We start from the raw sequence: 60948 nt of genomic DNA, 5'->3' as shown, positions 1-60948 counted from the left end.
GAAATAGCAATGCCTGGTTAATCATGTTTATTAATTTGAATAGATGCAGGATTCAGCAGTGACAACGATATTCAACAGCTTTGCTATGAGTCGCTCCAAAAGCTGCTCCTAGGTTTAGGGGCCAAGATGTTAATCCAAAGATCTAAAGTTTGGAAATTGATTAAAAATTTACTTGTTCTTGTAAGTAGCATGGTTAATTCAAAAAAAAATTAAAAAAACAAGACGCCTGTTCTGGCATTAACTCCGGCGCACGTGCAGTCTTCAATATAGAGCTTCTGAACATAAACAAAGCTGTGCACCACAACTCTTGGGAGACAAGACTGGGACGTAGATAAATACGATCTCATACACGATGCGTCATTACAATGCCTTGTTGAAAGAGTGCAGAAAGACAAGACCAAATGCTGCAGTGAACAGATGCAAAGAAGTTCTAAATTCATATTCATGTTTTAAGGACCATGTGAAGGTACAGCACAATATACATTATATATTTGTATACCCGATGTTATCATGAGAACTCTGTCATTGTTGAATATCCTCAATAATCTGCCAAATATAAGCAAAACTGCAAATGACTGAAAATCTGGCCTATGTAGAAAGGCAGAAACAACATTACAGTCGTGTTATGAGCAGACAGTTGTTACATATACACAGGTGGTAACTAGAACCATAATTAGGGGGGTGGGTTGAATCAAGCTATTGCACTTACAAAAGAAATCCGTTTAGCAGAACTGGATATACTAATATTCATTACACAATTATCGTTCTTGTACGCCACTGCATATAGAGGAGGTATAAAAAAGTAACCCCTATTGTAATTAGTACTTTAACATGGCGCTCCGCACTGGCACTGGGTTGAAATGCAATAAAAATCAGATCTATTATGTTAAAGGTGTCTTAATGTTCATCTTTCTTTAACTTTTCGAACAGATCGGGATTATTTACCAACGGCGAATTCATATTATGGTGATATAATTCCCTGTGATAAACCTCCATCAAGTAAAGCTAGCACGCAACGTTATTCCAACGTTGGAAAATGGTTGTATTTTAGTTAAGTCGTGACTAAATACAACGTTCTCACAACGTTGTTGTTCTAATTCATTTTTGACCACATTGTACCAACGTTGGTTGAACGTTCGATTCAACCTGGCTAATACTTTCGGAAACAAAATAAAGGATGTGGCGACCATATCTGCTGATCTGGCGACCATAGAAAGCATCGCGAAATTGGTAGATGACCATCATTACAAAATATACGTTGGTGTCCTGACGAAATGTGGTTGCAAAATTTGCGAGGGTGTCCTCGAGTTTGATCGCACATACACGAGGTATGCATATTTACATTGAGGTAAAATTCATTAGTATACTGAGAGTATAACTAGTTGAATGTAGTAGAATGGGCCATTAAGAGAAAATTTTTTATTATGTCCCGTATTTTGGAAAACGTTCAAAACCTCAAAATTAATTTATTTCTTCTTTTTAATGCTGAAAATGCATGAATATATGAAAACTGAGCTTTTTAGCATATACTACGTGACGTAGAAAAAAAATCCTCTTAATGTGAAAAGACGTGTTTGAAAGAAGTGTTTTGTTTCAATTCCGCAATTAATCGTAGGCCTTTATATTCAATTTATGTACAATTGTACAATTGCACAAAATGGAATACCTGGTAATATACTTTCCGCTGCAACCTTCAACCTCGTTCGGCCCACACTCCATTGTTTTGACAAAATTTCTCCTATTGTGCCTTTTCAAAAAAACATGCATGTTAGATAAAAAAAAACACGTCTAGCTATGTGCATGTTTCAGTTACTATGATCGTGTGGAAAACGGCGAAGAGCAATCGGGAATGGCCCATGAATTGAACACCGGACCTATGCATTGTTCACGATCCGAAATCCGTGCACAAACCGTCCGACAAATGTACAAAGGCCTAAGCACAAACTCGCTCGCCAAATATTATTACTTTGCTTGCTCCACGCCACCATTCAGTCCACCAGCAACAACTCGTGCCTCGCCAACCCACGTTCTCGATGCAGTTGGTAAATAATTTTATATGCTAGCATTTCAACAACAACGAAAGCTGACCGATCCTATACCGAGTTCGTGGCGCATTCAACCAGACTCGGAGATCGAGATTACCCAAATTCAAAAGGAATCTACACTGCAAAAAATGGAAGTCTAGGCCAGATTATTTATCTGATTTTAAGATTTTATTTCTCAAATCAAGATTCCACTCCTTATTTTAAGAAAATTATCTTGTAATAAGATCGTATATCTTGATGAGATCTGTAAAAATACCGATTTTTCTTAAATTAAGGTAAAAATTCTTGACTCAAGATACTTAATCTTGTTTTAAGAATATAAATCTCGCTTGAAGAAAAAAAAAAGCATTTATAGTTTTTGAAAGAAAGAATCCAATTCTTAAATCAAGAATTTATTTCTTATTTTCAGAAAGCTATCTTGTTTCAAGAACATTAGTCTTTATGTAAGGTGTTATTTCTTATTTCAAGAAAGCTATCTTGTTTTAAGATAATAAATCTTGGTACAGCGAGCTCAAAATTATTCAATTTCTTAAAACGAGTCATATTTTCTTTTAAAGAGATAATATATCTCTTTTTAAGAACATTAATCATGGTATAAATCCATATTTAAAGAAAGCTATCTTGTTTTTAAGATATGTATTCTTATTTAACAGAGTTAAATTTATCTTGTTTTAAGAAATTTGTTTTAAGAAAGTTTAACCAAGAAATTTGTCTTGTTTTAAGAAATTAAATCTTGGTCAATCGGAGCTTAACGACTAACTGTTTCTTAGACAAAGATAATTATTATTCATCTCGGTTTGATAACAAATCTAAAAAATGGCCTCTCCCGTGATGAATCAAGATGTTAAAGCTTGGTTCATCAGAGCTGCAAACGATTTATTTTAGGATGAGTTATTGTTTTTTAGTCAAAGATGATTTATCTTGTCTTAAGAAAATATTATAGTCGATTCCTGAAGGAAAACAGTGTCAGTCTATGTCTCTTATGCCAAGAAAGCTATCTCAGCTTGTTTCGCAGCAAATACGTCTTCGTCTAACAACTGAGAGTCGACATGTATGCATTTCTTAAAACTAGTCACTGTTTCTGGTCAATGAAAATTCAACTCGTTGCCATTAATACTTTGTGCCTGTTATTAATTATTTGCATGGCTTTCTCAGCGTGTTAAATTTCTTCAAGTTATAAAAACTCTAAACTGTATTCATTTATACAAACATATGCACGTATTGAGCAAGGTTGCAAGCCATGCGTGATGTGTGGCACTGACAAAGGTGCAGTACTGCTCAAACCCCACTATATATGGAACAATTTCGCATTGGTCATTAATTTATGCAATAATAAATAATTTTAATATGTCAGTACTGTAAAACAAAAATAGTATGACAAGAACAAATGCATCAAAGTTAAAGGTGAAGTGTATAGAATCCAACATGAAACTGATACTATAATTCTATTGTACAAACCCAACTAATCTTAGATTACGCTTTGTGATCGAATGATCAATTTTATGCGACCTATACTAGCTGTATATATAAACGATTTAACTACAGTATAGTTCTGTATCAGTTCAAAGTTAAAGTATATATATTGCATTTAGCGAGTGCAGGGGGTTCTCCCCAACAACATGAAGTCTTATTAGATCCCTCAGGTCATACTTAGTAGGAATGAAAGTGGAATCAAACTGTTTCAGTGTAGAATATACGTTAAAATCCAACATACTTGCGTATAAGCAGAACTTTGTTGGAACACCATCTCCAGGATCTTCAACCTCATAAGACAGAAGGCCATCGTTAAATTCAACTGTTTTCAAAGGTGTGTATTCAAATATAGTATCTTCATCTGCAAGCCAAATTCTCTGAATTCTTCCAAATTCGGGCAACATGCTTGTAAAAGTAGCATCAACTGCAATGATACAGCCCTTATTGGGAACATATTTTTCGTGCGAATGAATCCACTTACATGTAAAACGTTGGTCAAACTTTCAGGATTGGCGTAAAGCAAGCAGTCAGTAATTCGTTGAAAAAAGTGGGCTTTCAACATATCTGTCACCATACTGGATGGACCAATAACCTTTTCGGACTTAAATAACGGGTGTTGGCAGGGTGTTTGGGTTTCAAAGTCTGCACATTCATCAACCTGGCATCGCTCTGCCAAAGAGAGGCAAATGTTCTTGAAGTTCTGTAGTGGAGCCAGGTCTTTGAAATAACGGTGCCTGGCTTCAAAACGTAAACAACAGTGCCTTACAAGTGGACCAAGATACACAATTTGCTGCGGTATGTGGAGCATATAATGCATTTTGGGGGTAATATTCACACCTGGGAACACTTCCTTAAAGAGGATGAGGTTTGCTTCGATTAAAGTTTCCAATTCTTTAATAGTTTCAACACTGATGACTGGTGAAAAGCAGATCTGAACAATCAATGAAATCTGCAATATAAGCTGGTATTGCGGACAGTCATTAGCAACGAAGTTCTTCAAACAAATGGGCAAATACTTCAAGAAGATTCTAGCATGTTCAGCCGTTTGTTTCAGTTTATATTTCTCTTGGCCATTAAACACTGTTTCTCTTAAAGGCGGAGGACGGTTAGCTTCATCTTGGTACCCAAGCTTAAGTTGGCAAAACGTACTGTTCAATTGTTGCAATGTTATAGATCCATTATCAATAAAATATTGCAATGCATAGCGGACTTCGTATTGAACAGACCCTTCCAAAAGGACATGCATTATGTCTTGGGGAAGCTGTTTCGTTATGTCAAATTGAGGTAAGCGGCTCAATACACTTCTTTCGTTAATTCCATATGTGGTCACCAGATTTTTCCTGCTTTCTTCTGTTGGAGCTGTTTCAATATCTTCGCAGTGTTGACGATACTGGACTAAGTTTCTTTCAGTAAAACAGCTAGCCCTGAAATTCTCTTGCATGCTTAGAAATGTACATAAACAATTTCGACATTTCTGGTGAGAAAAACCAACCTTTACTTTGAATCCTCCCCACTGGTGCTGCCCTTCGGTGTCACCAAGGCAACTGACTACGCCACCAAACAACTCCATAAAATTTCCACCTACCACAAATGTATAGCCATTTGCCAGTGTATGTAGGTCATTAATTATTGGGGTTAAAATCTTATTCTGACCGTACATTGAAACATCTTTAGCCTTCACAATAGCCAGTAGCCGAATGGCACAAAGCTTTGACCTATATTTGGGGCCAATGTTTCCAAGTGTATAATAATAAAGATCGATTTTGTGCTTGCCTACATGTGTGCCCAACGGATTGCAGACTTCAATCTCATCATGGTAAAGAATAATTATTAATCCATTTGGGTGCTCTATGAAGATTCTATTGTGCTTTATACATTCACCGTCACAAATGTCAAATAAAAAACCTTCTTTGCATACTTGGCGTGGTGCGGTTATAACATCTGCTATCTTTGAATTTGACAAGAGTTGCTGTAGACTATCAAGAATGGGAATATACACCATTGTGTCATCTTGTTCACAAATAAGACGCTTTGAGCCCTTGTTTTTATATGTGATTCTAGTGGACAGGACATATTGGATTGGTTTGATAAAGTTGACGCTGCTTTCCAAAAATGAAGACTGCAAGTAAGTTGTTTTAAGTTTGCTAAATGGGTCCTCGAAAGAATTGAAAATTTCTTCAACGGATTCCTCAGTCAATTTGTCAGCACCGTTTTCTACACAATTCAATACCTTTTGTTTTAGGTGTTCTTTTACTTGCTCAATTAAGTTGCTAGTACTTTCCACAATCCCATTCAACATTACCTATTTTTAAAGAGAAAATATGATAATAAATAACTATATGTAACACTGTAGAACATGATTTTATATGACAACTTGTGCAAAAAGGGATAAATATTTAGGACTTTTTAATAATGCTGAGATACAAATTAGTCAACCTGGAGAGTTATGTTCAAGTACGTTGAATTTAGCGACTAAACTAAATTTTCAAGGATAGCCCGAACTGTAATGATGAATCTTTTGACATTTGGTAACTCTCTTTTGTAACATTATGAAATATTATTTTCAGGTCCATGTTCAGGTTATTAAATTTTACTAAAAGTTTGTCATTTCTCATGGGTATTGTAGCTTGTCCACAAACTAGTATGTTAACAATAATAACAGCATAATTGAGTTATGCCATATACTGTATAACTCCATCATGTCGTTTAAATTAAAAGGCAACATTGCAGGAATTGCTAAATTAGGTGTAATTAGTTTGAGGAAATTGGGAATTATTTATAGGTACTGTTTGAACTTACACTGTAGCTTGCTGTAATTATAGTGCTGCTGTAAAACTGTAAGGTGCAACAATTGTTTATCCTATTTTTTTCTGTATTTCTGTATTGCCTATTCCAATATTATTTCTTTCTTCCTGTGTCTATCTTTTTTAAGGCATACTCAAGCTGGCAAATATAAGTAAAAAGGGGTAAAAATATATTACTATTTAACTATAAATATATAACAGAAATATTACATTGATATTAAATGGACTTGCAGTGTTATACCAACAATTAACGTTTTGATTCAAAAGAAGCCTTTCATACCTTTGGTATCTTAGACCGTGCTTGAAGTTTAAGCAAGAACTGAGCAGAACATTGCTTGAGGTCTACAGCTTTATCAGTTTGATTGACATCAACCTAGTAAATGTGCAGTTATTGAGTAAGAATATACAAAAAGTTAAGGTAAGGAAATAGAGCATACATGTATGCTGCAGAATTTATCCTACAGTACCCTGTAGATTTTAGAATTGCAAACTCCATAATTCATGGTCTCTCTTAATTCAGTTTTTCATACTCAGGCATATTAATGAAATGGGGATCCAGCTTAATTTCCTATACATATGGTCCCTATTTGCTGAGCTAAAAACAAGGTTTCAAAAAAAGTCGAACAAATTCATTTTAGTATGCAAAAATGACATCAATTACCACAGGGATAAGAATTGGGGAAAGGACTAAATGAGTAAATGTGGTAAAATGGTAAAATGTGCCCTTCTGAAAACATGCCAAAATATGTAAAATATGTTTATAAATTAGCCTGCATTCATGAAATGGAAAACCCCTATTAAAATGCATGAACACCTGTGAACTTACTGTACCTCAACAGTTGGGTTGTCATCCTCGCTATCAGTATCAGTCGACGTTTCCCGAAGAGTTGTTGCTACTCATTTCAAGTGTATGGTTGTCTCCCTGACTGTCGTTTGGCAGCAAATTGGATGTCTCCGCAGCAGACATTTCCTCCTCGTGTTTCCGATGAATGTGTCTTCGGAAAGAATTCATTTTATTATACTGCTCTGGGCATCCATTGATTCCACATTTAATCTTAAAATTTGGATGGGATGCATGTTGCAAAGTAATATGCCTTAACAAGGCCTTCAGCGTCAGTGCTGAAAAACAAACAAATACTACATAACCACACGTTCGACATATTTAGTTAATTTTCCAGCCACAGTTCAACGCAAGAAATGAAATGCCATGATTTGTATTTGGCGCGAAGCCGCGAGCAGTGGCTATAACAGCCATCACTCAAAAATACTCGGGAAATGTCGGACATGCTTCGTGACCAGTTCGCCCTGTTCGTGACCCGCTTCGTGACGTGTACAAAATCACGCCACTAACAGTGTCGCCATCCCCTTTTTAAACTGAGCGGTTGGTGTGAGAATATCACTGGAAAATATACATTATTCAACGTTTAATCCTTTGTAATCCGACCCTTTAAAGGAAATTTAAGAAGGTAAATATTTGACCTTTTGTTAATATTAAAAGTAGTCTTTTATAGTCAAGTGTATTCAACACCGAATTACGAATGTTTATTGAGATTTGAGAATGAACGCTATAAAAGTCGCACGCTGGAGCCGGATCGGAACATTCAAGTATTGTCAAAAAAACAAAAGAACGGTAACTCCGAAAAGCATTTTGTATAATACTGACGACGACTAAAGTGCAGTCGAAACGTGGATTCATTAAAGCTACAAAATGTATTTTCGGAGTTACTGCTCTTTTGAATTTTATAAACATGCTCAGTGGTTCGTGTACTTATATATTTTCATGTTCCATGTATTTTGCGGTGTTCAACATTTAAATGAGCTGCCAAATTCCAATATCACAGTTAGTTTACTGTTCCAGAATGTAATGATAGTAATGTACATTTGAAGTTCCAAAAACTGCGATATTTGGCATCCTTTTATTCTAGCTTTTGTATTTTTTTAGGGTTGGGGATAAAAACAACTCCCGTAGGAATAGCGCGAATCGATTACAGGTAAAATGGTAGCGACTTCGTATTATTTTCTAGTCCTATTTAGCCAATTTAAACTACCTGGAGCAGAAAATTTTATTAGGAATTTTTGTTTCGAGTTCGTCAGATACTACTTTTCAAATACTGGAATATGGCAAAAATACTGATTTTCTAAACTTTTTTTGTACAGGGCCAAGCATGTCAATGGAAGACATAAGGAAACTGGACATCGAGGCTTATGATATACTTCAAGGTACTGCAGAATAGAAGTTGTTAATTGTCTCCCTATTTAATAACTCCCTATTTTGCTCTTGTCTGGCCGACACTCATTCATAACCCCCAAACCTGTGGCTGCCATCCTGGATCGACTGCTCAGTTTAAAAAGTATTTGCATGAGAGTTAAAAAGTATATTTTGTTCTTGAGCTAGGATCCTATTCCAGCTCAGCAGAAATTGGCTCAGCACAAAATAGAAACATCTTCAAGTAATCCGTTGTAATTTAATCCGGGGAAAAAATCAATAAAATACTCTACACCAGCTCATATTAATTTGAAAATGTTATATAGTTTAGACGTACTTGGGAAAATTTCTGTAGTATTATGGGAGTATTAAACCATACTGTAGGTATGTTTCACTTCTGTGATACAAGCAGCTGCAACTCATGCAATAAAATCCTTGTACTTTTGGTGTGATTTTGCATTTAGTTATACTTATCATGCAGTATGTACTGGGAAATCAATTACCATTTTTATCACTTCATTGAATTAATTAAGGCTAATTTCTAGGGGGTTAATGGGTCTTTTGAGTGGAAATCACACTCATATCAAATTCATAATCATACTTTTATTAATTTGCTAGATGCCAGTGTTAATGAAGATATGTTAATGGATTTCAGTCGGGATGATCTAAAAGACTTGTTTGCCGGTGCAGATAAATTTTTGTTGAGAAAAAAGATTTGGAATATTATTGAGAAAGCTGTAAGCTACATTCAAAGTAAAATTATATATTTTTGTTTCATAAGCATGCACTGCATCAAAGTAAAGTTAATTAATCTATTTTTGTTCCTCGAAGAAAAATTATCAGTTTTTCAATGTAATTCTTGTTATCAGCTTGCAAATTAACCGCTTGAAGTTATTCATAGAATAGCTGTCTAACGTACAAAAATTGCTATCTGAATATAATTTTTAGAGAGGATGTAAAGAAAAAATGTTAGAGTCTCCTAACTCTGCAAAAGTAAAGATTAATCAAACCCCAGTGGTAAATCCTCAAACTCCTCCTGTACAAAAACATTTGGGAATTTCGCAGTCACAACTATTGCGTTCACCTTCTTCCTGGTTGGAGAGTCCCCCTAGCCCTGCAAGTGTTGACCTAACTTCAAGTCAGGTGATTACCCCAGCACCTTCTCCGGCCTTTGTTGTATATACAGATAACGAAATTGTCTGTTCAGCCAAGACTGGTGATATTTCGCAAGATCTGTTTAATAGATTGATACGAAATACTGTGTCAAATATGCGATCAGCCTGTCATAGTTTACCTGTACCAAGGGAGCCAACATCCCTGGAAATGGGAGAAATGGCCAAGGTTCTATGTCAAAAGTATCCCTGTTTAGAAAGAGCTTCAGAGTTGACAGGAAGTGAAAGCGGTCATGTAAGTTAGACAGATTAAAAATTTAAAAGTGCAAAATAAAATTGGAAGAGGGGGGAGTTCCATGCCACAAGCAAATGGTTCATAGTAATATAGTTAGCTTCTGGTAGAAACTTTCTGTCAATTTTTAGATAATTATTTTTATTTTACATAATTAAGTTATTCATGAAGGAGTTGTTTACCCACCTAAACCTATCTATTACTATGAGCGACTCCTGCCTAGCTACTATATAGTTTGCCGATTATACTGAGATAAATGTTTTTTTAATTTTGTAGCTTTTTGTGTTGTCCAAAATTAAAAAACGTCTTGGAAATGTTGTCCCAGCTAAGAAAAGGCAAGGAAAAGTGCCTGCGAGATCAAATAAACGTATTAAATTAGACATGCCTGAACTTGGTAAGTTAATATATAACCTATTTGTTTGTCAGAGTAACCCATATGCATGTCATCGTCATTTGATAAAGTTGGAAAACTTACTAGTACATGCAATGAAACAGCTCTTGGGGCCTGAAATTACAGTAGCAGTATTCTGCTAAAAGATGAATTTGCAAACTATGGGTTGCCAGGGGGGCATTGATCCCCTAGCCTAGACCAGGAAGGGTGCAGGTTTGGGTATAAATTCAAATTTTGGGGGATTATGTACGAAAATCAGAGCTTAAATGATGTATTTTGGTGTATTTGAGAGTTTCACAGGCTCTGACATCTGGTAGCACCTTATCCTCCAATTTATATATAAATTTCTAATATCCTAATATCCCTGACAACTGGTGCTTGTACCTCAACCCATGTCCAGCACTTGTCTGCACACCCCCCCCCCCCCCCTACAAAATCGCTCTGGATCCATCCTGGTTCTACTTTTGCACTCACAGCATAATATAAGAGGATTGATGTGCCATGATTTGCCCTATGTTATTATGACTTTCCCTGTGTTGTACTGGCATCTAATGGGTTAAATTGCCTAACTGCCCTTGTGGCTGGTGAATGCTTTGCAATTAATGTATTGGACCCCATAGTAGAACCTGTTACACTAGTCATTACCGCATGTACAGTATATCCTGAAATTTTTAAATGCTTAAAAGCATTTAATGCAACATTCTTGTGATTTCCTTAAGTTTACACTATATGCGTCAGTCCACCACTGTGAAACTCCTTTCTTATGAAAAAAAACACAAAGCATATAATTTCCGATTATTGTCCACAGTATAAAAGCATGAAAAGTCAAGTTATTCAATTCAGTATAACACTCATTATTTAGGTGATTCGAGTGATCCTTTGAAAAAAGGGTCAGAGAGTGAATCATCATCTACTGAGACAACAGACGGATCTAATGAAGACACCGGTCTTTGCGCAAGGCATTACAGTGCATTAGAGAGAGAACAAAGGAAGTGTAAACCTAACCCAAAGGTGATTAACAAATATTTGAATCTAGAGTTCTCGTCTAGAAGGCAATTGATTCAAGAGACGAAGAAAGATGAGAGGCCAAGCAAAATACTGGAGCTCTACCCATGTTTTAAAGATCCTAATGAGGTAAATGTAGTTGCAGAAATGTATCTTAGCCTGTTGTCCAGGTTTGAATACACATGACATTTGTGTTGCTGAAAATATTTGTTAACCATTTAATTAATTGTGCAAATCCGTATTAAATGTTTTGCATCCATTAATGTTTCGTCTAAAAGATAATATAAAAAAATATTGCCTGTTTTGAAATATACAGTACATGTTTTTGCTTTGCAGGTTGTTGAAGAAGTAAGACGATGTCTGAAATTGAAGGAGACTGGTAATCCTGAATCGTACATGACTAGCCGTGTCAGTCTTCTGGAGAAGAAAGTCGATCAGATGATATACTACGGGATCTCAAAAAGTGCTATACAACCACCTATGAGCCAGTCAGTTGGTGAGTTGTATTAGTGCATGCATGTACTCTATTTATGTATGTTAATTCTATCCAACTCTACAAACGCTGCTTATTAATCCCTTGCCAGGAGGTCAGCAATTGAAAGGTAAAGTGTCTGGTGCGTTAGCCACGGTGAAATGCTGAAGGCAATACTGCCAAATAAGGTTGTTAGTAAGGGTGGATTTCCACTTGTAGCGAAATAGTTCGCTTGCGAAATAGTTTAATATTTTGCTTTGAATTGAGAACAGTCAAGTTGAACTAATTGATTTATGCTGTTAAAATTCAAAAGAAAACACGCAAATATTTCGCTGCAAGTGGAAATCCACCCTTACAGCGTTAACACGTGTTAATTCTACTGTCAATTTTTATTATATTTTTCTTTAGACCAAAAGATAGTGCATTTGCTAAAGGGAATCCATGTCATTTTTAAAGGAAAGCCTAAATCTAAGAAGCTTATCGTGCATGATTCAATTTTTATCCCGGAGGTAAAAGTTTACTCTATATAATTATAGTTATATTTCAGTGCTGTTTGTTTCGCCGGTAAAAAGCTCGTAATTTCCCCTTTAATATTCCCTATAGTCTTGTCTTAAGTTTTAAAATGTATGTGTGAAATTTATAATGCCTGGTTTCGATGTAGACTTTTAATCAGGGACGAACTAGAGCGTTAATTCGGGGTGGGGTTCATTTTCATATAATATTCTGTTCTGCCCGACGGATTTCTTTGAAAACACGTATTCGCACAATCGAATTCCGTTGGACAGAACAGAATGTATATGAGAATTCACCCTCTCCGAAGTAGAGCTCTAATTTCGCCCCTGCATTTAATTCTTGCAAATAACATTGTTTGATTTCCTTTTTATAGGATAACGAACTTCCAGACGTGTGGCAGCAAACACGCCATGGTAATTCTCCGGGCCTAATAATGACGAAAGAAACGGCGCAATGATTCTCTTTGAAAGGATGTTTTCTTGCGCTTCGGGGATACGGAATTAGCGAAAGCGGTCGTAGCCAGCTTCCTTCTACCTCCTAGATTGGACTACCCTTTTAGGTCATTGGTCCCATTTCTGTCTTGCAGAAAATTATCTTCCAGGACAATCAAGTGCATCCCAGTTGTCAAGGCGAAGTTGCTAAAGTTCTAAAACTTTGAAATGTATCATGACCGAGCATAACGTTTGTGGAGACGGCAAGTTCATATATACGCCAGTTAGAACATTTTTACTACATATTATCTGAACTGTAGTAATTTTTTTATTTTTTTGCAACCCTAAGTTTGCGCTTTGAAATCACGTTTATGTAGAAATAAAAACGCACCTTATGAGCACATGCATGTCCAGCATGTTGTTTAAAATTGGATTTAGCCAAGAAACACGTGCAGTAAATTGCGTTTTTGCTCTATAAGAACATGATGTTAAAGCATTTGTTTTTGGTGTGGAACATAGTTTTTTATGACCAAAACTTTATATGTTATTGTTTAAGAAGGGAAACCGCTCATTTATATTATTAAGAAAAATTTCCTTGTCTTTCCTTTACAGCGTTTTTTAAAAATATTTCTTGTGTATGCCACAGCGTAAAACAATAAAAAAAATAATTTATCTTGATTAACGATATTTTTCTGTAAATTAATAAGAAAAAAAGAAATATTTTCGTGTGTAGAAACAATAAAGTATTATTTTCTTAGCAAGATTATTTATCTTGTTTGACCAGATTTTCCCTTAAATCAAGAAAGCGTTTCTTAAAGAATTATTTCTTGCGTACGGGACAAAAAGTAGAATTTTCTTAGCAAGATTATTTATCTTGTTTGACCAGATTTTTTCCCTTAAAACAAGAAAGCGTTTCTTGGTAAGAATTATTTTCTTGCGTACGGGACAAAAGTAGAATTTCTTAGCAAGATTATTTATCTTGTTTGACCAGATTTTTTCCCTTAAAACAAGAAAGCGTTTCTTAGTAAGAATTATTTTCTTGCGTACGGGACAAAAAGTAAAATTTTCTTAACAAGATTATTTATCTTGTAACACAAGATAATTTGTCTTATTTTAAGAAAATATTTCTTCTTGCGAAAATCTAGACGAGAATAATTTTCTTACCCACGGGACAAGAAAATATTTCTTGATTCAAGAAATATTTTCTCAAAACAAGTTTTTTTTTCTTGTTTCAAGCATTTTATTTTTTGCAGTGTAGGTTTAATTATTGTCGAATACACAAAATTAAAAAAAATTTCCCTTGTGCCTTCCTGTGTGTTCCTCATTTTTGGAAACAATTTGAGTGACTGACATGAAGTGGTTCGTGGTAAAGTAGAATCTAATCAAAGAATCATCTGTTTTAAATTGTTCTTTTTAAAGTGTTCGTTTTTAATGTATTTTTCAAACATATTAGCAAAGACAAAAGGAGTGACGAAGGAAAAAAAAAGTGTATGCCAAACATTTTTTTTCCTTCCAAATATGTGGTTTGAATTAAACTTTCATTAAAAATTTATATATTTTCCTTAGGTCCAAACTAGGCGAGAGAAAAAATGCCCGGAGTGTGGCAAGGAGATTAAGTATCTCTCAAGCCACCTCGTTCATGCACACAAGCCGGCCAAGGCTGAAGAAAGCCAAGTTGCAAGACGGCAGCCGAGGTCAGTGAAGGCAGGTGTGTGCCAGAAACGGGCCCCAATTTTCTGTCTCATTGAAGACTGTTCCGCCATGGTGTGCCGGAAGGACAAGCACCTCAGAAATGTGCACAATCTCAGTAACAATGACCCGGAAGGGTCAGTCCAATTATGCTTATTTTTGTGCAATACAGTCAATCGAGATATATCAAGCAACACATGCAAAACATTTTCAGAGATTAATTTAATGAAGTATGTTACAGGATGAACGATATAATCGCGGCGAAAAGATCGAGGGAAAGTGGGATGAGAAAGGTCGATGATGCTACACAAGGGCAGAGATGAAAACGAGGATCTGTATAACATGTTGAGACCACCCAAACCACGGGGAAGCCCGCTCCCTGGAAAATTGAGAGACATATGCAAACTTCCCGTGAAGAAAAAACGTGGCAGATGGCAATGCCGAAATGCAGTGCTGAGTATTTCAATCGATATAAGCCCAAAGAGTGTTCGAGTTGTGGTGAATTTATTGGTGGATCGCATACGTCAGAAAAGACCCAAAACTGCAGTAAAAATTTCTAGCGCAGTCACTGATGGTTTTCCAGAACCATTTGGAAAGTTTTGAGGGAAATGTCTCAATCCTGTGCCAAGACATGTCAATTGACAAGATAAGAAATAACTTCTTTCTTAGAAATGACAAGCTGCCACAACCTCTTTAGCCCCAGACCCTCAAAACCTATATTGTCAACCCTCCGGCTTTTTTACGGTTTATGTTGGCGAGGGCCAACGAGGGAAAAGAGTCGTCGAATTCACGCCATGAGAATCTCATCAACTCTGCGTTGGCCAGGATTGATTCCTGGTCAGCAAATTTCAACGTGAGGGTGAAAGAGGGAGAAAGGCCGGAAAGAGGTTCTCTCTTAAAGAGACTTTTTAAGACTCAGAGCGGGGGAAGAAGTTGAAAGTATAAAGAAGACTTTTCGAGAAATAAAGGAAAAGTCCATGCAGTGGGAAAAGTTGAGTTTGCATGCCAGATTGCGCGATTTTCTGATGCTCCAGGTAATTATTATCCAGTGGCCAACGTTTTGGAGCATTATCAAACTTATCAGCGAGAAATTACAGAAAGGCTTCAACATTAGCACCAATAGAAATGCTCCCATTTATCGCAATGAGACTACAATGAACAAAAAATCGCTTGGACCAGCGAAATTATTTCGGATCAGGGAGCTGAAGGAGATGGCTGACACATGTCTGGACTTACTCCGCCCCCAGTATGCAAATAAATCTTCCAATATTCCTGCAAAACCCGGTGTGGTGGCAGAGGAAGCAGTCTATATAACGTCCACTGGGGCACCAATGTCCGAAAGCGCAATATCGAAAGTTGTCCAGCGTATGGGTGAGAAACTTCATGGGAGTCTTCAAGGCAACTTGATACAATCAAGGTTGCGCAAATCAATAATCACTCATCACAGGGGAAAGAAACACACGCGGTCTCTAAAGAGAATGTGGCGAGACAGATGACCCATTCTGTGAAAACTGCCGATCGCTATCACAATGTCGAGAACAATAACCACAGCGATTTGACAGTTGTTCACTATCTAAAAAAGTTACCTTTGCCTTTTCACTTTTTTCTTACACTGTTTTCTTTTTTGGGTGATTCCGAAACCCATCCCTTTACCAATTATTTTAGAGAGAGATAGTGATGAGGATGGGGATGAAGATGCCTTGTCATTTTTTCTCAAAGTTTTTCTTTTATTGGGTCATTCCATGACTCACCTCTTTGCCAATTATTTTAGAGAAAGATAGCGATGATGAAGATGGGGATGAAGATGAACCTGGAGACAAAGATGAAGGTGAAGATGCCTTGTCAATTTTTTTAGACTTTCTTTTTTCGGATGACCCCGTGACCAATCTCTTTACCAATTATTTCAGAGAGATATTGATATTGACAGAAATCTGACAAGAGCGAGATATTCACAGAGAAAAGCCAGTCTGATATATGAGTCGACAATCAATTTGTCAGACAATGCTGGCGTGAACGAAGTTCTGGGATGCCTAATAACGGACCCGGAAGTTTCAATGACTGACTTGTTGTCCAAATACAGCAAGCAGTCTGCGTGACAAATTCCGCAGCATTCGGAAAGCAATAAAGAAGATAAAGTAAACAAATTAAGGATACAAATTTAATATAATAGAAGTGAAACAATTTAATAGGCTCAACACTAAAAATTTAATGAAAAACTCAATTTTTCAATGACAGCATTATGTTATAGTAAAATCATAACAGCATTATGTTATAGTAAAATCATTGCTCTTTCATGCAAAACATGTTTGAAACCAAAAAGAAAGCGTTATCGCAGTAATTTTAGAGATTTTATAGTATATGGTGCTATTTTCGAGTTGCCATGGAAACGGATATTGTTTTTATTCAAAAGAATGATCAATTTGAGCTTGTTGTTTATTCAAATTTGAAGTTGAGTGTCATTTTCGAGAGACTGGTATCTAGCCACTTCTGAATGCTAGGTTACCAAGCCAATACTAATATTTTCCAAGGAAAGTTGTGACCCGCGGAAATGCCTCCAAAGCGAAATTTTTTTAGAAATGCAGGGAAAAACGCAGGTTTCGTGGTAATCAATATAAAAGTGCGGAAAGTAGTTCGTCTAGTAAGGTTTGTGATGAAAGTAGTTCAGAAGAATCGAGTAAAAATCAAGATTCAAGCGCCTCATGAAGTAGTATAGCAGACAAGGTTCCAACACAACCACGTGTTCACGCAGCAGTCAAAATCCCACGAGCGTCACGTCACGAATTCTCTCTAGCGCCTCTGGAAGCACATTCGGATTCTTCCCTCAATACTACCGTCGCTATGATGAACAAGAGCAAGAGAAACCTAAGAAAAAGAGAAGAAAAATTGTAAATTATAGTTATGATGAGGACGGTGATGACGAATCTTAATCTCAACGCCTGTAAGTATATACTATCTATAATGTATGTAGTAATGTATGGGTCGCAAGAAGAGCGAATTGGATAGAAACGTTCGCGAGAAATTGAGAAAGAAGAGAGTGAGAGACGAAGAGAGATTTAATAGACCGTTGAACTGCTGGATACGAAGAAAATATCCCTAAATATTTCACGAGTATTCGAAAGTGTTTCGTGAGGTTTCGAAAGCTAATCCACACGTGAAAGATATCATGAAGACCATGGACTGGAAACTGAAATTGTTTGACGATAGCGGTTTAGACATGTCTTCGATGCAGAACTCGATTACGGAGGTGAGCGAGATAATGAACATCGAAGACGAGATTCATAGAGAAATTGCGCGTCTGGAGAAGAACGTTAACATTTTGGGGAACAGCATCGACGACGAGGACGACGACGAACGAAGCGTCGAAGGGTCAAGCAGGGGAGAACAAAACGCTGGGGAGTCAAGCATGGAGGGACCCGACACAGGCGAAGCGACGTTTCCCGATCCCTTCGAAGAGACTAAGAAGTACATGCAAGACTTCGATTTCGAGGTGGACCTCCTAGATTTCGAGTGTTTTCAGGACGATAGGAATTTCGAGGACGATTAAATGATATTGAACTCATGGATTTTAGTTTTTGAATGTTTTCGAACGATTTAAAAGACGTCGGACTTGTGATCATATTTATAGGTAGAGTTTAGTTGTTTATTTCATATCGAACTTATGGATTTTTATCCTATATTTTTCAATAGAGGTTTATATTTAATAAACATTTTATTGTTTTAAATACATGTTTTCGTGTTATATTTTGTATCGATGGGAGGGACTCCCCTTTTTTATTATGTCATACTTGTTTTCATATTAATTAACAGGAGGATTCCCCTTTCATTATGTCATACTTTTTTTCATATTAACAGGGGGGTTCCCCTTTTTTATTATGTCATACCTGTTTTCATATTAACAGAAGATTCCCTTTTTTACGTTAACCATGTTTTTTCGTATGTTTTTACAAAGAGATTTCAGTTAAACGATAAAACATTTTTTGTTTAAATAATTTATTTTAACAAGAAAAGTTTTTACAAAGAGTTTTTAGTAAAACAATATAAAGAAAATGTTTTTTAATGGGATAGTATAAAGATACACTTCTATATACATTACTATGTACATATTATGTACATACGAATGGGATAGTATAAAGATAAACTTGTGAGTAGTACATTACTACTCACAAGTATGGCAAGGAAACTTGACGCAAGCACAGCGTTATGACATTGAAAGAGTGCAGAAACGTGCCATGAAGATAATCCTCCCAGAATATGGATACGATCAAGCATTACAAGAATGCAATTTAAAGACGCTGCAAGAGCGCAGGGATGATATGTGTATTGACCTTATTAATGTTACTACAGTCCCATAACCTTCATGTATTGCTCCCTAAAAATACTCGGAGATGAGAGGCAAGGAAACTAGAACAAACCCAGAGAAACTCTACAATATCTCATGTCAAAGTGAAAGATCCAGTCGTAGTCCACTAGTATATGCAATAAATAGATATAAGAGTAGTTTAAATTTGTAAATATTATAAACTCATTTTGTACTTCCTATAGAATTAGATGATTTATATACTTCCTAGAATAAGGTTTATTAATATTTTGATGATCACTCGATTGTATATATGTATATCTTAATAGTTAGGAAGTTTTATTAGTATAATGTTTTATACTCCAGGCATATTTTTAAACATTAATGCATTATTCTCAAAAGTGTAAACATATCAATAATTTAGCGTAACTGCTATTAATATGTGTAATAAAGACCATTTACCATTAACCTGGTCAAATCCTAACCCCATCTCGTATCGATTTGTGAATACAAGACCAATTGATTCTCTATCTGATGCCACATCAACTTTGGGGCACAAATTGATGCGAGAAAACTTTATTTCTCACTGATATAACTGATACGTATGTTAACAGGTCGCATTGTGCAAGAACCTACTTCTGCCAATTTAGTGGAAAGAAGTGTCCAGAACGGAGACTCCTTATGTCAACCATTATTGGCGAAAGCGTAAGTTACAATCGAATTTATCTTACAGTATATACAATTCCTAAAAGTGGGTAAATTAACGAAGAAGTTTTGTTGTATATTTTAAAGTTGTATACTCTTACACAGGCGCATGTATATGTTTGATCCATATATGACTGACTGCTATGGCTCACTGGAACACATGCAGTTGTATATTCATACACAAATTTAAGTTAAATAACTTTTATGAAGTACGGTGTGGCTAAATCTTATAAACAATACAAGAATAAACATTTTCTGGTTATGATTTATATTTTTTTTAGGAAACGGCTCTTTCTGGGTTTTTTGCGGCAAGCGATTTAAGTGATGCAGTTTATGATTCTCTGCTGAATGACATGGAAACGTATGCAAAAATGGAATTGAAAGGAAAGAAGGCTTCTAAAAAAGCTTTGAAAGAAGGCACTGCATTTTTATGCAAGTTTGACTTTCTTTACATCAAGTTGAAATGTTTGAGGGGTGATCCAACTCCGGACGAAATACTTAACCTGCTCAAAAAACGTATAGAAAAAGAGTTCTCTTTGACAGAAATGGAGTCAGAGATCACTATAGATTGAAAGAAATGCAAGCTTTACAAAACTACTTTGTAAGCAAACAGATTGCCTTTCTTGAATGAATTTCTTCTTAAATGATATTACTTTGAAAATATTTCTTGTCATTCTGGTGATTTTGTTTATTCACCAATTTTTTCTGAGTGCAAAATTTGTAAGGTACTTATACAAGCCTATTCTAACCATGATTTACAAAAATTAAATTTAAAATCCAGAATCATCATAGTATGATAGGAAAATTGTTTGTATTTAAGCTAACAAAACATGTTATGTTTATTATCCTATATAGATATCCAACTTACACATCTGAAGAGGTTCTTCAGGGTTTTCAGGGAAGCATTGTTCGGGGTGTAACAAAGGAAACCTTCCGACAATTTGTTCAAAGAGCTTTGGCAGAACAATCAGCACAAAGCCCAGGTTTCAACATTTAATGGAGCAAGTCTGGTGTTTACAGACTTGCCAAAGGTAAGTAGGTTGCTCATTCCTTGCTTATGTCTATGCAAGGTTGGCTGGTAATAAGTTCAGTTACAATTGAATTTCACAACAAATCAATGTATGATCCTACTGTAACTGCATTCATTTCTCCTGTTAAACAAAGCTATAAATATGTAATTTATGATTTGTTTTTACTTGCACTACTAAAAGAACTATCACAGTACAAAATATGACGAAAAAGTCAGCACAAATAACCGGACTTCCGCTAAAACGAAAAACGGCAACTTTTCATAACTAATCAAACTTGATAACTTTACTAATTTGGAAGCTATTTGGAAACAAACCGGAGTAGTTTTTTGGGACAGCCAGTATAGTATAAATAAACCTCTAACTAGGTGGTCTTACAGGAAAAAATATGAAATCGTGAATTTTGCCATTTTCTAAAAATTGACTAATTGCAATCTTTGTTATTTGTTTTATGATGTACAATTAGCTTTTTTCTCAAAAGTTCACGCAGACCTCGAAAAAATCCCTTTTCTTTTGGGAAGGTATAATATTTTCCCCCTAGTAACGGGCTTAGCAACCAATGTTTACTGTTAGAAAACTTGTTTATTTGTTGGTGTATGAAAATTTCTTTTTGTTTCACCCCTCCCCCATACAGGAGAATAGTTCTAGTAGCTGCTGACCACTTTTAACGTCGTCCATCCCCTTGTTTTGCATATTTTCCTTCGCTTACTATACAAAGTTGAATCAACATATTTCGCGGTGAATTTGTTGCTAAGATCATTCTTAACTTTTGCGCTTTGGGATTGGTCTTTGTTGCTTCACTTTATTATATTTTTGTTGTGAAATGCCAAGGGAATACAGGAGAAGTAAGAAACGAAAGTTTTGCGGCAATCGCTATGATAATTCAGCGAAGAAAAAACGCGTTGATACTGTTGATGGGGATACAATATCGGCCGATCCTTCAACTTCCGCAGCAAATGAAGCTGTTCTAAATACATCTGCTTCAGCCAAAAAAAAAAGTTATTTGCTTAAGCGAATAAACATTTTATTGCTTTCGTGGGGATTATAGGGGCTATTCAAGGATTGTGGGGAACGTGGAATGGGGTTTTTGGTCATATATTCATCGCAATTAAACTTGTACAACCTGTTCATTTTCCCGTGGAATATTGCGACATTTCAGTAAATTTACATATCACGATTCACGTGAATACGTGAGCCTACCGTATAAAAGTGAGCATGAACTGTTAGTTCAAGGTCATTGATTTAACATTTCGACTCTCAGCCTGAATATCGCTCATTCACCCTCCCTCCACTGACCCCTTTTGCGTTTCCTACTTTATAATTGACTTCACGTGGGGCGTTTTTTAGCTCCCCACCTTTTCTGTGCTTGGCATAATTATAAAATATTGTAACAATTTTCTGTAATTTGCTACATTTGCTTAATAAACCGGCATTGTGTTTTGGCACACTGCCATTTATTTATCCAAACCGGAGTATGTTATAATTCTTTATAATACGGTCCTCACACAGAAAACAGAGCTCACCCGGTCTATCATTGCCACCAGAGTATTGGTCTTCATAAATTTATTTTACTATATGAGCTGCACCGCGAAAGCGATAAATTGGGTTTTCTGACATTCCAGATGACAGTAGCTATAGCGAACAAAGCCAAAGCACAGATGTAAGTGGCTATCGGTTTGTTGACCTTCAAATAATGTCAGAATTTGTGTGTGAGGTGTGTTGTAAGGAATGTGGCAGTTCCTGCCTCGTACTTGAAGACAACCCTCGAGAGAGAAAAGGTTCTGCCTCCCATCTAAGAGCCCGTTGTGAAGCTTGCGGGTGGGTATATACATTTTACACTTCCAAGAAGGTAGGACACTCGTTTGACGTGAATAAAAGATTCGTTTACGCTATGCGAAGCCTTGGTGAAGGACATACATCAGCCAAACGATTCTGTGCCTTGATGGACATGCCACCCCCTCTTCAACCAACTGCATACAGGGATTGTAACATTGCTTTGGCCAAGGCAGTAAAGGCAGTGGCTACAACCACCATGCTAAATGCTGCTAATGAAGTGAAGAAGGACCCAACTAATCAAATCAACCAGTGTTCTGTATCATGTGATGGTACTTGGCAAAGGCGTGGGCATTCCTCACTGAATGGTTGTGTAACAACACTATCAATGGATACAGGAAAGTGTTTAGATGTTGAAATCTTAACAAAAGTTGTCATGGTTGCAAAAGTAGAGAGAGAGAAAGATTTGGAAGAAAAAGCAGCTAAGAAGGAAGTCCATAGCAAATGTAAATAAATCACAAGGGTTCATCAGCTGCCATGGAGACTGAAGGCGTAAAACGTATATTCCGAAGAAGGTGAAGAGGATAGGAAACTTCAGTAACTGAGTATTTTGGGGATGGTGATAGCAAGGCACATGCTGAGGTAGAAAATATCTATCATGGAATAAAGATTGCAAAAAAAGAATGTGTTGGACATGTTCAGAAGCGTGTTGGATGCTTTGCGCAAACTAAAAAAAGAAAACAAAGGTATTGGCGGGAAGGGAAAGCTTACCAAACACACTAATAGACAAACTTCAGAATTACTATGGGATTGCAATCCGTAGCAACTCTGGGGATCTCAAAGCAATGAAAGCAGCCATTTTGCAAGTCTTTTTCACTGTGTTTCTTCAAAGAAGAGAAATCTGCATACCCACTGTCCTGATGGACCTAAAGTTGGTGTAGATTCAAACAGGATAAAGCAAATAATACTAAAAAATATATGCCTGGACCTGGGCTTCCAGACAATATTATTAAGTTGATCAGGCCCATATATGAAAAGACTCAGCAGTGATGAGCTACTGAGCAAATGTTTAGATGGCAAGACGCAAAAATCAAAATGAATCCTTGAATGGGATGATCTGGAATAGGATTCCGAAGAACGTTTTTGTCGGTGCCAATGTTCTGGAACTTGGTGTATTGATGCTGTGGCACACTTAACATTGGTGCAGAGGCTGCAGTTAATCTTCTTAAGGAAGTGAAGTTGAAGCCAGGAAAGTTTTGTGTAGAAGGGCTGAACAAGATTAATAAAGAGCGAGTGAAGAGGGCAAATGTCAAGGCTAAAGAATGTTCGAGAAAGAAGAGAAAGATATTACGAGGCCAAAAGAAAAGGAAAGATGACAAACTAAAGGAGGAAGAGGTACTACATACAAATCAGGAGGATTTTAAGGAATTTTTGGTAATTGGCTTGTTTTTATGTCAATTCGAACAAGTTTAATGCAGTAAATTTCTTGTAACTTAAACTTGATGCTGTTTTTCCAGTTTACGATTTTGATACATTTTGCGATATTCAAAACATGATAACTAAGAAAGTATTTGAGCAAATGCTGTGAAATTTTCAGTATTTACAGTTTCTTGAAATTCTCTAGAGATGAACTAGAGGAATTGTTTGGTTGAATTAAAACAAGATATTATCATTAATGTAACACAATATCCTGTTTTAGCCACCTTAAGTAAGATTTCACAATGACCTTTTACAACAGAAGGATAATTCTAGTTCATCTCCAAGACAGTCACTTTAGCAATAAAATAAAGCTTTTCCATGTTTATATCATTAATATATCTTTAGTTATCATGTTTTAAAATGTGCCCTATTTTATTGGGAAAAAGCCTGTTATCTCTGTAACCATGGTAACCCAATTTACTAAGTTGTGTTTTTAGTGTCTCACTTTACCTCTAACAACTTCCCAAAGCAAAAAGTTCAATTTGTTTGAAAATAAGGAAAATTTTTTTTTCCCTGTAAGACCACCTTAATTCATGAGGGGGTATGTGCCCTACGTAGTTTAAAGAAAAAAATGTGGGCGCTTGTCTTCTTAAGGCGGATTTCCACTTACAGCGAAATCGTTCGCTAGCGAAATATTTGCATTTTTTCTTTTCAATTGAGAACAGTCAAGTCGAACTAATTTACTTATGCTGTTAAAATTCAAAAGAAAATATGCAAATATTTCGCTAGCGAACGATTTCGCTGTAAGTGGAAATCCGCCTTTATTGCCATATTAGACAGCAAATTGTTATAGTAACTATTAGTCACTATTTTTATCCATCTACCATCAGTTTTACTTTTTGATTTCAGGAAGAGCTGTCTTTGCAAAAAGATTTTTTGACAAGGGTCAATTTCTCCTTCAATATCCTGTTGAACTAATCACAGCAAAGGAAAAGGCACAAACAGAGGAATGTTTCGATATTACTTTAAATACAGTGATAATGTTGCTTTGGTAAGATTTTCGCATTTGTATTACATAGAATACAGAGCTCAGTTACATTAGTCAGAGGCAATTTACTAAAGTACGATAAGATGCTTTAAACGCTAATGCCGCCTCAGATGAAGTGAAATGAAAAATTTTCTGGAAAAATACAAATACACCTGCGTACAATATATACATACAAATACCATACTATTGTACTATACCTTAATATTTTACGAATTGATCCATGCACTTTTAATCTTTTATCCGCACCTAGATAGCTTTCTACACGCGTGAAACGCTCAAATTAATTCAATATTGTTGAAAACAACATAAATAATGCACCTTATAATTTTATATAGCTACGATGCGACCGATGAGCAAATAAGCGCGGCGTTAGGACGTCTAGTAAATAATGCCGGTAAAGACGACATATTAAACGCCAAGATGAAAGTGGTGTCCGTAGAGAATATTCCTACACTTTGAAGGAGCAGAGAAGGCAAAGGCGGCAGTGGTAATTCGTTGCCAAGCGCTGAGAGAACAAAATGCTGGGAAGAAAGCGGAGATAGATGATTTGCTGGTGTTGTACGACGCCGAGTGGCATGATAAGATATCGAGGCCCGCGCTTGACCATCTCGCATTTAAGAAACATAATCAGCGTTTCCACAACTTATTTGCATAAGGCTGTCCTCATGGGGAGATGGTAATGAGAAAGAGAGAAACAAAAAACGTTTGAAAAGAATGCATAATATATCGTATTAAGACTAACCCTCCCTCCCTCATTGTTGACATTTTGAAGGAAATTTTCTTCAATTGTGGAAACGCTGAACACATAATGCTCCTCAACTTCCACCTATTAAGGAAGATCTGTTGGCCATACAAAAGTACGTGTTGGAAAAAATCACCAAATTGACGAAGAAAGTGAATGAGGACGTCACAGTTGAGAGATGGAGAAAACTGGCGGAGGTGTGCCTTACAAGGCTTATCATGTTCAAAACACTGAACTGTATAACATGGAAGGTTACCTCCAGTATCTATAAGTGAAGCCAAAAATGGCGGCTTATAAAGCTTTCTTGGGCGTCATTCTCAGTCTCCCAAACGCGTTTTTTTCGCGCGGTCAACTAAGGCGCGGGAAATTTAAAATGCAAAGGCCTGCTACTTTCTTCAATCTTTTCTACGTACTGTTCCCAAGCAAAAATATATTAGGCGTTAGTGTAAAAAGCTGATAGGAAATTCAAAATGTGAAACAACTGCAAGTTGATAAAAATGCCACGTTATTGCGTGGTACCCCGCTGTAAAAGCAACGACCGAAAAAAGGAAAATAGGCCTGTATTTTTTCACAGGTAAATATAATTTTACTGTAAAATAAATTATGAAAGTATTGTATAAAACGCGAGCTTTATAGAATTTATAGTTGAAAAGCATCCCTAAAGAATTTCATTGGTCTACCTAATGTATGCGCCTATGTTTAATTTTGTTTGGGGCCGGGGGCTTTAAATTTGTTTTGTTTTGGGGGCTTTAAATCAGTTTACAATAAAAGCGCGCGAATTTTTCTTGGGAAGAAAGAAAAATGGCGACTGTTGTTGTTATCGTAACTGACAAATATAATCAACATTTCGCCGTTTTATCATGACCCTATCATGGTTTAACTAAAGCAATTGTCTGTCATTTTTTCCCGTACTATTTTGTTCAGATACAGTTTGTAGTTGATCATTATTCTCAGACAGTAGCGTGTCAGCCCGACGATTTCGTCCGGCTATGCTAATTTTACCGTGTTCACAGAGTGTAAAAAAACAATGCATTTCTAAAGAATAAATAATGACAATGATTTGACATTTGCATAGCGGGACAAAATTGTCGGGCTGGCTACGCTACTGTTCTCAGAGCAAATAGAAACTTCTGTTTGACGAAGTCGTTTTTGTGAAATATAAAAATTTATAAAAATATAAACACAAAAAAACAACCTTTTGAATAATAAATTGCTTTATTTTTCTATTCATAATTATATGATGGCCTTTAATATGTTAAATCCAAGTATAAAAGTGTATGGTTCATTAATTTAAAGTATACAGTTGACCTAACCGCATAAAAGTGTAAAATCCAAGGCACAAGAAAAAAAAATGCAATTTGTCATTAAATAGATTCCCAGTGAAAAATACAGATTTAATCACAAAGTGGGAAAAAGCAATAAATAAAGTTGATAGACAAGGAAATCCCTGGAAAGCAAGCAAGTTCAGCCGCATATGTAGCAATCATTTTTCGATCTCTGATTATACAACAACCAAAAATGGATCAACTGTTCTAAAAAAAGATGCTGTGCCAACACAATCCCTCACCATCAATACTAATAATCATCAAATATCACACCTCCAAAGAATGGACATAAAGGAACTAGAACTATGTTTAAAGCAAGAGAGAAGTTTGGAACAATCCAGCCCCATGGAACAAGAAGGTCCTTCAGTAAGAGATGTAATGAGTGACCATAACTATGCCAAGCCCCCACAGTTTTCACACGTGGTTGAACCAGTAAAAGCAAAGGAAACCCCATGTCAATACATGAGAGAAGTTAAACGGCGACGAATAAAAGCATTACAGCAAAAGCTAAGACGACGAGAAAGCAAAGCAAGAAACATGAAACAGCTCATTAACACTCTGAAAAAGAAATTGTTCATCAAAGAAGAGGAAGCAGAACTACTGCATAATAACTTTGATGGTCTCAGTCTATCCTTGTTTAACAATGCTATGAAGAACAACAAGGCACCACCAGGTGGTAGAAGATACAGTGAGGAAATTAAAGAGTTTGCAGTTACAATACATTTCTACTCACCAGCTGCCTATGACTTCCTGCGAACCATCATTCCCCTCCCTGCTCCCTCGCTGATTAAACGCTGTGCAAGATCAGTGGACTGTGAACCTGGCTTCATAACCGAGGCTTTGAACATCCTGAGATGTGAAATTGAAGACCATCCAGAGAAGATAGACTGCTGTCTGGTGTTTGATGCAATGGCAATCAGGAAACAAACAATGTGGGATCCAAAACTGGATGAATTTGTTGGCTTTGTAAACTATGGCCTAGCACAGATAGAATCACCAGAAGTTATGGCTTCGGAGGCCCTAGTTTTTGCACTGGTTGGATTACGCAGTCACTGGAAGTGCCCCATTGCATATTTCCTCATCGATAAGCTATCAGCATCTGTTCAGGCTGAACTTGTTCGAAAAGCTTTAATCCTAACAGCTGAAATTGGTCTCAAGGTCTGGTGCATTACATCTGATGGCACTTCATCCAATATTGCTACCTTCAAGCTGCTTGGTTGTGTATTTGGATTGACATACAAATCCATGATAACCAAGTTTAAACATCCAACGCTTGGTTATGATGTTTTTGTTGTGCTGGATCCTTGTCACATGCTGAAGCTTGCAAGAAATACCCTAGCAAGCCTCGAATCAATATTTGTGCAAAATGAAGGAATCCATTGGAAGTTCTTCAAGCATTTGAATGAAGTACAAGAAAACCACGGCATGAAGCTCGCCAATAAGTTAACCACCAATCACATCAAGTACGAGAAGCACAAGATGAAAGTAGACCTTGCTGCACAAACCCTCAGTACATCTGTTGCTGATGCCATCGATTTTCTGAACATCGCTGAAAAAGATCCCAGATTCCACAACAGTGAAGCCACAGTCACATTCATCCGCCATTTAGATAAGGTCTTTGATATTCTTAACTCCAGGAATCCTTTGGGAAAGAGAAGCAAGCAACCTTTGAAGTTGATAAACAAGAATACCTGGGAAGCAGAACTTTTAGAGATTGCAAATTACTTGCTGTCATTAAAGTCAGGTGATGGTCAACTGTTGATTAAACACAAGAGGAAAACCTTCATCCTGGGCTTCGTGGTCACAATCAAGTCTACCATTGAGATGGCCACAACCATGCTAACACAGCAAGTCAATCCATTCAAATACCTCCTGACCTATAAATTCTCGCAGGACCACATAGAGCTGCTTTTCTCGTGTATTCGTGCAAGAGGTGGATGGAATAACAACCCCAATTGCCTTCAACTGAAGTACACGCTCCGAAGAATGTTGCTAAAGAATTCAATCACTGCATCGCGAAATGCAAATTGTCAGATCCTAGATCAGCACTCTGTAGTGCCAGTCTTGCATACCCAAAAGCATCGTTCTCCTTTGAAAGACAAGCCTACCACAGGGGATGACCATGAAGACGACAGCCAAATACATGCCATGATGCAACATTTGCAAGTAGCAGAACACTTGGAGTTCACTATGTATGTGCTGCATTACATCTGTGGATTCATTGTATCGAAGCTGGAGAAGAAAATATCCTGTCCACAGTGCATAGTCAATATTACAGAGTCACCAAGTCAGAGCCAAGAAAGATCAGATCACGACTATTGCTCTAAAACCACTGACAACATGTATGACAATGCCTCTACATTTACCAACTTTGTGAACAAAGGTGGTCTACGCCTCCCTTCTGTACTTGTCCTGAAAGTAGTGTCATATGCAGAACAAGTGTTTAAATATTATGTATCAAGTGCCACCAACGACAGCATCACCAAAGAAAAAAGGCTGAAAGAGAAAATGGTAACAGAAGTCAGCCAGCATTTTGCCGAAATTGACATACCTAAAAAAGAAACTCATGAACAGTGTTTAAATGAGACATTATTTGATAATCACAATCTCTGGTTAGTCAAATGTATTGCTGATCAGTTCTTCAAGTTAAGACTGTTTACCTACGCCAAAACCTACAATGAAATTATTGTGAAGAAGGGACTTCCAAGTCAGAGGCATCAAATGAACAAACTCATTTTGTTCCAAAACCAATGAATGATTGAGAACTTGAAATATGTAAATAGTGTAAATAAATTTAAATTATAACATAATCATGTAAATAAACTAAACATTTGAATAAGAATGACATCCTTGATAATAAAAATTTTCAGCATTATTTATAAATTGTAAAGATTTATGCAAAAATCGTTAATACAATATTTTAAATATTTATAATCGAACAGTCGAACATGTTGAGTCGTTGACTTGAAATAAAATATTCATATATAATATTAAATGAACATATACTTGCCTTTTGCAAAATGTAATTAGCAGATTTATTAAAAAAAACGAAGTTGAAATCGTATTCCTTCTTGTTTTTAATTAAATCAATGAAAACGACACGCCTCGCCGTTTGCAATGTAATAATGATAAAGTTTGACGATTGACCGCGCGTTTGGGAAACTGAGAATGACGCCCAAGAAGGCTTCATGACCGCCATTTTTGGCTTCACTTTTGGATTGCGTAATTCCTTTACTACAGCCATTGCATGTGTGTAGTTCATTTGTAGTTTATGTGTAGTTCATTCTAACTTTTTAACATGGCAAATTTATAAAATAAAAAATAAAATAAGTTAGCCTTCCATGTTATACAGTTCAGTGGTTCAAAAAGCCAAGAGGTAATTACTTCTATTCCTGAAAGTTATATCTTAGCGTGGTGATTGAAAGGTCAATTAAGTTAAATCCTGTTCATTAGAGGTCTTGCAAGCTTTTCGAAACCAAACATTCATAAAACCTCTAGATTTTAACACAATTTCTAAAGAGTATTTCAAAAAGTTCATTTTAGTTTGTATAAGTTCAAAGTACTGTGATTCGTTTTCGAGCCAAATATCTTCATTGGTGTTATCTTCGTTCTAAAACGGGCAATCTTTTAGGTTAGAAGAAACGCAAACCCATGTACGCATATTTTAAAGTGAAATATTGAGTGAAGCATATTTTTGTCGTAAAATAGAAAATAGCCGAGACAGATAAGTTAGCATTTCATTCTTCACAATTCTATTCCTCTCAGTTGGAATCCAATGACGCAATATTGTTGAACTATGTAAGTTATGATAGCTGCCAACATAGCTGCTAATGTATTCTCATACAGAAATATTTTTATCTTTCTGCAGATGGCAATTGCTCAAATGCAGCTAAGCACATTCCAGCAACGCCCGAATTGGAATAATGCCCACGATAAAGAAATCTTGGAGTCTCTTTCAAGCAGCGAACGGGAGCTATGTAAACGGTAAACATAACTTATTATTAACTTAGTGCGATGCCTGTGCTATTATAAGAAAGATTAGACCTAGGCTTTCCGCCAAGGATGGGATTTTTGCAAATGAACCGAATTCCGATATCTCACTTCAACGAATCGATAATCGATCAAAATTAATAAAAGGTTTATAATCTGCATTACATAACTTTTAAGTCGTTTCGAATTTCAGTTGATTTTTTTTTGTCAGCCTTTGACACTATGGGCCTTGCGGTTGATAAGTATCATATCAACCTCGTTCTTGGTGCATAACCTATAGAAGAGGGTTAGATTTCTCACATTTGTGAAATAAAGATGATTTTAAATAATTGATTTTTATTTTGAAATCGTTGAAATTGGCGAAATTTAGGTTAAATTGAAGAGTGAACTTCTCAATTTTCGGTCCCTATTTTTTATGTTAAAGAGCCACCCATCAATACCTGAGGGCCAACATATTATGGCTTTCAGAAGGCCACAACCAAGAATGATCGTAAACCAAATGGTAAGTGTTGCGCCATAGTAACTCTATTTTGGTCCTTTTGACTGGGAGTGTAGAACTCGTGTCTCATATTTCTCCCCTTATTTTCCATTTTAAAGATCCAACCATCACCAACTGAGGGCCAGCAGATCATGGCTAAAAGATCTCAAGCCAAGATTGATCCGTCAACCAAATGGTGACGCCATAATTACTCTATTTTAGTTCCTCTGACTGGCTGTGTAGGACTCGTGTGTCACCAGGGAGCAGAGATAGAATAGAACAGTTTTCGGTCGTCTAAGAGTCATGAGCTGTTTTGACATTGCTTTCAACTTGTGCTACGATTCTTCAGACATCAAATGTATGCAGAGAATCTACTTTACAGTGGCTTGTATGCCTGGCCCACTATAAACTATTGTATAGCATGCATCGCATATTAAACCACGTGAAACATCATTTGCTTGGATAAATTGCAAATTGTTTTGTCTGTCTGCAAGAGACTCACTCTTTGTCTGAATCTAAATTCTGTTCTTGGCTATCCGACGCAACCTCTGCTGGTCTAAAAAAAGTTGGCTATAAAGCCCTTTCCTCTCCTGGGACTAATCGCAGTTCTGGTGTGGCTATTTTGTACCATCCAGCGTATAACGTCGTCAACACGTTCAAAGACCAGGCTGGCCGAATTATTTGCGCTGAATTTGAACACGATGATATATCCCTCCAAATATGTAACATTTATGCACCCAATCGAAAAAGAGAAGGCTCAGAATTTTTTGAATCACTTTATGCTATCCTCGATCCAGATACTCCTATTGTACTATGCGGAGACTTCAACACAGTGGTTGATGCATCTTGTAATAGGTTTGGCAGCAATCCTGACTCTATCTGGGGTTATAACTGGTCTACATCGCTGAAGGACCTAATGTCATCCTATGACCTCAATGACTTCTGGTGGATCCGCCATTCAGCAGTTAAAGAAGTCACATGGAAGCGCCCCAATGGTCAGCAAGGCTCACGAATAAATATGTTTTGGATTTCCTCCTTACTTTTACCTTACTTTTAAGCGGCTAAACGCTTACATTTATTAAAGGCCTTCAAGAGTTATGGTGCACCCAGGAAGGATCTCAAAGCCTTCTACTGCGCCGCGTTATTAGATCAACTCTGGAATACGGTACACAAGTATGGCAAGGGAACTTGACGTTGATATCCACAAATAACAGCTTAATATAAGAAATCCCATTTGGAGCGCAATTCACAAGACAATGCAAACCATTAGTTAACACGAACAGATAGAAAAACAGTAGCAAGTTAATGTTCTACTGATCAATGCCATTTGAATAAAATTACCCACAACAAAGTAAATTAATGTTCTAATTGATCTTTTCTGGTTCCAAATTGCACACATAACCAACTTGACGTTGATATGACAGTTGCACTGACGCGTCTACCAACAGCGCAGGCGATAGCAAACTCGCGTACAAACAACTATGCTAAAATTTCTTCGGAAATAACGATTAACCACAGAACTAATCCAAAGTTTTACTCACAAAATCACCAAAAATGACAAACAAAGTACAGATAGATGTTGACAGGATATTTATCTGCAACCATGTGCAAATGTAGTATTCACTGCGCGGATGTTAACTTTTTTTTTTACCAAAACACGGAGCAATAAATTTGCTTCCGCATGAACGCGAGTAATCAGAGAAGGAAGATTTTCATGATAAAATACGCATTTGTCTGATCACTTTTATGTCACGTGAGCTACCAGCGTTAAAATGTTGTACCTTGGATAATCATCTCCAGTCTCCCCTATTATTTGATGATACAGTTGGCTGTATTCCAGAAACTGATTCAGAAAATGAGGTAACTGAGAATGAACTGTTTGACCTTGGAAGGATCTCAACGCCTTCTACTGCGCCGCGTTATTAGATCAACTCTGGAATACGATACACAAGTATGGCAAGGGAACTTGACACAAGCACAGCGTTATGACATTGAAACAGTGCAAAAACGTGCCATGAAGATAATCCTCCCAAAATATGGATACGATCAAGCATTACAAGAATGCAATTTAAAGACGCTGCAAGAGCGCAGGGATGATATGTGTATTGACCTTATTAAGAATATGTTACTACAAGTACCATAAGCTTTATGTATTGCTCCCTAAAAATATTCGGAGATGAGAGGCAAGGAAACTAGAACAAACCCAGAGAAACTCTACAATTTGTCATATAAAACTAAAAGATTCGGTCGTATTCAACTACTATATGCAATTAATAGATATAATAGTAGTTTAAATTTGTAAATATTATAAACTTATTTTGTACTTCCTATAGAATTAGATGATTTATATACTTCCTAGAATTAGGTTTATTAATATTTTGATGATCACTCGATTGTATATATGCATATTTTAATAGTTATAAAGTTTTATTAGTATAATGTTTTATACTCTATAGGCATATTTTTAAACATTAATGCATTTTTCTCAAAAGTGTAAACACATAAATAATTTAGCGTAACTGTTATTAATATGTGTAATAAAGACCATTTACCATTTTACTTTTATAGCACAAATAGCTCTGATTTACCGATAAATACACCGCAAATTGAGAATACACAATTTATAAAGCATACCGTGATGATAGCTCTTTTTGGTTGGTGTAATTCAAGTAAACACCTTAATTTAATCAATATTGTTGGCTATGCTTTCAGACAATCATTTCCAAAAGTAGTTGGGACACTTGCTATTTTTAACTAAAATATACTATATAGGATGATTTCCATACATCTCCACCCCCCTCCCCAATCAATGTTCGTTTTCAAATCCAAACACGTTTAAAGGGCGCGGTGGATCTGGGTTTGTGTTATAAATCGGTAATTTGGCAATGTGTCCCAACCCTTTTGAAAATTATTGAAGGTTTGAAATGTCTTTTGAAGCAACATGGGGAGGATAGCCTCATTATCATTTTTCCCAAATGAAATACTTGATGTGGGTGAATATTTCTCTGCCAGTATGTTTCGGGTGCATTCCATGAGTAAAATGATCATAATTCCAAAACAGCCTTGAAGATCCCCCCCCCCTAAACCAGCACGACTGCCACGAACCATTTATACCGAAGAACAGAGCATATTCGAATTTTTTTTCGGTGTAGCCCGATTGATCTACGAGAATTTTCCCATTAGATTTACCCCAAATTATTTATAATTGATGTGCGTGAAATTGCCCCATCTGTACGTTTCAGGTGCATACCTTGAGTCAAATGATCATAATTCCTTAGACAGCATTCGGGCCATGGGTGATGTAGCAGTAATGGTAAAAATTTCCAATCATGGCGAATTATGCAACGAATTATGCTAAAACAGATAACAGCGAGGTTTAGATTTTACTTTCATTACCACTACCTCTTGCCAATCTATTGAGCTCTGAAAGATCTGAGGTTAGTCTGATAGATCTATCGCAATTGATTGGTTCATGTTCCCTTAATGGTAGTGCCCGCGAAAGCCAAATTTGGACCTCGTTGTTTGAACAGCGCCTAGAAAACCAGTGGAAGGAATACGACAAACCAGCTTTGTGAAAATTGCTTGCATAATAATGTGCACAATTTAACAGCCTGAATCATTCGGTAAACAATAACTAGTAACAACAATAGGACAAAATTCGGGCAATTGATATAAAAAGTAGAGCAAAATATAGCGATGAAAACGTTCGCAACTGTTTTAAAGATGCAGATACATTGGATTAACGACATGTAAATTCATATATAAAAAATATATATATTGGAAATCTTGTTTCTCAAAGCATTTTCAAAATAATTTAATCACACACATTCGTATGGATAGCCGAATGAAGAAAAGGCAAGAAAGGAAAAAAGAGATAGATGTTGGGAATGACAAAACAATTACGAACCTGACCTCGAATACGTATACTGCAACTTCCTACGTTTTGTAGGGTTGACAGACATCCCACCAGCTGTGATTTGAAGTGCACAGCTTTTGGAGAAGGGATTTCAACCTTCAAACGAGTTCCTAATAAGAACACTCTCAGGTCAAATTTTGAGGTCATCACCATAACAAAAGGGAAGCAATCTGAGAAAGCCTGAAGGTTTCACGATAAAAAATTTTAGAATTGCGTGTGACCTTGTGTTGTGGTATAGACGAGCATTCTGTTCCAAAGATGAACTCATTGCTTGATAAAATGGTATTGTTCCAGCACGTGGAAGGCTCTGTGCGGAATAATAGTTGAATACCGGTGTCAATTGAAGGTTGTGGTTATTCCAGTGTCAATTGAAGGTTGTGGTTATTCCAGTGTCAATTGAGGGTTGTGGTTATTTCATTGTCAATAAAAGGTTGTGGTTATTCCAGCGACATTTGAAGGGTTGTGGTAATCTCAGTGTCAATAAAGGGTAGTGGTTATTCCAGTGTCAATTGAATGGTTGTGGTTATTCCAGTGTCAATTAAAGGTTGTGGTTATTCCAGTGTCAATTGAAGGTTGTGGTTATTCCAGTGTCAATTGAGGGTTGTGGTTATTTCATTGTCAATAAAAGGTTGTGGTTATTCCAGCGACATTTGAAGGGTTGTGGTAATCTCAGTGTCAATAGGGTAGTGGTTATTCCAGTGTCAATTGAATGGTTGTGGTTATTCCAGTGTCAATTGAAGGTTGTGGTTATTCCAGTGTCAATTGAAGGTTGTGGTTATTCCAGTGTCAATTGAGGGTTGTGGTTATTTCATTGTCAATAAAAGGTTGTGGTTATTCCAGCGACATTTGAAGGGTTGTGGTAATCTCAGTGTCAATAAAGGGTTGTGGTTATTCCAGTGTCAATTAAAGGGTTGTGGTTATTCCAATGTTAATTGAAGGGTTGTGGTTATTCCAGTGTCAATTGAAGGTTGTGGTTATTCCAATGTCAATAAAAGGTTGTGGTTATTCCAGTGTCAATTGAAGGTTGTTATTATTCCAGTGAGATTTGAAGGGTTGTGGTAATCTCAGTGTCAATTAAAGGTTTTGGTTATTCCAATGTCAATTGAAGGGTTGTGGTAATCTCAGCGTGTCAATTAAAGGTTGTGGTTATTCCAGTGTCAATTGAAGGATTATGGTAATCTCAGTGTCAATTAAAGGTTATGGTTATTCCAGTGTCAATGGAAGGTTGTGGTAATTTCAGTGTCAATTGAAGGTTGTGATATTTCTTGTGTCAATTGAAGGTTGTGGTTATTCCAGTGTCACTCAAAGGTTGTGGCTATTCCAGCTTCAATTGAAGGGTTGTGGTTATTCCAGTGTCAATTGAAGTTTGTGGTAATTTCAGTGTCAATTGAAGGTTGTGATAATTCTTGCGTCAATTGAAGGTTGTCGTTATTCGAGAATCAATTGAAGGTTGTGGTAATTCCAGTGTCAATAAAAGATTTAGGTAATTCCAGTATCAATTGAAGGTAATTCGTAGGTAGTAATTCAATTTTTTTCCCAAGAAAAGGCAAATATTTCAATTTTATTAGAATATTTCAATTTTGATATTTCGATAGACTTAGACCGGAGGTAACGTTCGTATGTTGGTATTCTCCAGAAACAATGCAATTGAATCAATGTTTAAGACATGTGTATATCGTAGCTGGTAAACTTGATATAATCGTTCAGAAGAAGCGTTCAAACATCGTCACATACGGGCCCTTTCAAGATAACCTTCCTGCTGAATTAGCACATTCTGGATACAGGACAAATACAAAAACCCCGAAGTGAGGAAAGTTGAAAATCATGCACATATTGATAGTTATTAACATATACCTTTCAACTGAAAACAATCGTTTTAGACAATAGCCTTCCAAGATAGACTTCGGGTGGTAAAGGACGCCGTTCACTGCACAGGAAGGGATATTTTGAGCATCTCATATAAAACGCATAACAAGCGTAATCTTAAACAATCACGTTATAATGTTTCGTTAAAAAATATTCCTCACATTTCATTGACATGTACATTGAGATCAGGATTTTTAAGGCATCATTTCGACAACGATATAACAAATGGCAAATGACCATTCCAATATTCTAAAATTGCTCAGTCAAGGATGCCATAGTTTTGATCGCATACGCATCACATTCCAACAATAATACTTCGTAAATCCATTGGATCCATTTTTCTAATTTAGGCTTTGCTTAAATGTAGTTGTCCTGCACTTTTGTTATCGAGGCTATTTCGTACCACGACCTTTACGAAATCACTCCGTATTTCTACGAATGCTCGATGGTAAGGTCAGAATCTGTCGAAGCGAAAGTTCTCTAGCTTTACCACAACACTCAGTGGTCTTTATTTCCGGTGAGTCTTATTTTTATCATGGAAAAACAAGGTAGCTAGCATGTGATATTTAAATTGACTTGTTGCTGTATGAAGAGTAATGGTACCTAGACGAAAAGGATTTTTATTGCATTGTAAAGCAATTACAATATTAAGAGGATTTCTCATCTTTCCTGGGTGTTTTAAATTGAAAATGCCTTTGGTCCCTGAAAGAATTTTTTTCCCGATATTTACAGAAATATCTGTGCAATTAAATGATTGAAAATTTTATTCAAACGGGTCATATCGACCCATCTTTTCAGATGTAATATGACGTTATAAATGTTATAGAATGTTTATAGCATGATTTTGAATAAACCTCGGCATGCATTGAATGTGGCAATAAAAAATCCTTTCCAAAAGGCATTCAAAAAACGAACCATGTTGCTTGTATTGTGTTTGTGTGTGGACAATATGTTGTAGAAGTTGTAATTAAGACCGCGTCCTTCAGGCAAAGATGAAACTGGAAACGAAATGTTTCTGTTTTAAAAATGCAGAAAGATGAAAATCATGAATGATAAACATCACACTAACAAGTCATCTTGACGAATGCTTTGACAAACAAAGTGCATCGAAACTCAAATTGCAGTGTTTAATTAAACCTAAAATTTCGATGAACTGACATATCCTAGACATATATTGTATCCGCATCAGTAAAGGTATGTTCATACGATCCAATTTTGTCAGATCCAATTCACTTCTCATGGATGTTTTATAGTCTGTTGCCTTGCAAAGTACATGGGCAGCAAATCAACTTAAACCAATGCAGAACTGCTTTATCAAAAACAAACTATACTCCATACGTCGGACGTGAATTACATCCGACGAAGTTGGATCGTGTGAACGGGCCTTAAAACGAGTTTTTTTGTACTTGTTTACGCCGGGAAAATATAAAAATCCTCACGCACTCAGTTGAGCGCAACGTTAGTTCAAGCACAATATGCAAGCAACTTCCTCAAAACCCCCAAAACATTTTATATTTGCGGCGCATTTTCATGACTTTGCGAAAAAATTAGGATAGTGTTCAGAAAAGCAACAGACTGGCTGAACAAAAATTAATGAATGACATGTGCAAAAAAGAACCGCCAGCTGCCTTTTGAAGCGCTGCGGGGTTGGAAAGCATTCCAAATTTCGGACTTGAAGGCATTTATAGAGGACTTCTACCGTGAAATACTTGTACATCCACTACAACTCAGCCTACAAAGGAGGACACTATGAAAGACGAAAAACATTGACCCAATCACAGTCTTCTTCTTACTCGAGTAAGATGGCGGACTTACAGGAGTTACAACCTTCGAGTTCAATCTTCGAGTTTTCTGCCGGTGAAAAAAGAAAACATCAAAGAGGAAAGAGTATTTCGCAACGAGAAATACTACAAAGGTTTGCCTCTTCAAAACTTTCCATAAGTGGAAAGCGGTGAAAGAGGAGAACGACTTAAAGAGTGGCCGAGATGTTGTTTGATTTGTATGGAAAAGTGTCAGGTAAGAAAACATATTTAAGACATAGGATATATTAGCTCAGTGTTAGAAATCTGTTAATTCAACCTGGTTTTTTTAGCCTTGAATTCGTAAATATTACAGCCACGTTGACAATGGACGCGTCATGACAATGAAAAAGGGCGAGTTAGTCCTAAAATCACAGGAAGATTACCATCGTAACGCAGTGTCTAATCAAAAAGATAAGTTTGATAGATGTTGTATATGTATGCCAAACTTCATGCTAGTATTTTAAATTGGCTCTGAGTTTTAGCATTTTAAACAGACTAGAATATTCAAGTTATCTGGCTTTCGGGGGCAGTACACCCCCCCCTGATATTTGCAAAGTTTATGAAATATATTTTTTGTATGTCTTAAGACCTGTTCTTTGTAAAAAAAACAACTTTCATTCATTTCAGGCAATTTTTTCTCTCAAAAATTAAAGATTTAAAACATACTCTGGAAATGCCATTTTAGGGTAGACAGCTTAAAGTACGATGTGACATAATATTTCGGTAAAGCACTTGAGAAAAACAACGGCCTATTACTGCATTAGATGATGGAAACATTGAACTGGCTAATGAACTTGCAAAAGACCATAATGTGTAATTGCAACGAAACAATCAAATTAAACTCAGCATTGATAAAAACGTACCAGGTCAAAGTCAAACTGCTTAATGTTTCTGGAGGTGTTACGATAACATACCCCCCCCCCCCCCAGAAAAACGAATTAATAAAGAAGTCAAACAGATGAAGATAGGTGCAACCTATAAAATCTGATGTAAATCATTGCATATTCGAGTAGATTCTCTTCTTTCATCGCTCGTAAATTCCTGTTTGTGCCTTAATATTCGAAAATGATGAATAACACCGCTGCTATCGACGCAGTGATCATTTGGACAAAAAATCTTTCCCAAATGTATCGCTCGGTGGATAGGCCTTTCAATTTCATCGAGTACGGTTATTTGCTCATTTGCATCTACAGTATTATGCACTATGAATATGAATAAATCTTCCGCCGTATTTGTTGCCCATTCTGCCAGGCGCTTCATTTGCCGCGTCCTCCCCAAGCACCCCTGCGCGCTCGCACATCTTAGCTGCAGATCTCTATATTACGCTGAAGGCAGCCTTTATGCTTTTCATAAAATGCGCCTGGATACGAGGCTGTGACAAAAGACTGTGTGTAACACAAGTGTACAACACATTACAGAATATTTAAATCAGACCGAAAAGAAACGTAAACCAAATTGTAAACAGTTGCAAACCCCACGGACCTGTATCTACAGAGACAATTGGTCGTTGGTGCAAAGAATTCTTAAGAAATGCAGGGGTGAATACTCAAAAACGTAAAGCACACAGCACAAGAGCAGCCTCCACCTCTCATCTGGCATCTAATAACGTTGACATCATTTCGATTCTTAAAGCAGTTGGCTGGTGTCAAATGAAAGGACATTTCAAACTTATTATCACAAGGAGATTGAACAATCCTCCTTCAATTTTGGCTCAGTGTTACTAAATAGTCTATAATCAATAAATGTTGTGTTTTTACACAATTTGTACTTACTTAGACCCCGTTTACACTAGAGCGAAAGTTTCCGGATTCATCACGAAAGCGGGATGTTTTAGTACCGGATTCATGTTGCTGTTTACACACGCAGCAACGAATCCGATAGAAAATGTACTCGGTTTTAAGCCGTATCCGGAAACTTTGAATCCGTAAAAGTTTGTGGAAACTTCGTATCCAGAAACATTTGAATCCGGAAAATTTTCTTGTGTAAACGCTTTGCACGACAAATCCGAAGAAATTCAATATGGCGGATACTGATGTTGAAGATGTTGCCCTTTTACTTAATATTCTACAAACTAATATGATATATATAATGCTGGCTATCGATACATACAAAAGAAAACGCAAAACGCTTCAAAACATCGTTATGAGCTCTATAGTACAGAGTTCCAAAAAAATACGTAAGCGAACGCCACGTCGATGTTGGATAAATCCAGGACGCACAAGCATATGGTGGGAAAACTTGCTTAACCGAGTATCCCCGGAAAATGAGTGGAAAAGAAACTTTAGAATGTCTCGAGCAAACTTTATGCTACTATGCGATGAGCTTCGACCCTTCATTGAAAGAGAAACAACACGAATGAGACATCCATTATCTGTTGAAATGCAAGTAGGCATAACTTTGTACTATTTGTCTGATGAAGGCAGATATAGAAAGGTGGCCAATGCATTTGGAGTAGCTAGGTCGTCTGTATCCAAGACTGTGAGAAGTGTTTGTGTTGCAATTACTGATTTTCTTGGACCAAAGTACATTTTAATACCAACTGCTGAGAAAGATTTAAATGAACTGGTCAAAAACTTTTATGATTACCATGGTTTCCCACAATTTATTGGGGCCATAGATGGTACCCACATTCCGATAAAAGAGCCAAGTGACAATGCTAGTGATTATATCAACAGGAAGGGATATATATCACTTAATGTTCAAGGTACGTACGTAAATGTTCTATAGAATCCTATAGAATATGCTATAGCATATTCTAAATCCTATAGAATATTCTATAGGACTTCTTATCCTATAGAATATTCCATTGCCATATTCTATAGAATTTACAGATCCTATAGAATATTCTATAGGACTTCTTATCCTATAGCATATTCCATTGCCATATTCTATAGAATTTACAGATCCTATAGAATATTCTATTGTGAATGATATATTCTATAGAACATGCTGTACACAATAATCTATAAAATGTTATACAGAATGTGACTTTATGTAAAAATTAAGGCAATTTAAAATATAGCAATTTTAGTACACGAAATGTGTTTTCATCTGTCTAGAAACACAAAAGTTGAACAGCATCATATTCGTATTTTGTGTGAGGTCCTCTCGACATACTTTTTAAATCTTAATGCTAAAATTTTCCGCAAAAATCATTCGTTTTGTAAAGACAAATCACAAGTATTTTAGACATATCTGTTTCATAATATGCCTGTTTGCAGGTTAGATGGCGGGCGTTTTGCCCAAACAAGGCCGCAAAGTTATGTGGGACTTGTGTAACTGACACGCATAACGCATTATTTTCAAATTGTGAGCGCGTCTTTGTCATTCGTTCAACGTTTTATAACTGATACTGGTAGAATTTAGCGAGTTTTTCTTTCGTATTTGAACATAAAACGCAGTACTTGAATTTGTCGATGAGGAGTATAGAAGGTTGGTGAAACGCGCTGGATTATGTGAGAAGAATCAGAAGATTCGGATAATTTTGTGAATGGTACATGACTATAGACTAGGATCGTGAGAAAGAAATTGTGTCAAGGCCATCAGAAAATTTCTGAAAGGTTCCATTGACCCATCTACAATTTCAACAATAACATGTGAAGCTAAAGTATTGGAATTAAGTGGTGAGTGTGTTTGTAGTTATATGCTATAGCCTATATGTTTGTGCAGGCAATTAACAAATATTCTCTATACCCTTTATATTGTATATAGAATACTTAATTTTTAATATATCATTCTAAGAGTGAATATAATGTCTCAAGTGTTTAATTTTGCATTTACTATTAAATTTGCAGATTTGCTTATGTCCAAACATCATACTATAAACCAAAGGTCAAAATGGTATAATTATATTTGTAGGTGCCCTTATGTCCCAGTGTCTCAATAACAAAGACTCAACAGAAGGTTTTAAAAGGAAAAGGCAATTAATTTTAAAGGATTTTGTGTACTCAATATTATGGGTATATTGTGGAGCCGGGAGGTTCTGTCCACACACTCCATGACAGGAAAGATCTCCAATGCATTAAAGGAGAAGGATGCCAAGCCACAACTTGACAAGGAAAAAGTCAATGGCATATGTGGTAAGCTGATAACTTATTTCAGTTAGCTAAATATATATTGTATACTATTTCATCACTCACAGCATGGTAAGACAAGTCCTGCATTTTTAAATAATTTTTCAATCATATTCCTTAATGTAGAGTATACTTCAAAAAGATATGGTTGTCCTGCATCTAAAGTACGTGTGACAAGTAATGCTAAGAAAATGCTAAAAAGAAGTCCTGCGAAAAATAATGAACTGAGCTACTGGTCAGACAAACACTTTAAAAATATCCAAAATATAGAATAATAGACAATAATTAATATTACCAAAATACATTACAAACAAAAGTATTCAATGTTGCACAACTTTTGATGTACTGATACATATATGCCAATATTTCTAATATATATCTTTTTATTCTTGAAGTGATTTTCATCATTGATGTTTTCTCATGGCTAGACATAATATATTGGTAATATTGCACAGAAGAGTGAATAGCACATCTTAATTGTGTAATATTGCATGTTCTGTAGAATATGCTACTGTATGCAGCATATCCTATAGCATTCTATAGCATCTTCTATAGAATCTTCTATAGGATCTTCTATAGAATCTTCTATAGCATCTTCTATAGCATCTTCTATAGCATCTTCTATAGAATCTTCTATTGAATGTTCCATAGAATATCCTATAGAATATTCTATAGAATTAGTGCCAAAATCTTTTAGAATACTCTATAGGATATTCTATAGAATATTTCAATAGAATATTCTATAGAATATTTTCGTAAGGTACATGTGACTACAGATATCGGTTTATTGATGTGGTGTGCAAATGGCCTGGAAGTGTACACGACGCCCGGATTTTTAGGAATTCAAGCCTAAATACAAAGTTCAGAGATGGTACAATTCCCCCTTGTTACAAAACAATTGTAGATGGGGAGGATGCAGTACCTATATGCATACTAGGCGACCCTGCATATCCATTACTTCCATTTCTTCTTAAAGAATTTGCTGGTGGTGGCACTACACCTAGTGAACAGTTCTTTGGATATAAATTATCCTCAGCGAGAATGGTTATTGAATGTTCATTTGGACGATTAAAAGCTAGGTGGGGAGCTTTGAAGAGGTCGATGGATATTTCTAGAAATCTTCCAAGTGCTGTTGTTTCTTGCTTTGTACTTCACAATTTTTGTGAAGTGCATGGTGAGACTGTTACTGAAGATGCAGTAAGAGATGAATGCAGGTATGATAAAGAATTTCAGCCTTCTACAGTCCACCCAAGTTATGGAACAGCCATCGATGAAACAGCTGGAAAGAGTATCAGACAAATTTATGTGAAATACTTTGATTAAGGTTATATAATTTTACAGATAAAGAAAATTAATCTTTTCAGATCAATCAGGGAAAGTGACTTATTATTACAAGAGAAACAGGCATTGTAATGGTAGTAAAAAGGAACATGACTAATGTGTGTGTGTGTGTTGCAGGACAATGCAAGTCCTAAATCTTACTGTTTTTCATCATCCATTATATCACAATTAATGAATACTAAGTGTACTGATTAGTTGCATTAGCTGTCTTTCCAAGTTTTTTACTGGATTACTGCCCCCCCCCCCCCATCATATCATTAAAAGTATTCCTAAATTTTATCTTAATTGCCTCTTTCAATGTTGTTTATATTCTCAATGCCCCTATATCCAATGCTCAGGTATAGCTTTGTGGCTTAATAAATATCATGACAAAGTTAAACCTTAATTCACATTTTTATTGTGAAATCAGTTTTTCATCCTTAGCATTTGAGCATTAACAAAGAATCCCTTTGGTTGAAATTATTTGTTTAACATTCAAACTGGTAAAATGTTCACAACCAGGCACAAAAAGAATACATATCAGAGAATTTTTGTTGTGGTTAAAGGTGCCATGCATATGTTTTCATATGGTGGCATAGTTTGTTAAATGTTGAATTCATCATCATGCATGCCAATTTAAGCAGCAAATGTTAATATGAATAACTTTAATTATTACACTTTCAATTTCTTTAAACATAAATGCTATGACTAACATTTGTTTTTAACCCAAAATAAATATAACAAAATGTGAATAAAACTATTCCTTAACATTTTTAACACAAAATCCCTTGCTCACTAAATTTGTTTTAGCCAAGAAATTATGTAAAGAAATTATGTATCCTTACATAAAATGTGAAACTGTTATGACTAACATTTGTTTTTAACCCAAAATAAATATAACAAAAATGTGAATAAAACTATTCCTTAACATTTTTAACATAAAATCCCTTGCTCACTAAATTTGTTTTAGCTAAGAAATTATGTAAAGAAATTATGTATCCTTACATAAAATGTGAAACTGTTATGACTAACATTTGTTTTTAACCCAAAATAAATATAACAAAATGTGAATAAAACTATTCCTTAACATTTTTAACATAAAATCCCTTGCTCACTGAATTTGTTTTAGCCAAGAAATTATGTAAAAGTATAGTCTTCCTCATCCTCGGCAATGCTATATACAGAATTAGTAGCACCAAAAACATTAGATTGTTGTGATGTACTTTCACTTGCTCTGCTTCCATGTGGTTGCATAACAGTGCTTTCACTTGCATGCCTTTCCTGTGGTTGCATACCTATGGCCGGCTTTCCAATGTTGTGTATATACTGGTGTTGCAAGGACTGGTGTTGCAAAGGCTGATGCTGCAATGGCTGGTGTTGCAATAGCTGGTTCTGCAATGGATTTATGACTTGCCTACTAACAAGGGCAGTCAGTACAGCTTGACTAAGATTCTCCATGGTGTTGGCAAACTTGTTCAAAGTTTTATTATGCTCTTCATCCATTTTCTTCATTTCTGTCATCATAGTTTTTTTCAATGCTAAGTCCTCTTTCATTACTGCTAGCTGCTGGTTTTCATTAGATTTTGTTTTAGACAACTTTGAGTTACGTTTGTCTTTAATGTGTTCAATGAAACTTTTCCTGCCAGAACTATTAACATTTGCCTCTTCAACTTGAATTTCATCATTTGCATCAATATAATTTTTAGAAGTTTCTTGAAGAGAAATATGTTCTTGCCCACCCATCAACTGTTGTTCTGCAACTTGTTTGTCCACAGGTGACTTCAAATCTTGTAAAGAGATCTGCCCATCAGCACCTTTCTCACCACCACAACTAGGTTCAGCTTTAAAACCTTCAGTACTGTCAACTCCATGTTCCAGACTTGTTGTGGCTGGGCTTCCACTCCAAATACTGTTGCAAATGTCGTAGAAAGTTGCCACTGTTCGGCCACCACCGCTTCGCCTTCCCGAGTCTACAGCTTTTTTATATTTCTTTCTCAAGTCCTTGACTTTGCTAGCAATTCTTTCTCGTGTAAATAAATTGGTATCATGTTCTTTAAGCTCTTTCTGATCATAGAGGCTAACGAATGCTAATCTGATGTCTTCGTACTTGCTCTTAACACTCTCCCATTCAACGCCTTCGAATTCTTTTCCCGAAGCATATGCTTGCACAACACCGAGAAGAATCTCAACTTCATCATCAGACCAAATCAAATTGTTTTGCTGTTCGTTTTTATCGAATTTATATCGAACAGATTGAGTTCTAACTTTCTTTTTCGCAGCCATATCTTGATGCTTGGCCTGTCGATGAGTCGATCGCGTGTTCGAATAATTTTCTATCCACCAAACTGACATTACGTCATATTTCCAAAATGATTTTTTGGTCGAATAATTTGGTTATAGACATAGTTATTCTTATTTTTCAAGTGATTGTTGGAATTAAAAGTTTATTATATTTTAGCATATAATTATTTAGAGGAATGAATTTCTGTAATGTCATTTTCGTTGTTAGAAAAACGTGACGACCAAACAATTCTCCAAGAACAAGTAATGTGAGTGTAAACGGACAAATCCGCATACAGAGACAACTAAAGTGTAGTGTAAACACCTGACGAATCCGATACATGTGTGTAACAATGAATCCGGATAATTTTACAAATCCGGAAACTTTCGTTCTAGCTTAAACAGGGTCTTAGTCTATGATTTTGCTCCCTGGGAGCTTTGAAATCTCGTATCAATTCCGATCGCAGTAGAAGTTAAAAATTCAATAAGGTGAAGTTGGATTTAAATTCTACAAGTCATCAGCCAGGGAGTGAAGGAGTTGTACACCCTCCCGAAAATCATGCATCAATGAATAAATAAATTATAGTGGAGCGAAAAGCTCGGCAACGAAGTTTGGTTCTCGGTGGATAGTTGGCACTATCTCGTATCAATTCCGATCGTACAACTCCTTCACTCCCTGCCTGATGACTTGTAGAATTAAAATCCAACTTCACCTTACAGGTAAGTCTCGTTGAATATTTAAATTTTATTTGATTCCACATTTCATATCCTGTTTACGAAACATTTTTTTGAAAGAAATAGTTTGCAAAATGACAATTAAAATCACGTTTTTCATCGATACAGTTAGTGTGTTAATTACCAATCTTTACTCGTTCAAATTTTGCGCGTGCGCACATGTATCACGACCATTGAACGTCCAACGTCCATTACATAAAATTTGGACAACTTTGGATTCCGCTATGTTCTCCCGGGTTCCGGGTATAATCCCTAATCTCCGGGCAGAATTAGTACCCTCACACAGTGCTCCGCACCGGCTCAGATATTATCTCATTTACAGACAATCCGAAAGACCTTAAATAACGTTAATAAGTTGCTATTTTTTATTTTTGCATAGTCCTTTTCTCAACGAGAAAAAGATTGTTTTCAGATGTTGACAGTTCAACACATAGTGCGAAGGTACAAAGGTTGGTCTGTCATTTTTTAATAGCTTTATATATAGAAGCATATATACAAGTATTGCTAACCGAAAATCGTCCACTACATTCTGTTTCATCCGTAAAGGAATTCCTATACGGATGAAACCACCTGAAGATTCATATACGGATGAAGCAGACTGTAGTGGACGATTTTTGGGAAGCAATACTTCTATATATCTGCTCTATATTTGTATTTGCTTTGTGAAAGCAACATTTCGATTCATCACACAATGAAGTCAGCAGGTTACCTCAACCCGATCGTACAAAACAGAACAATCATAATCTTTTCAGCTTACCCTTAACCATATCAATCAGTCGACCATACCTCACAGTCTTCCGTTTGATGAATTCCAGGACAGCTTGATAGAACAAGGAATGCACTTTCTTTAGAGTAATGTCGTGGGGTAAGAATCTGCTCGCCAGCTGGTAATATGTCTCAAAAATCTCATCCATGCTTCTCAGGAAAAACTCCGGGTTACGATGGGCCTGAGTCGCTAAATATACAAATGGATACTGTCAAGAGGTCTCCATGTCTCTTATCTCTAGCAACTATCTCTTAAGGATTTTATGTCCGCTTTTCTTCTTTTGGTAGATGTGAACGAGTGGATAGTTACGAATGCTCAGATGTATAAGAGCTCTAATTTGAACATCCGCAACTAATTCACTCGTCCACATCTATCGAAAAAAGAAAATAGCAGCAAAAATCGGAAGTGTAAACGGGATTTTCGCAATAAAGTATATTCGAGCCTCAAGATAGATGTGAATAAGTTACTGAATAAGTTAAGGCCATGTTACACGGTGCAATTTTTCTTCTAATTTGCAATGTAATAATTCTACTTCTAAAAGATGTAAATCAGTGAAGAGTCTTGCGGAAGTAAAGTGCACGAAGTGTACAAAAAGGCAAAAGTTTCATTGTTCCCAAATATACATCTCCCAAAAGTAGAATTGCATTGCAAGATGCAAGAAAAATCGTGTAACATGGTCTTTAGTGGATAAGTTACTGATGCCTAAAATGGATACTCTCAAAAGAGGTCTTTATCATATTTCACTATCTCTTAAAGGCAACAGAAAATACATTCGACCTCTTGATAAATGTGAATAAGTGGAGTCACTAATGGTCAAAATGGATATTCGAACATCAAGGGCTGCTTGTTTGAAAGAAGGACACAGTTATCCAGAGGATAGTGATTATTTCAAACGTTAAAAAATTCCTCCCCATTTCGCATGACCAAGATTGAACTTCACAATTTAATGTCTACTCTAAATACTGGTTCCCAAAAAAACCCACGACCTACCTGGTGGTAATTCCGACACCATTGCATCCATTCTTCTGATAAAATATGTGAAGCATTCACGGACATTCGTTTCAATTGTTCGTACGCAATTGATTTTAGGATCAAGGAATAATTGGTGAAGTTTCGTTTGTAAGGCAAACTTCAAACACTTGAACATGTTTTCTCCTGGCTTCCTGGACGTGTCATATTTTAAACTGTTTTTTATGTCTTCGAAACCTATATAGAAAAAGCGTCATTTTATAACAAACAAATAATCTTCAAACAATAATTCACACAAGAGTTCCCTCTGGCCTCTTATAACTATTTATTTGACAATGCATTGTAGGCTTCAGCTAGAAATGTTGTTTCTCATGCGTTGATAGCAAGGACAGGCTGACTTATTTTATACACATTTATCAATGTATATTCACTTTTTTTAAGTACCTGTACGTATACGCACGTAAAAGTTTAAAATAATTTAAACCATACTTATAAAATCAACGATTGAATAGATGCACAGGGTTGGATTCTTTTGATGATTTCGCGTGATTTTCCTCGCAAAAAATGAAGTTACAACAACTTAGAAGGTTTTAAGCTTCTTAGGGCGTGTACGACTACGTTCCTAAAACGCGACATTTGAAAGCAGTCCTTAGAGAAGCTCGTATATTTCATCGCATACCCTATCCAACTAGGTCTGACTTATTTTATACACTTTTATCAAATTGAATGACTTAGAGAGGATCATATATTTCACCGGATACGTTTAAAACTAGATCTGCATGACTTATTAACTTTCACCACTTACTTTCACAGCGAGAGTAATCGAATCGCACATCAAAAGTAGCGATGTTTATAAAGAGACTACACCATGGTATCGATGTTTCTTCATCAGATAGTTTCTTGATTGGCTCACCAGTCGACGTGACCGCGTCAAAATTTACAAGACATTTTTCTACGTTGATCTTGCACTTGTAGATCGGATCCTCCTCGAGCATCGCCGTGAGGTAGCGCTTCGCTAACTGCTGGTCGTACGTCAACAGGAGAGGGTCGTCGATCCAGCGCATCAGAAGAGTGTCGGGGTCCGAGAAGACATCCGGGACTTTTGTGCGCTCCATATGACCCAAGTAAAGATGACACAAAGTGGGCGCAATCTTTGAACCCTGCGCTATACCTGGAATAAAATTGAGCAGATATTCTGATGGATTAGACATTCAGTTTTACTTGAACTTCCCGTTGCCATACAACATGAACTTAAATGGAAGTAAAGATTTTGTCTTGTTTGTGATTACTAAATCACTTCACAAATTTTTAACAACAACAAGTCCAGCGTTCGCCATTTTGGATTAAACAATTACTTTATGGTGTCCGTGTTTGGATGGCCTGATCCAAACACGCGGGAATGTTGCGAGAGTTACGAAAAGCGCGCGAAACACGCAACATTCCCAAGTTTTTGGATCTGGGGCTCGTTGTATTGTAATCTTTTAGGGGCTGTTTGCATGAGCCCGGTTACCCGAGATTCAACGAAGCATGAGAGGACATTGAAGTACTGAAATAAGTCTTTATGACACCAAACAAGCACATTCTATTGTTGTGGTGATTATATGACTGCCAGGATCATGTTATCTTCTTATTTCAATACCTCAAAATCATCTCACGCTTCGTTGAATCTCCGGTAACCGGGCTCATGTAAACAGCCCCTAAACTACATTTCGCATAGTTAAATCCTAGTTAACTCAGAAATGCACGACTCTGATTGACCAATTCTATCCTTAACCACAGTTAAAAGTGATTTAGTCTATTATACAACCTCCCCCGGGCTATGAAAACACGGGAAACCATTAAGTAATTGTTTTATAACACAACAACAACAACAACAACAAGGTAGTGTTCTAAGCTTGATTTCCTTGATTATATTTCCGTGTTTAGATGGCCTGATCCAAACACAGGCTTCGACCAATCAGAACACACGTAAAATACATGTTATTTCATAAATATATCTCTGATATGCACGACGCAATAGTCTGGGTGAATTTTCTTCAACTTTGAATCCACCGTAATTTCAGGACGGGTAAGTCCAAGCATCTTTTTCATGCATCTCAAATTAAAACATCAGACTCTTTGAAGTCTTTTTGAAGCCTTGAGAATCTATGTAGCACCTTATATTCACAATAGGGAGCTTTAGCAGTGACTACGAGTACGACTACGAGTACGAGATTCGTCATTCTCGCGCGTTGTTTGCTTACGCCATGAGTCAAAACTCGTAGTCGTTGGGCTTTCGAGTACGAGTTTTTTGATAAATTTCGTACTCAAAAGCCCAACGACTACGAGTTTTGGCTGATGGCGTAAGCAAACAACGCGCGAGAATGACGAATCTCGTACTCGTACTCGTAGTCACTGCTAAAGCTCCCTAATCTAAGCATTCTAAAACATGCATTCTAATATTTCTGGCAGCTTGTGGTTTTATACCCTATGCCCTATGCCCAGGGCAGCTGATTTCCTACCCCCACTACAAAACATCCCTGGATATCCATCCCAGATAAGAAAAGCATTGAAAACTCACCACATTTCTGCAGAAAATATTGGGAACTTGACAGTTGTACAATATTCCCCCTGATGTGTTTCCAAAGATCTTCGATTATTTTAGCGCGGGGGACGCTGTTATAGAACATTTTGTCGACGGCCACAGTGTTCTTCATTTTCTCATCGGATATCTTTTCCTTCAGGAAAACTGGGAAAGATCTGTTATCTTCTATTGGAGCGGCTGGCTTCTTGTGCTTATAGACGATGTTGTTGTTCAGATTCGTTTTCATTTCAATAAACTTGCGGATGTTGTATTCATCTTCCTTGATAACCTACACAGTGATAACAAACATGTATATTACTTAAACTGCGTGTTTTTTTAACAGCCTGGTAATCACGCGTTCACAAAATGCCAAGTTCATCGAGGTGTTAAGGCGGTTTTCTACTAGGCGAAATTTTTCGCTCAATTTTCTTTTCAATTTTGACCGGTGAAGGGAATCCGCTACGGTTGAATTCTCTTGATTGAAAAGAATATCAGACGAAAAATTTCATTCGGTCGAAAAATTCTTCGTAGTGGAAAACCCCCTTTACAACAAACTCTGTGTAAACTGGAACAATAACACGGCCGTCATCTTTGAAGACGAGTTCAGGAACCAGATCCTGTTCATTTCAATTGTCGGATCACAATCGCGCGGACAATAACAAAATAGAACTGGTCTTCAATTAAGCTTGAAAAGTGCATCCAAGTGACCGGCAGTTATCGCTCCAGTCATCACAAAGTTCACCTGCTGGAAATAGAAATTTCATAGGAAATTACAAAATTTCCACTAATTTTTTTATTAGTACACACAAAATATCGTAAATTTTCAAAATCATCTTTTAGAGGCAGGTTTGGTGTTTTGGAAATTCGTGAAATCGCACGACAATGCTGTAATTTAGGTTCATTCACACTTACCAGTTTTGCTGCCATGCCTGATTTTCTTTTTTTGATAGATGTGAACGAGTAATTAGTTACGAATACTCAGACACATCTATCAAAAGACGAAAATCGCAACTGTAAACAGGCGTTAGGAATGTTTGACCGGCATACCTCCTTGAGGATCTCCATCATTTTCTTCTGGTCAAACCTATCATAGCACTTGGAGAAATCCAAGCGTACGACAATCAATGGTCTTTGCTCGGAACGATGTGATTCCTTGAATGCTGAGAGCTTCCTGAAGATCTCGCCATAATCCATCATGCAGCCGCCCAACAGTTCCGGGCATCGTCGACATTCGTACGTGAGCACACTATCGACGAAAGTCAGCATCTGGTTTACTGAACGCTCCTCGTGAGGATATCCTTCAGGAGGATTCACCTTCGCTGTCATGTTCATCACAGGGCGTACACCACTATAGTAAATGTACATGAAGCATGAGAAAGTTCATCACAGGGCGTTCATCACTATAGTATAAATGTACATGAAGTACGAGGGAGTTCAATATAGGGCGTACACCACTATAATAAATGTAAATAAAGTACACGCCTAAAAACGCTCAGGTTGATGCAAGTTGATATAAACAGGATGGAGCAATGCTGTGCTGCCGACATTGTTCAGAGTTGTTATCAACATTGGACAATATTGTTACACCCGATTCAGTGTCAACAATACTGTTCAATGTTGATAACAACTCTGAACAATATGGGGAGCACAACATTGCTCCATCCTGTTTATATCAACTTGCATCAACCTGAGCGTTTTTACGCGTGTATGAGAGAGTTCGTCACAGGGCGAAGACCACTATAGTAAATGTACATGAAGTATGAGAGAGTTCATCACAGGGCGTAGACCACTATATAGTGAATATACATAAAGTACCAGGGAATTCATCACAAGACGAAGACCACTAAACGACCAGGTTGATGCAATATTGATATGAACTGTGTTGTGCTGCCCACATTGATCGGAGTTGTTATCAACATCGAACATATTGTCACACTAGATTCATTTCCAACAATATTGTTCCATGTTGTTGACAAGTGTGAACAATAATGGCAGCACAACATTGCTCCATGCTGATAAACCGCAGGCTCAGAGTTTTTAGGCGTGTATAGCAGAGTAAATACTAGATACATACAGAGCTGGTACTAGTGTACTCACTTTTTTAGTGCGCATGCTTGGCAAGTGCCTGAGATTTGAAGTGTAGACAATTCTGCAATTTATTTTAAGTCGGTAAAATGCTATATAAATGACGATATTGTAAGGCTTCAGTTATCGAATCAGCCTTTAATAAATCAGCCGTAGCTATATCAACATTAAAAACGAACCAATGCTCACCTTGCCTTAGGAATAAAACGCAAAGGCGCCTTGAGGCTCCTTCTCGATGCGACACGCTTTTCAGCCTCAGTCTGGGGCAGAGGTAGCAGCATAGTTTTTCTCAACTCCTGAACAGCGCTAGTTTGGGCGTTGTCCCAATCGCCTCTTCGGTAATAGAGAAGGCGATTACGCGTAGGCACAGACTCGGTGATCGTGAAGCAATTTCTCAACAAGGGCACGACATAGCAGTTCATTAACCACACGAAGAATTTCCTTACTAAATTCTCGCGTTTGAGGGACAATGACTGTGGGATGCGGTGACCAGTTTTACGGGCGGGCAGCTTGACAAAGCCACATTCGCTGACACGAATTCCATTCATCACGTTATGAACAGACATGTTTTCACCTTTCCGCAAGGACAAATATCGCTCGACGCTGGAATCAAAGGCGCTCAGGTTTTTTCGACAGCCCCACAGCTTCATCGGTACAGCCCGTTTCAACACAGCACGAGTGAAGAGTTTCAACTAAGAGCAATAGAAATTTTTGTCCCTCATGCACACATTGGATATTATAGCATTAAAGATCTGTGTTGGCCAAGGGTGAAGTGAACCACTTTTACTGGTAGCCACTGGGCCCTCCAGTGCAAGAAAAGTCTGATGGTACACGAAGTGATTGGATTGTAATGAATGGGGTCCCCCCCCCTCTCCCATAAGGCTTCGAGCAAAATGTAAACAGGTTATAAGCAAGGGCTGGAGGAGGGGGTGTTTGAAAGGGCAAAATTATGAAGGTCCTAGGAAAATATGAGAGAAAACAGTGTCCACAGAAAGAAGGCACGTGTGGCCTATATTTCTCTGTAAAACCTGGTTATATGGTGATAAACTTACTGGTAAGAGGGGTGCAACCCCATAGCCTAGACTAGAGGGGGCGTGGGTTCAATTTTAGGTATCAGTTCAAATTACAGGGGGTGTACAAAAATCAGTGCCTACAGCCTGACTATATATGTGGCACCTAACATTCCCAACAGCTGTAGCACAACCTATGCCTAGCAACCTCCCCCCCTACCATAAGGATCTATTCCTGAAAAGTCTACACACACATTTTAAAAATTACCTGATGGAATGGAACACTTTCAAGGCTCTTGGATTCTGGGCAAATGTTAACTAACAGCTTCTTATATGGGCAGGACTTGTGTCTTCGCAGGAACAACACAAAATCTTCAATCGACTCTTCAAGGTATTTTGATGTTTGGTCACTGGTGAATATCTCCTTCATCAAAGCACGGGCCCCAATGGTGCTACATGGCGACTTTTCCATAACATGGTCCACTGGAAAACACCAACGTTTATCATGGCCAACAACACCAGTTATTTTGCGGCTCACCAACTCTTTCCCATCTATGGAAGGTTTCTTCACATCTGTTGAAATAGAGGGTAATTTTTTTATTGAGAGAACAATTCTTGTAATAAATACATAGAAAGTGTTTACAGGTAAGTAGGTGAACAGGAATTTTAGACAAATTTTCAAAAAATATGAAGATGTTTTATAATACTGTCCCCTAGAAATTCAGAGTTCATTAAACTTAATAATATCAAAGCTAGGATTAAAACGACAGTTCGAATTTCGACAATAGTCAATGGTTAATGGCATGGGTGATCCTATTAAATATACACACATGTTTTGATTATATATACAAGAACTTGATTATACACACATGCGTTGATTATATATACATGAGTAAAAACATGTTTAAAATATATAGAGCACTGCACCAGAATCCCAGGGCACCAGGTTGATTCCTACCAGAGGAAAATGTCGTTGCAAATTTTTGAAAACTTCCAGTCAGATCTTATAGTGCATAAAATTCACCAATATTTCCAAACTAGAATTTCTACACTGGATGCACCCCAGCTGTTAGAAAGTTGACCTATATATACTGTTTGGATAATAATGGAGTACACCAGTGTGGTAATCATCAAGTGATATTGCTAAATAAGCTGATCATATCATTCCAGAAAAGATAGGTCTATTAATTTGCAGCAACTAGCTGAAGTTTGGAAAATATTATTATTGCAAATGCAAACGCATCTATCACATGCACCATTAACAAAATACATGAAGCAAGACTGTAATTAAAGTCACAAAATATTTTCTTTGACAAAACTGATTTTAATGTATACCAAAATCATTAGTGGCAAATCCCTTCACTTCTTTTCTTGCATAAATCTTGAAGTTACAGTACATAAGTCAATCAGCTTATTCAACCTTGCCTGGCTTGCATAAACATTAAACTTTCCTTCCAGAATACAGCTTGCATTGCCATTCCAAGCACAAAAAATTGTTGTGAAAATACATGGAATTGAACTGATTTATTCAAGTAGAATATGAAACTACCTTAGAGACTGTTTTGATTACTTCCAACAAAAGGAATTTTTGAAAACTACATAGTATATATTCACATGCTTCGATGTTGATGAAATAATTTGCCCCAGGGCTTGGCAAATGTGAAGGGAAATTCAAAACATCTTCCTTAGCCAAGAACTCAGTGATTTGCACAATATCAAAAATGTTATTTACATTGAGCAGGCTTGAGCAATTTGAGCACAAACTGACATATATGAACCTGACTATGACTCTATGAGACAAACTTAAAAAAACCTAATTTATTTTTGTCAAGTTTGACCCTTTCCAGATGACAGCTCTGAATAGCAGTCAGATGCCAGTTGTTTGAAAGGCATTTAGCACAAACAGTGAATAGACCAAAGTTTAAAAATAGTATACTCCCATCTATATTAAAGATATCAGTATAAGACCTTATGAATGACTGAACCTACATCTTATGCATTAAATAATAAATATGTACTTTCATGGAACATCAAACTATTTACATAGAAATATTTTAGCACAGTTGTTCAATAAATAGATCATTTTCTTTTCCATTTTGAAATGATCAACCATTCAAGTAAAATGTTTTTACTATCATATCATTGTTTGAAGTGTATGGCTGGCAATTCATAATGAGAAGTGAGAATAATAATAACAAGAAAGGCTATTTGTTGGGAAATTAAGCATAAAAGATCTATTAATAAAAAAAACATAGCAAGCATTCAAGCACTTGTGAACCATGGGCATGGGGAACAAAGTATTACTGAATGAGATTTTCGATGAGGAAGGTAACCCCATTACCCCAATTAGAGCATTTGACAGGTTACAGGTGTGTCATTGGATCATATTTTGTATTAAACTTGAATATTTGGCTATAGAATTGACAAAATCTGATTCTTTTCAACATTTTGTATGTTTTAAACAATGTGTTTCTTTTGTTCAAGCTGCTTTGAGGATGGATAAAAAAGGCAAAAACACAAGCATTAACAATAGCACAAGGCTTGAATAACATAAGGGTAAGAAAGACAAAATAAGTTTAAAAAGAATAATCTTTCTGCAGTCTTTTGCATCTGTTTATTAAATCAAAACGTTTTTTCCGTTATAAAAGAAAAGAAAACCAGGCTTTTCATGCTCCAGAAAACACTTCCGCATTGTTTTAAACAAAGCCTATTGAGTATTGATAAAAGCCTACATCAAAATTCAAGTGTATTGATCATTGTATTGCATTTGAAACGATCTTAATTCGCTACAATCTATCTAACAATAGTTTCTTATTTAAAAATAGAAACGCAAAATACTCCATACCTTTTAGAACTTCGTTGATCGGTTTGCCTGAGACCTGCATGAAGCACGAGCCTTCCTTGATGAACAAACTTAAATTCTTCATCAAGTGGAGCATCAGATCGCTTCCAATGAGCTCGTGTAACGCTTCAAAAATAGCCGACTGAACGAAGACAGCCATGCTATTTTGGTAGAATGGATGGGCACCTACAGGTCGGACGTATGTGCCACGCTTATACCCCATGGTCAACATGTTGTCTCGGGGTTCGCCTTGCACCGTCGACAAGCTGATAAGAACGGACAGTAGCTCGTCTATCGTGCTTGCCTTTTTGGTGCAAAACTTCTCCACGCGCAAATTTGTTGTTGCATCGCAAGCGACAATGCTAGACGACATAAACGTCTGCAAGGCTTCGCTTATATGCATTTCCTCGATGTGAAGTTTCACAAAGTCCATCAGGGAGCACGTTGTCGCATATTGCTTTTTGATCACATCCATCAAAAAAATATATTTAAAAAAAGTTACTTTAATCACAGCTTTAAAATTCGGCAGCAAACAGCGTTGCTAGCGAAGGAAAATATCTCCGGACTCCGATAACCGATTCCCTCGTGTCCAAATTAACTCGTGGTCGATGCTGACGGGTATCACGTGACGATGGTATCCAGCCAATCATGGAGCGATCCATAAAATGCGTCACACAAGGGGGCGGGGGCATAGCCCCCTACACAAAAACCCCATCTGAAAAACCCTGAAGAACTGCGTGTGGTTTGCTATATGTTGTCAACTGCATAATTATTGTTCGGAAATAACAGGGCATTTCTATATTGATTCCAAAATGTTTGCATGTAAATGATGTTGATCATTTTGCAAATTTGCATATTATGAACTTCATCTGTTATTAAATATTTAAGTATGGCAAAGAAATGGATATATTTATCATGTTTGTATTCTTATAGTCGTAAATTTGCTTTCATTAATTTGTTTGGCATTTTTATTTTAAGCTTTGCACGAAAATTTCAATGTCAATACTATGAAACTACACTAAAATAGTCTGCGTTCAGGCAATACATACATTATGTTTGTTTGTATTGCGGTTGACGTTATATAAACCAAGCATTCTTCCACTGAGGAGTGAAAATGAAATACCTGACCAAAGCCAAAGCTGAACTATTGACAGAGCAAAAATAATCTTATATGTAGAAATACTAGTTCATATAACTTTGTTATAGCCTTAACTCTGTTATGGCCAAAATTGTCAAACTTCAGCTTAAAATTTTCGCTTGATACACGTGCACATGCATACTGAGGGATAGAGCAAATGTTTATTACAAATGCCTAGGCAAGTGCAAGGATCTTGCAACAAAATTTTGAAATATATAATTGATATATAATGATTGCAAAACAACTGTACTTTGAAACTACGTAATAAAAAAATTACGCAAATAAACTCCAATGCATTATTATAAGCGTGAAGCTCGAAAAAATATTGGTTTTATGTACATTTTATTTCTGTGAAAGCTGTAGTTAGCCTGCGTGCAGCCCGACTTTTTAATTCTACTCACGCAAGGGGAGGGGGGGGGGAAGAGACGAAAAAAGGAGACGAAAGTCTTTTATTTCGTTTAAACCTTTCTTTGCATGGAGACGTTGAAATTAAATAAGAATTCGCAACTTTTGTTTTTTACACTGCAAGGACTTGAACCACCGCCTATGGACTAACCACTGTGATAACCAACTCGGCCACCGCGGCTGGTGGTAAAAGACAAGAGTTTTTATTTTACTTTGACATTTCTTCGACTTAAGACTTTTAAATAATAATTCCGCTATCAGTGCCGGGTTGTGAAAGACTTTGAACTTTAGACTGAGAGTTTTTTATTTCACCTTATCTGTAGTGTTTTCGATTTAATTTTTGTCAATAATACAACTAAACTTCAGCCATTACGATACTCTTTAAAGGCTAAATGTCAACACGTGTCGGTCCCTTTTTGACCTGCTATGCATGCTGGATCATACACTACATCTCTCCCACTAATAAATGTTGTCCCTCTAATATCAATATTCAACTGTTAACAGTTGGTGTCCGAAAAGATTCGCAACCTAGTTTAAACATATATGTATATATATAGTCGTCTGTCCGGTCTAACTATCAAATCCTAGTCTAACCGGTTCTTGCCGATGTCTGAGAGGATAACGTTGTTCCTGTGGTTCTACCTCACTCCGCTTTTTGGCTTGGTTAAGGAAGGACCTCCCTGCTCTTGTACATGCATCTACCACCTCGTTTTCATTTTCCCCTCCCAGAGCATCACTAGCAAATGCAGATTCCATCTCTTGGGTCTTGTTTTTGTTCTCTGAAGCACGTAACTGATCGATATGTCTCCTCCAGATAACATTTGGAGCGACCTCTACTTCGTATGCCGGGTGGTGAAAGATTTTGAACTTTAGACTGAGAGTTTTTTTTAAAAGATTTCAGGACTTGTCTTCATAAAATTCATTTTGGAATTAGGCATGCAGAAGTGAAGATATTTGCTTGGCTATCCGTCAGGAATTTTCCTTTTAATAAGAACTCCTAGTACAAATAGTTTAAATTTATATTAGTCTTATATTTGAGATTGATATAACATATATTTGTTCACTTTGTTGTAAAAGCGATAACATTGAGTGATTTTTTACGTGAAAACACTTTTTCGCTGCTAAGTGGTTTTACCCCTTTTTCTGCTTCAGCAATTCCGCTTCCCCGTTGCGAAATTCCGGAATTTTCGCAACCCGGAATGAGAATCTCCGGAGTCTTTAAAACCCGGAATGAGAATCTCCGAAATCTTTAAGAGCGGCTCCGTGTAAATATCAACCGAAGTCATGCAAAATAAAAAAATCGAAAATTCTGAATTTCTTTCAGAATAACCATTATGGGTCGCTTATTAACGAAAAATAATTTTAAGATCGATTGAACGAATATTGGGGCTGGGGGGAGCTCGTCTTTGCAGAGAGGCTCTCAGACCAAGAAAATAGGTAGGAAAATAGGGCTGTGCTTCAGCGCAATGTGACGGGAAACACAGCATTGTTCGCCAAACCAAATATATCATATTAAAGGTAAGGAAATATTTCCGCTTTCTGCTGATTTTCAAAGCAATCGAATTAAAATAGAATTTTTGACAGGTTTTTGAAATTTAATCTTCCTGTCGGACATTTCGTGACACCAGATTTAAGCAATTTTCGAGCGCGACAAATCAAGCATGATACATGTTTTTTTGGAAAGTTGTTCTATTTTCCAATAAGAGTAACTCATGGCCTCTAGAATGACGCCAAAAGTTTTTTGGGAACTCTAAATTTGCGCCGTTGAAACGGGGTGAAATACGACCACTTGAGCGCTAAGATGACCTTTGACACACAGCCGCTGGGAATAGTTAAACACACTATATTTAGCTAAAAGTTTATTTTCTTGGTGGAAATAACAGACAAAACGACATCCAGAGTTAAAATAATTCATAAACAATTCAATGTGGTCATTAGTT

General features: G+C 36.7%; 2 protein-coding genes and 1 pseudogene across 2 annotated transcripts; 1 reads left to right on the top strand and 2 right to left on the bottom strand.

Annotated features, from left to right (window-relative positions):
* Window positions 1–3395: 3395 nt before the first annotated feature.
* On the bottom strand, window positions 3396–7577 carry LOC114538009 (annotated as a pseudogene).
* LOC114538008 lies at window positions 7460–12770 on the top strand. Its single transcript, XM_028559120.1, has 9 exons — window positions 7460–8313; window positions 8480–8542; window positions 9147–9265; window positions 9477–9935; window positions 10209–10326; window positions 11186–11457; window positions 11665–11824; window positions 12209–12309; window positions 12687–12770. Exons 2-9 carry the CDS (start codon window positions 8488–8490, stop codon window positions 12768–12770), a joined length of 1368 nt encoding a protein of 455 aa, XP_028414921.1. The 5' UTR covers window positions 7460–8313; window positions 8480–8487.
* Window positions 12771–17207: 4437 nt separating this feature from the next.
* On the bottom strand, window positions 17208–58023 carry LOC114538007 (telomerase reverse transcriptase-like). Its single transcript, XM_028559119.1, has 9 exons — window positions 57469–58023; window positions 54892–55196; window positions 53803–54305; window positions 52576–52876; window positions 51526–51817; window positions 49771–50136; window positions 48987–49202; window positions 48017–48185; window positions 17208–17295 (listed from the first exon to the last, which is right to left on the bottom strand). The coding sequence occupies exons 1-9, from the start codon at window positions 57938–57940 to the stop codon at window positions 17208–17210; spliced, it is 2712 nt and encodes a 903-aa protein (XP_028414920.1). The 5' UTR covers window positions 57941–58023.
* Window positions 58024–60948: the final 2925 nt, after the last annotated feature.

Source organism: Dendronephthya gigantea, unplaced genomic scaffold (genome assembly GCF_004324835.1).
Source record: "Dendronephthya gigantea isolate DGI-Jeju-01 unplaced genomic scaffold, DenGig_1.0 000172F, whole genome shotgun sequence".
Lineage (NCBI taxonomy): Eukaryota > Metazoa > Cnidaria > Anthozoa > Malacalcyonacea > Nephtheidae > Dendronephthya > Dendronephthya gigantea.
The sequence above is the reverse complement of the archived record's forward strand: the minus strand, read 5'-3'. Positions and strand labels throughout refer to the sequence as shown.

What these genes read in the sequence shown, in the direction of transcription:
- LOC114538008 (XM_028559120.1), top strand. Translation starts at nt 8,488, where the DNA reads ATGTCAATGGAAGACATAAGGAAACTGGACATCGAGGCTTATGATATA. An exon ending in CAGGAAGTGAAAGCGGTCAT is followed by an intron (nt 9,936 to 10,208) that starts GTAAGTTAGACA and finishes TTAATTTTGTAG; the next exon opens with CTTTTTGTGTTGTCCAAAAT. An exon ending in ATTAGACATGCCTGAACTTG is followed by an intron (nt 10,327 to 11,185) that starts GTAAGTTAATAT and finishes CTCATTATTTAG; the next exon opens with GTGATTCGAGTGATCCTTTG.
- LOC114538007 (XM_028559119.1), bottom strand. Translation starts at nt 57,940, where the DNA reads ATGGATGTGATCAAAAAGCAATATGCGACAACGTGCTCCCTGATGGAC. An exon ending in AAAGTGTTCCATTCCATCAG is followed by an intron (nt 54,306 to 54,891) that starts GTAATTTTTAAA and finishes TATTGCTCTTAG; the next exon opens with TTGAAACTCTTCACTCGTGC. An exon ending in ATATTTTCTGCAGAAATGTG is followed by an intron (nt 50,137 to 51,525) that starts GTGAGTTTTCAA and finishes ATTTTATTCCAG; the next exon opens with GTATAGCGCAGGGTTCAAAG.